Below are 72089 nucleotides of genomic sequence, written 5' to 3'. Positions count from 1 at the left end.
GCGGAAGTTGTGACATCTAAACCAAGGTCCCTGGAAATGGCTTTTTCAAAGAATAATAATGTTAATAACACATACAGTGAGGGAAAAAGTATTTGATCCCCTGCTGATTTTGTACATTTGCCCACTGACAAAGACATGATCAGTCTATAATTTTAATGGTAGGTTTATTTGAACAGTGAGAGACAGAATAACACAAAAAAAATCCAGAAAAACGCATGTCAAAATTTTTATAAATTGATTTGCATTTTAATGAGGGAAATAAGTATTTGACCCCTCTGCAAAACATGACTTAGTACTTAGTGGCAAAACCCTTGTTGGCAATCACAGAGGTCAGACGTTTCTTGTAGTTGGCCACCAGATTTGCACACATCTCAGGAGGGATTTTGTCCCACTCCTCTTTGCAGATCTTCTCCAAGTCATTAAGGTTTCGAGGCTGACGTTTGGCAACTCAAACCTTCAGCTCCCTCCACAGATTTTCTATGGGATTAAGGTCTGGAGACTGGCTAGGCCACTCCAGGACCTTAATGTGCTTCTTCTTGAGCCACTCCTTTATTGCCTTGGCTGTGTGTTTTGGGTCATTGTCATGCTGGAATACCCATCCACGACCCATTTTCAATGACCTGGCTGAGGGAAGGAGGTTCTCACCCAAGATTTGACGATAAATGGCCCCGTCCATCGTCCCTTTGATGCGGTGAAGTTGTCCTGTCCCCTTAGCAGAAAAACACCCCCAAAGCATAATGTTTCCACCTCCATGTTTGACGGTGGGGATGGTGTTCTTGGGGTCATTGGCAGCATTCCTCCTCACATGGCGAGTTGAGTTGATGCCAAAGAGCTCGATTTTGGTCTCATCTGACCACAGCACTTTCACCCAGTTCTCCTCTGAATCATTCAGATGTTCATTGGCAAACTTCAGACGGGCCTGTATATGTGTTTTCTTGAGCAGGGGGACCTTGCGGGCGCTGCAGGATTTCAGTCCTTCACGGCGTAGTGTGTTACCAATTGTTTTCTTGGTGACTATGGTCCCAGCTGCCTTGAGATCATTGACAAGATCCTCCCGTGTAGTTCTGGGCTGATTCCTCACCGTTCTCATGATCATTGCAACTCCACGAGGTGAGATCTTGCATGGAGCCCCAGGCCGAGGGATATTGACAGTTATTTTGTGTTTCTTCCATTTGCGAATAATCGCACCAACTGTTGTCACCTTCTCACCAAGCTGCTTGGCGATGGTCTTGTAGCCCATTCCAGCCTTGTGTAGGTCTACAATCTTGTCCCTGACATCCTTGGAGAGCTCTTTGGTCTTGGCCATGGTGGAGAGTTTGGAATCTGATTGATTGATTGCTTCTGTGGACAGGTGTCTTTTATACAGGTAACAAGCTGAGATTAGGAACACTCCCTTTAAGAGTGTGCTCCTAATCACAGCTCGTTACCTGTATAAAAGACACATGGGAGCCAGAAATCTTTCTGATTGAGAGGGGGTCAAATACTTATTTCCCTCATTAAAATGCAAATCAATTTATAACATTTTTGACATGCGTTTTTCTGGATTTCTTTGTTGTTATTCTGTCTCTCACTGTTCAAATAAACCTCTCCTCATCCCTCCTCTCTTCCTCTCCTCTTCTCCTCCTCTCTTCCTCTCCTCATCCCTCCTCTCTTCCTCTCCTCATCCCTCCTCACCCCTCCTCTCTTCCTCTCTTCCTCTTCTCTTCCTCTCCTCATCCCTCCTCTCTTCCTCTCCTCCTCTCTTCCTCTCCTCCTCTCTTCCTCCTCTCTTCCTCTCCTCATCCCTCCTCTCTTCCTCTCCTCCTCTCTTCCTCTCCTCATCCCTCCTCTCCTCCTCTCTTCTTCTCTTCCTCTCCTCCTCTCTTCCTCTCCTCATCCCTCCTCTCTTCCTCTCCTCATCCCTCCTCATCCCTCCTCTCTTCCTCTCTTCCTCTCCTCCTCTCCTCATCCCTCCTCTCTTCCTCTCCTCCTCTCTTCCTCTCCTCATCCCTCCTCTCTTCCTCTCCTCATCCCTCCTCATCCCTCCTCTCTTCCTCTCTTCCTCTCTTCCTCTCTTCCTCTCCTCCTCTCTTCCTCACCTCATCCCTCCTCTCCTCATCCCTCCTCTCCTCATCCCTCTTCTCTTCCTCTCCTCATCCCTCCTCTCCTCCTCTCTTCCTCTCCTCCTCTCTTCCTCTCCTCATCCCTCCTCTCTTCCTCTCTTCCTCTCCTCATCCCTCCTCTCTTCCTCTCCTCATCCCTCCTCTCTTCCTCTCCTCCTCTCTTCCTCTCCTCATTCCTCCTCATCCCTCCTCATCCCTCATCCCTCCTCTCTTCCTCTCCTCATCCCTCCTCATCCCTCATCCCTCCTCTCTTCCTCTCCTCATCCCTCATCCTTCCTCCCTTCCTCTCCTCATCCCTCCTCTCCTCTTCTCCTCTCTTCCTCCTCTCTTCCCCTCCTCCTCTGTTCCTCTCCTCATCCCTCCTCTCTTCCTCTCCTCCTCTGTTCCTCTCCTCATCCCTCCTCTCTTCCTCTCTTCCTCTCCTCATCCCTCCTCTCTTCCTCTCCTCATCCCTACTCATCCCTCCTCTCTTCCTCTCTTCCTCTCTTCCTCTCCTCCTCTCTTCCTCACCTCATCCCTCCTCTCCTCATCCCTCCTCTCTTCCTCTCCTCATCCCTCCTCTCTTCCTCTCCTCATCCCTCTTCTCTCCCTCTCTTCCTCTCCTCCTCTCCTCTCTTCCTCTCCTCATCCCTCTTCTCTTCCTCTCTTCCTCTCCTCATCCCCCCTCATCCCTCCTCTCTTCCTTTCTTCCTCTCTTCCTCTCCTCATCCCTCCTCTCTTCCTCTCTTCCTCTCCTCCTCTCTTCCTCTGCTCCTCTCTTCTTCTCCTCCTCTCTTCTTCTCTTCTTCTCTTCTTCTCTTCCTCTCTTCCTCTCTTCCTCTCCTCTCCTCATCCCTCCTCTCCTCACCCCTCTTCTCTTCCTCTCCTCATCCCTCCTCTCCTCATCCCTCTTCTCTTCCTCTCCTCCTCTCCTCTTCCTCTCCTCCTCTCCTTCTCTCCTCCTCTCTTCCTCCCCTCATCCCTCCTCTCTTCCTCTCCTCATCCCTCTCCTCTTCCTCTCTTCCTCTCCTCCTCTCTTCCTCTCTTCCTCTCCTCATCCCTCCTCTTCGCCTCCTCTCTTCCTCTCCTTATCCTTCCTCTCCTCTTCTCCTCCTCTCTTCCTCTCCTCATTCCTCCTCTCTTCCTCTCCTCATCCCTCCTCTCCTCATCCCTCTTCTCTTCCTCTCCTCCTCTCCTCTTCCTCTCCTCCTCTCTTCCTCTCCTCCTCTCTTCCTCTCCTCCTCTCTTCCTCCCCTCATCCCTCCTCTCTTCCTCTCCTCATCCCTCTCCTCTTCCTCTCTTCCTCTCCTCCTCTCTTCCTCTCTTCCTCTCCTCATCCCTCCTCTTCGCCTCCTCTCTTCCTCTCCTTATCCTTCCTCTCCTCTTCTCCTCCTCTCTTCCTCTCCTCATTCCTCCTCTCTTCCTCTCCTCATCCCTCCTCTCCTCATCCCTCTTCTCTTCCTCTCCTCCTCTCCTCTTCCTCTCCTCCTCTTCCTCTCCTCTTCCTCTCCTCATCGCTTCCTCTCCTCCCTCTTCCTCTCCTCCTCTCCTCATCCCTCCTTCTTTCTTTTCTTTCTGCAGGGATCCTCAGACTTCTGTGTGCCTCTGTAGGACAGACTGTACGATTCACTGGGGGCTCTACCCACAGATATTATCACCATCTTCAGTTCACATCTCCATCGGATGATAAGGACTTTATCTACAACGGATGCAAACTAACAAGAGACTATTATGAAATCTCTTCTTCAGATCAATAAATGTATTCTCCCTCCTCGTGGGTTGAGCTTATGCTGTCATCATGATACCTACATAGGGATCCATTAACTTATAACCTCTTTCTCCACGTCCCAAACAGCACCCTATTCCCATAGGGCTCTGGTCAAAAGTAGTGCACAATAAAGGGCACTATCGAGCCTCCTTAGTGACACTGATGACCTGCTCTTAGTTTCATGACTCTGAGTGAACCTAATTCTCCTTGAGTCCATATCTCTCTAGGTACCTTATGACCACCAGTCAGTTAGACAAATATGTATCGTTTTAGTACATTCATTATTGTGTCATAATCATGTAGCTAGGTAACCCAATAACAACAGAGTAGTTAGCGGAGAGCTGGCCAATCAGATCAATGACCCTTCCTGACCCCTGGACACTGTTTATCCTCCCCCTCTAACCTCCCCTCCTTAGCTCGCTGTCTCCCCCTTCTCCCCTTTTAATTTACTCCTCCTCCATCCTAATCTCACTCCCCCCCACAATAACTGAATTGTTCTGTTTCCCATCACAATATTGTATAGTGAAACAATTCAGTTTGGGACCCAGGCTTGAGTACGTTTACATTTTAGTCATTTAGCAGACACTCTTATCCAGAGCAACTTACAGTAGTGAGTACATACTTATTATTTTCTCCATACTGGTCCCCCATGGGAATCAAACCCTAAACCATGGCGTTGCAAGCACCATGCTCTACCAACTGAGCCACATGGGACCCAGTACAAGGGCACCTCATGAGAAAAATGTTAGGAGAGATTGCGGAACACACAGAGACTAAAATGTTGTTTTAAAATCTATTAGCAAACCCAAACCAAAACAAGGGAAAGCATTATTGGGCTTGTCCTATAGCTCAGAGACTTCTAAAAGATCTAGATAAACAAGGCTGTTAAAGTTCTGGAGCTCAGAGACTTCTAAAAGATCTAGATAAACATGGCTGTTAATGTGCTGGAGCTCAGAGTCTTCTAAAAGATCTAGATACATGAGGCTGGTAAAGTTCTGGAGCTCAGAGACTTCTAAAAGACCTAGGTAAAAAAAAAAGACTGTTAAAGTTGTAGAGCTCAGAGACTCCTAAAATACCTAGATCAAAAGACTGTTAAAGTTCTGGAGCTCAGACTTCTAAAAGACCTAGATAAACAAGGCTGTTAAAGTTTTGGTGGTAATGGCTGCGTCTCAAATGGCCCCCTATTCCCTATACACAGTATTAGGTGCCAAGGAAGAGGGTGCCATTTGGGACGCCCTTATGTTTGACCTGTGGCTTCATTTCCCTTTCCCTTTTCCTGACCCTGGATTGGTCCAGAGAAGCCAGGAGTTGTATGCATCCTTCTTACATAAGATCCAGCGCTAAAGAGCAGCAATTAGAGAACATCTGCTCGGCCCTCATTTTTATACTGCTTTCCTTCTCCGATTTCAAAGCCAGCTCCCAGGGTTTGGAAAAACAGATGCCTGTTGTTGTCAGAGGAGGAAATAAGCATTCTCTAAAGCATTCCACTCAAGGCAAGGATACAGTGTTACATGAAGAGGAATGACTTGAAGCAGGCAGCTTGGTGACAATGTTGTTCTTCTGAAGGAAAGACTGATTAAGTGATGATGGAGAGAAAGTAACTGTGGTGCTGAGGATTTAGAATATGTTGTGAGTGATGGACAACAATCATCAAAGACAGATAACCAACATGTCACAACAAGTGTAAAGAATATAAAAACATTATTCAGTTCATATCACCCAACCAGCTCTCTCTCTCTCTCTCTCTCTCTCTCTCTCGCTCGCTCTCTCTCAGACACACACACACACACACACCTATGCCCCAACATTTCCAAAATACTAAATTATACATGTGTACTGATGTCTCAGAATAGGTGACGGCCACATTTCAATATGAAGCGGACGTACTGTTGCTCTGAGGTGTGAATACGCAGCATGTTGCTCATTAAGGCTAAAGGCCGAGCTCTGTGCAAGGGCTTTCCATAATGACAGAACCTCTGGTCTTCTCAACCTCCCCCGGGACAGGGAAAGATAGGGGGAGTTAAGGGGGAGGAAGGGTGAGAGAGGAGGCAGGGGGAGGATTGGGGGAGGGGAGGGACAGGAGAGAGAATGTGAAAGGAGGAGGCAGAGGGGAGGGACAGGAGCGAGACGCAGGGGGGAGTCATTTCAATTAGTGTGATTCCGCCACAACAAAAAACCCACCACCTCTCCCTCCACAGACTCAGCCTGGCTTGGAACAACTAATCAAATCAAGATTGTGTTTTTTTCAGACACGGCAGGTGGCTAGGAGAGGCGGACAGGAGGGGTGGGGTGTAGAGAGGGGAAGGGGAGATGTGTGGTGTCTGTAGCACATTAGTGGGAGGCTCTGGGATGTAATGTGTTTAACACTCAGGAGATATAAGAAGATAAGTGATGTACAGGTAGATGAACGCATGAGGATGAGGATGGTAGAAGACTATATTGCCACTCCCATTTGCCTTCTCTTCAATCTAAGCCCTCAGGCCTAAAGGGAAGCGAAAGTCATTCCACTACCCAAGAATAACAAAGCACCCTTTACTGGCTCAAACAGTCGACCAATCAGCCTGCTACCAACCCTTAGTAAACTTTTGGAGAAAAAAACTTCTCAGATAAAATGCTATTTCACAGTAAACAAATGATCAACTGACTTTCAGCATGCTTATAGGGAAGGGCATTCAACATGTACGGCACTTACACAAATGAATGATGATTGGCTGAAATAAATTGATAATAAGAAGCTTGTGGGAGTTGTTTTGTTAGACTTCAGTGCAGCTTTTGACATTATCGATCATAATCTGCTGCTGGAAAAACGTGTGTTATGGCTTTACATCCCCTACTATATTGTGGCTCGAGAGTTACCTCTGTAGCTCAGCTGGTAGAGCACGGCGCTTGTAATGCCAAGGTAGTGGGTTCGATCCCCGGGACCACCCATACACAAAAAAAAAAAAATGTATGCACGCATGACTGTAAGTTGCTTTGGATAAAAGCGTCTGCTAAATGGCATATTATTATTATTATTATTATTAACAGAACACAGAGAGTGTACTTTAATGGAAGCCTCTCCAACATAATCTAGGTAGAGTCAGGCATTCCCCAGGGAAGCTGTCTAGGCCCCTTACTGTTTTCAATCTTTACTAATGACCTGCCACTGGCTCTGAGTAAAGCCTGTGTGTCTATGTGTGCTGATGACTCAACATTTTACACGTCAGCTAGCACAGGAAGTGAAATCACTGCAACACTTAACAAAGAGCTGCTGTCAGTTTTAGAATGGGTGGCAAGTAATAAGATAGTACTAAATATTTCAAAAACTATAAACATTGTATTTGGGACAGACCATTCACTAAACCCTAAACATCAACTAAATCTTATAATGAATAATGTGGAAATTGAAATCTCCTTGGTGTAACCCTGGATTGTAAACTGTCATGGTCAAAACATATTGATACAACAGTAGCTAAAGATGGGGGAGAGGTCTGTCCATAATAAAGAGCTGCTCTGCTTTCTTGACATTGCTATCAACAAAACAAGTCCTACAGGCCCTGGTTTTGTTGCACCTGGACTACTGTCTAGCTATATGGTTGCGTGCCACAAAGAGGGATATAGGTAAATTACAGTTGGCCCAGAACAGAGCAGCACGGCTGGCCCTTAAATGTACACAGAGAGCTAACATCAATAACATGCATGTCAATTTCTCCTGGCTCAAAGCAGAGGAGAGATTGACTGCATCAGTACTTGTCTTTGTGAGAGGTATTGACATGTTGAAAGCACCAAGCTGTCTGTTCAAACGACTAGCACACAGCTCAGACACCCATGCATACCCCTCAAGACATGCCACCAGGGGTCTCTTCACAGTCCCCAAGTCCAGAACACACTCCGGGAAACATACAGTGCTATACAGAGCCATGACTACATGGAATTCTATTCCACATCAAGTAACTCATGCAAGCAGAAAAATCGGATTTAAAAAACAGATAAAACTACAGCTTATGGAACAACGTGAACTGTGAAGAGTCACACACACACACACACGCATACGCACACACACGCTAGCACATGCACTCTACACACAGTACATTGTAATATTGTTGTATGGTGGTATCATACATTTTGTATTGTAGATATTTAGTGGTGTAATAATGTTATATAATGTATTTTTGTTGTTGTTGTTGTTTGTGTGATGTAACTGCCTTAATGTGTTGGACGCCAGGAAGAGTAGCTGCTACCTTGGCAGTTAATGGGGATCCATAATACATACAAATACAAAGTGTGTGTGTGTGTGTGTGTGTGTGTGTGTGCATGTGTGTGCATTGCAGGACAGTAAGCCTGTTGTAAAAGTCTGTTGAATATGGTAGAAAACAACTGTATTGACGAGGAAAATACTTACAGGTTTTCTCTCTCAGCTTGTCACTGGATCCTGTCCTAATGAATTAGCTTGTGTTCCTGACTGTTACGATTCCTCCCTCTACATAACAGAGTGGGCCATGTAACCTGAGTAGCTCTGCGGTGGAGACAGACAGACAGGACAGGGAATGGAGATTTGTGGTCTATGGGCCCTGGGGTGGATGGTCTCGGTGGCTTTGTAGTTCCCAGGTCTCAGCTTTTCTACAGTCACATCAAAGCATTAGGACCTGAGCAGGGCCAAGGGGGCTTAGTGAGGCCTGAGAAGGCATACTTCAGTCTGTGCCCCTTTAATGTTGGCTACTCCATTTCTCTAAACTGACAGGCAGGCAGTCTGCATTTGATTGGGTCCGTGGAAATTGAATTACTAGAACGAGCACTCCCAATCATGTATAAATTCATGGTAGTCTGAGGGGCTTTGCCTGTTCTAGTAATTATATTTATATGGTTGGTCTGGAACTCAATTCCTAGCCCTAATTACAGGTCTACAGAGCAACAAAGAGATCACAGTGGGTCCCAAATGGCACCCTATTCCCTATATAGTGCACTACTTACTGCCCTCTGGGCCCTGGTCGAAATTAGTGCACTATATAGGAAATAAGGAGCCATTTGTGATACAACCACTCCTCGTTGACCACGTTGCAACTGCTTAATCCCATAACTACTGACAGGATGGCATCATACAAGAAACGACAAGAAAGCGAATGTCTACATCCCAAATGGCACCCTATTCCCTATAAAGTGCACTACTTTTGACCAGGGCCCATAGGTGCACTATGTAGGGAATAGGGTGCCATTTGGGATGCATCCATTCTCTCTCTTAGGTAGTTGTTGCAGCCAGGGCTGTGAGATGATTCATAGAATTACTAACTCTATTCTGTGGAAGCGTTTACATATTCCTCGAGGGTTCCTTTTCATCAAACTCAGTCTAACCTTGTCCCCAGGCTTTGCACATAGCTTGGGGAGGAAGTCTGGTGATTGAGACTAAATCTAGTCTTGGACACATACGAATACTGTCACATTTACAGCATACTGTGTAGTTTATGTGCACTAGCAGGATGTTGTTACATTCTTTTCAAACTATGTCCTTGTTTCACCTTAAGAGTCCCCACCATACTTTCCTAAACTCTGTTTGTGTCCCAAATGGCACCCAATATTCCCTATTTGGTGCACTACTTTAAACTAGGGCCCATAGAGCTCTAGTCCAAAGTAGTGGACTATATAGGGAACAGGGTTTCATTTAAGAGGCATGCTGTCTCTGTTCCATAGTATTTCTTGACCTGCTGTAAGGGAAGAGGCTTTGGACTAGCAGGACAAAGTCTTATGGTCCTCCAGAGCCCAATGTAACAGGAGCTGTAGGGCCACACCACATCACTTCTCCACAATGGGAAAATAAAGACACCTTCTCTCTAAAACCGATCCGCTTCTGCAATGCGTAACCAATAGCAGTGGCGGCTGGTGAAAAATATTCTCGGTGGGGCTGTGCCATACTTTTTTTTTCCTGTAACCATCGCGATATATTTTAACACAAACTGCAGGACAGCAGTGCTCAGTGAAACATTCAGTAATTATTTAATGCCAATATTAAAAAGTTGAGGCATTCTTACACAAAAACATATTACACAAACCCAAGCCTTTCATTTGCATTTAAAGTGAACTTTTTACCATTGGTAGTAAACAGGCAACGCAACAGGCATGCTGTCAGAACAGAGTGGAAAGTGGACAATAACATGAAATTATTATAAAGTTTATAGGAAATCTTACACTGTATAAAAGGATGTATAATATAGAAATGGATATCAAGTGGATGAACTCAAACCTTTGACTGGAAGAATAGCATACAGTATTTTATGATCATACTAAATGTGACTAATTGTTAATGTGCTCCAGAACTGCAACAATTAATTGATACAAAACAACATATATACAGTAATATTAGCAAAGACACTATTAAGACTTTCTAGAGTACCATATATAACTGGATTTTTTATGCTAAGGTCAACTATATACAAAGAAACATGCGGCCAGAGCTGCTCTGTGTGTGTGTGTCTGTCATCTTATTTGTACAGGAATTTTGCCCGTCTGTCCTTCTGAGTGGCAAACCTCTCAATGACCCTTTGATTAAAGTCAGGAATGTCCCTGACAAGTTTCTTCTCCATGGAGAGCATGGCCAGAGCGTTCAGGCGATCCTGTGTCATGCTGTTTCTCAGGAAGGTCTTGATCCTTTTCAGTGTAGAGAAGCACCTTTCTGACTCAGCAGTTGTCATGGGTGTGGTGATGAGGATCTTGAGGAGGCTGGCAGTCTCTGTGAAAGTGCTCTGAAGGTTGTTCTCCATGAAGAACTGGTACAGGGGCACTGCACCACTACAAGCCTTGAACTCACTGTTCTCATAGATGAGGGACAGTTCGGTTTGAGCTTGGCCTTGTTCAACATGGGGTACGCCTCCACGGTTGTTTCAAGCGCTGTATCGGGAACTTCACACTGTGTTGTGGGAACAACTCTCCGTGCAATAGTGTTGCGCTGATGAGGTGCTGGGTGAAGGAGAACCTCTCTTTGGCATGACTCAGGATGGTATCACATACCTGTAAAAGATACATCATCAGCTTTAATTTGCAATTAAGCTATTTTGATGCAAGTGATCCTGACTGACACATGCCTATGTCCAACTCAAGTATATGATTACCAAGGTGCTGATTGTTCAGGGTTTTGGCTACATACTACCAGGCCTGAAAAAAGTTCTAGGGGGAAACACTGACAATTACATCACAACTTACCTCTATAGCCAACCTCTGTTGTTCTCCTGGTCCCAGCATCCTCCGTCGCTTGATGGGCTGTTGCTGCTCGTCAGATGCGCTGTCCCCACACAAAGAGGGAATTGAGGCCCTGGGTCCAAAAAATAAAGTTTAATTTGATAACTTGCAATCAGACTTCTTAGCTCACTGTAATTCCCCCCTCAACACACAACCAGTGACTTATATATATATATATATATATATATATATATATATATATATATATATATATATAGACAGACAGACAGACAGACAGATAGTGTGTATATACACACAAACTATGTCTAGTAACTGCTTTTAACCTGTGATGTACATAATTAACTGATGTTATTACGTTTTAAAGCCTTTTTCTATTACATTTGTGAGAGGGATGCAACATCATTTTGTTCTGCTGTGCACTTAGCAATAAAGTTAATCTTCAATAACAACTAGGCCTCTTCTAGAAATTGACCTGGTGGACACCTGAATAATTATTACAAACTGTGTAGTACTTTCCTGCATTATTATCAACGTCTGATTGTGTCTTTTTGGACAAACACTTGTTCTCGTGGTCGAGTAACAACAACTGCGCTCCTTGAGTGACGGGGTGGTACTTGGTGAGAGAGGGAGAGAGACGACCCAAATTGCGGAGTAAACTAGAAAAACGGACGTTACACATGGCGGAGTGGCATTACCACATTTAACAAACCAAACATTGAAATACCGTTATAGAAGGTAAAGTAAAAACCCAAACTGGTCTGTGCATCAATACCGGTATATAGTAATATATAGGCAACATACCGTAAATCTGTATCAATTATGTATCAGTTTTACATGCATGATGAGGTTCAGCTGATGTGCATAGCAGTGGACGTAGTGCGCATTTTCATACACATCCACTATTTTACGCTGCACTCCGCCGGTGGCTCCCCTCATCACACTTGCTCCGTCGTAAGCCTGGGCAATAAGTTTGGCCTTTTGTCCATGTGAGAGTATGGTGCTGAGCCTCTCCAGCAGCGCTGTAGCGATGGTGTCGGCGGTTGCGTTCTCGATCAAAATGAACTCGAAAAAACGCTCTTGGACGTTACTTTTAGCATCGATGTAGCGTATCACAAGCACCAACTGGCAGTGGGTGGAAACGTCAGTCGTCTCGTCAGCTTGAATGGCGATAAAATCAGCACTCTTTACTTCCTCCAGGATGTAATCCTTAAGCACTGACAACATACAGTCCAACAGCTCGTTCTGTATCGTCTTTGACGTGCCCTTAAAAAGCGGTAGCTGTCTTCAGGTGCTCCTCCAGCACACTGTCGAGGGAGGCAACAAAATCCACTAAGCCCCGGAAAATGCCGGGGGTTGTCCGAGGAGTCAGTCTCCTCGTGCCCACGCAAGGCCAACTCAAAAGCCCCACAGAACTTCACACAATCGATAATTTTGGATAGAATGTGCCTGTTTTTATCCACCTCCTCATTGTGTTTCCTCACCGCAATCCTGTGGCCGTCATCCAGCTGCGTAGCAATGTTCACCCTTCCTAATACAGCTAGCTTTACAGAGTTGTCCATGTGTGCCCTGGTGTTCTCATGTTTCTTTACCTTCTCTGACAGGTGCTTCATATCCCTCACTCCGGTACCTGTCCATGCTGAATCTGACCCCGTCGTTTTAAAAAGCAAGCACGGAAAGCAAAATAAAGCATTAGCATCAGTGCACCCAGCTAGCCAAGCCTTCCTGGTGTACCAGCTACGGGAGAAGCCGCGCATATACTGCTTCCCTTTCTCGCTAGCCTGCTGTCTGATTGAGAGGTCAGGTTGATCTGGGCCCAGCTCTTTCACCCGAACTTTCTCTGACAAAGTTCTCCTCTCAAACGGATCTTGGAGGAGAGATTTCACCGAGTTAGGGTTGGGTCTTGGAGGAGTAACGCTTTGCGTTCGCCATTGTCGTCTAGTAAAAATGGCGCCACTGGAGCCCGGTCCTTATTTTATCAGGGGCGAGCTTGGGGCGATAAAATATTCGCCCTCCTTGGATTCGAATTAAAATCGCTGATTAGCTACATTTTATGTCATACATTCATATCTTAAATTAGCAATTGGCTTAACTGCTACGTAGACCCGCCTCCTCGGGGCACTTTCTGTATCGCCCAGAGCTGACAGGCAGAGGAAAGGTTGCGAATATGATTTTCTATCATATCTTACACATATTACTGTGTGCATTCCATATTTCAAACACACAAATATTGACATACTGATGTTTTTATTATTATTATTATTATTTTTATTTTTTTATTTTTAAAAAAAAAAAATTTTATTTAAGGGGGCGGCGCCCTAGCGCCCTCTATCGGCCAGCCGCCACTGACCAATAGCCTACTACTATCCCAAGTGGTAGGCCTACTGTAGTAGAAAGTCTACATTCTGAGAACATTCTGTGATTTCCTTGTTGGAAAAAGTAGTCTGTTGTTTTCTTCTCCCTATACAAAGCCTATGATTTCTACATCTAAAACCAAGCAGACGCGTTTACTGTATGAAACTCTAAACCTATAGGGCGTAAATGTCCCTAGGCTGAACCCCGCTTCGTAAGAATGGGTATTCTAGGCGCCGCTACTATTTCCCTCTTCACTGCCACAAGGCTTCCAAAATACTGCTGCACTGCTACAGTCGGGAATGGGACCGGAGGAATGGAATGACAGGCAGCCGTTGGCGATACCAACTAGTTGTCGTTGAGGGGGTATCAGTACGTTCTATATCGTTTTTTTTTTTACATATCAAAAGAGCAACGGAATATCTGTAGAATAATGTTTGGATTGTTAAAATTAACATACATTTAAGGATATTTTCAAGGAAGAACATTTGGTATTAAAACAAACACTGATGTAAAATCTATACTAACCCCCTGCCATCCGCCCTTCCACCAATTGCACATATATTCCTAGGCTACTTGTTACTGATCCAAACGCATATAAATGTGGCGCTCGACACAAGCAAATCTTCCCCGTCTATATTTAAAACTTTAGCCTGCACTTGCTGACGAAAAATTGGAAATACTAAAGCGTTTGGATACAACTTGATCGAATTAAACAAATTGTTTTAAAGGAGTTAGGATTAGTTTTTCTCATGAAAGGTACGTTTTATTTCAAAGGCTGCATTTTAAATCTCTCCCTTCGTTCTTTGTCATTTCCCTTGCCACTAATTTAACTGATCCACCTCATCTGCGCGCATGGACGAAGTTATTCTGCCCTGCTATTCCAACATTTCTAAACTATTTTAGGCTACATTAATGTTATAAAATGTATGCACTTGTTCCATGGTTACAATATATGTTTTCAAACAGTATTTAAAACTGATTAAAGCTTGGTCAACGGTTGGTTGTTCAAAACAACCCGGACCCTAAGAACTCTTGTGGCTACAATGTAACGATGCTGTCAGAATGTTGCCGCTATCCTTTTTATAGGCTATATTATGAACGTGAGACTTGAGACAGAGATGCATTTTGTTGCAACAATGTATCGATCTTTCTCACTATATAATGGGTGATGTTTATTCTACATTTTGTGACCACTCATTTGACCCTCTCTTCATCGTTATTTAATGCCTCTGGCTCATCGACGTATTGCTTTTTATATGACCCTCACCTCTGTTTCGTTCCAATGCATTTACATACACCAGCTAGTGCAGTATTTGTTCTCATTACAGTTGGCTATAGTCGTTGTTTCCATAAAAAAGACTGGCACCAAGTTTACGGTAGGATGTTGTTACTCTGCCTGCCTGTGGCATAGTATGGTCGTGTCAGATGTCATCTGGAAGTAGTATGGTGTTTTCTTGTAAATCAACGTAATAACAGCAGCCAGCATGCAAAACTTGCGATTAAATTGCGCATTACGAAATGTCTTCCCTAGAACATCATCACTGTTCCATTTTTGAAGGGGTCACACACTCCTTTATTTTGGACATCTTATTTTAGGATTCCTCTCCTCTGGAATGGAATCTGGCATTCTATTATAACCATGCTATAATACTGCTCTGGAATGAAATGACTCTGCACGGAGAGACATGTAGGCTATTGGAGGGGAGACTGCATAGAAATCGTATAGAAGGTTAGAAATAGATAGATATAGAAGGATACAACTACTATAGAACTAGGAAATGTGGTAGAAGAGGCGTGTGTGTGTTTAGGCCCAGCCTGGTCTCATAACCTAGACCTAACATAGTAAATGTAAATCCGGGAAACTGAAATTAGAAGCCGAATGTGGAGGTCCTGGGCTGGCGTGGTTACACGTGGTCTGCGGTTGTGAGGCCGGTTGGACATACTGCCAAATTCGCTAAAACGACGTTGGAAGCGGCTTATGGTAGAGAAATGGCTCCCGAGTGGCGCAGCGGTCTAAGGCACTGCATCTCAGTGCTTGAGGCGTCACTACAGACCCCCTGGTTCGATTCCAGGCTGTATCACAACCGGCCGTGATTGGGAGTCCCATAGGGCGGCGCACAATTGGCCCAGCGTCGTCCGGGTTTGGCCGGTGTAGGCCGTCATTGTAAATAAGAATTTGTTCTTAACTGACTTGCCTAGTTAAATAAAGGTAAAAAAACAAATAAATAAATAAATAAATAAAATGAACATTAAATTATCTGGCAACAGCTCTGGTGGACATTCCTGCAGTCAGCATGCCAATTGCACGCTCCCTCAACTTGAGACATCTGTGGCATTGTGTTTGTTGTGTGACAAAACTGCACATTTTAGAGTGGCCTTTTATTGTCCCCAGCACAAGGTGCACCTGTGTAATGATCATCCTGTTTAATCACCTTCTTGATATGCCACACCTGTCAGGTGGATGGATTATCTTGGCAAAGGAGAAATGCTCACTAACAAGGATGTAAACAAATTTGTGCACAGCGTTTGAGAGAAATACATTTTTGTGCGTATGGAACATTTCTGGGATCTTTTATTTCAGCTCATGAAACACTTTACATGTTGCGTTTATATTTTGGTTCAGTATGGAATACGAATTGTAATTCGTAACATATCATAAGAAATGGGTGATGGACAGCCACAAATTAATGCATTCCATACTTGACATAACATATACTAAAAGGAATGTCCTCGGATTTACATACAGAAAAATACAAAATGCTCTGAGACCAGGTTGCAGCAGGCCTATGTTTGCTTGTTGGGGACCTTTCTTCCTGTTTGCTTCAGTATTCAGGAATGCCAACAATTTTCTCCCTGTGGCTTTCCTTCCATTTAATTTCTATCATGCCATGGTTCCTTCTCCAGCTGTTGAAAGAAAACGGAAGAAAAACAATTGCCTGTTTTTGTGCTTATTTGTCCAGTTGATTGAGGATACAGAGCAGCCACCCTGCTCCAAACTGATGTTCTCTGGTAAGACTAGAGACACAGTATAGACAGAGACACAGTAGAGACACAGAGATAGTAAAGACACAGTAGAGACAGAGACTAGGGAGAGACAGTAGAGACAGAGACTAGGGAGAGACAGTAGAGACAGAAACAGAGATAGACTAGAGAGAGACAGTAGACAGACACAGGAGAGACAGTAGAGACAGATATAGTAAAGACAGTAGAGATAGTAGAGATAGTAAAGACAGTAGAGACAGAGATAGTAAAGACAGTAGAGACAGAGATAGTAGACAGATATAGTAAAGACAGTAGAGACAGATATAGTAGAGACAGAGATGGTAGAGACATATGTAGACAGAGATAGTAGAGACATAATAAAGACCGTAGACAGATATAGTAGAGACAGATATAGTAAAGACAGTAGAGACAGAGACTAGGGAGAGACAGTAGAGGCAGACACAGTAGAGACAGTAGATACAGATATAGTAGAGACAGTAGAGACAGAGACAGTAGACACAGTAAAGTAGATGGTGCAGGTGCTATCTCTATCTGGACAGGAAGGATTTATCCACTGCCTGAGCAGGAAACAAAATTAAAAATCACTGTCAGTCAAACTGGTCAAATGTTAAGTAGGTCTTTCCAGGGCCTTCCAACTCTACACGGGACAGACCTTTTTTCCTCCGAGCAGCTGTTTGTGCTGTTTCTCTTGAGAACCTATTTGTTTCTGCCCATGCCCAAGTCATCCTACCTAGTTTGGTGACGATCTGTGTGAGGGAGCATCCTGCCTTATGTTTTTATGTTTTTATTATTCACTCAATAGTATCTTGAGCTCTCCTAAGCCTGGCTCTCTCTAATATCCTCCTGGGGATCTTCAGTTCAGAGTTCCACTTGCTGTTTGGTGTTGTGTATAAAACCTGACTGATTCACTGATTCCTCCCCCCTCCTCCTCCACACCAAAGACGATAGCCTCAGGGCTCCATCTCTATCTCTCTTTCACTGCTGCTGTTGCAGTCCATTCTGCAGTGATAACCAGAAAAACATAGTTCTGGGTGCTGGTACTGTAGCTTGCTAAGCTGCCTGACACAGACTCTTGCATTCGATTCAAAGGGCTTTATTGGCATGGGAAACATATGTTAACATTGCCAAAGCAAGTGAAATAGACAAATAAAAGGGAAATAAACAATCAACAATGAACAGTAAATATTACACTCAAAGTTTTTCAAAATATAGACATTTCAAATGTTATATTATTGGCAATGTTGTAATGATGTACAAATAGTTGAAGTACAAAAGGGAAAATAAATAAACCGATAAATATAGGTTGTATTTACAATGGTGGTTGTGCTCCACTGGTTGCCCTTTTCTTGTGGCAATAGGTCACAAATCTTGCTGCTGTGATGGCACACTGTGGTATTCCACCCAATAGATATGGGAGTTTATCATGATTGGATTTGTTTTGAAATTCTTTGTGGATCTGTGTAATCTGAGGGAAATATGTGTCTCTAATATGGTCATACAGTTGGCAGGAGGTTAGGAAGTGCAGCTCGGTTTCCACCTCATTTTGTAGGCAGTGGGCACGTAGCCCGTCTTCTCTTGAGAGCCAGGTCTGCCGACGGCGGCCTCTCTCGATAGCAAGGCCATGCTCACTGAGTCAAAGCTTTCCTTAATTTTGGGTCAGTCACAGTGGACAGGTATTCTGCTACTGTGTACTCTCTGTTTAGAGCCAAATAGCATTCTAGTTTGCTCTGTTTTTTTTGTTGATTCTTTCCAATGTGTCAAGTAATTATATTTTTAGTTTTCTCATGATTTGGTTGGGTCTAATTGTGTTGCTGTCCTGGGGCCCTGTACCAGAAAACAGAGGGGACTCTTCTCCAGGTTAATCTCGCTGTAGGTGAGGGCTTTGTTATGGAAGGTTTGAGAATCACTTATTTTTAGGTGGTGGTAGAATTGAATGGCTATTTTCTGGATTTTGATAATTAGCGTGAATCATTCTAATTCTGCTCTGCATGCATTATTTGGTGTTTTACGTTGTACACAGGGGATGTTTTTGCAGAATTCTGCATGCAGAGTCTCAATTTGGTTGGTGAGTGGACCCCAGACCTCACAACCATAAAGGGCAATGGGTTATATAACTGATTTAAAGTATTTTAAGCCAAATCCTAATTGGGATGTCAAATTTTATGTTCCTTTTGAAGGCGTAGAAGGCCCTTCTTGCCTTGTCTCTCAGATCGTTCACAGCTTTGTAGAAGTTACCTGTGGTGCTGATGTTTAGGCTGAGGTAGGTATAGTTTTTGTGTACTCTAGGGAACAGTGTCTAGGTGGAATTTGTATTTATGGTCCTGGCAACTGGGCTTTTTTTGGAACACCATTTTTGTCTTCCTGAGATTAACGATCAGAGCCTAAGTCGGACAGAATCTGTGCAGAAGATCTAGGTGCTGCTGTAGGCCCTCCTTGGTTGGGGACAGAAGCACCAGATCATCTGCAAACAGTAGACATTTGACTTCAGAGTCTAGTAGGGTGAGGCCGGGTGCTGCAGACTGTTCTAGTGCCCCCCTATTTGATGTAATTTCCATGTATACATTTTTCAACCATTTTCCATTCTTAAAAATTAGGAATAAGCAAAGGCTTTGAGTTCTGGGTCAAACAGATGGAAAATGGGTCTTAGAAAACATCTCTCAGAAAAAGTCTTAAAAGATAGTAGAAATACATACTCAATAATCTTGAAGTAAAGACCCTTGCCAACTAATATAAACACTAATATTTAGTTTTGGATAAATGTTTCTGCTTTCTGTAAGTTTAAGAAACATTGGCTTGTGCCTTGAAATTCCGTTACCAAAGACCCACATATATTTAAGATATTTTCTAATTTCTCTCCCTCATGAGGGGGGAGGATAATACAAGTTCAAAGAAGTAACAAGTAAAGGTAGACCTATCAATGAGTTAGTTTTTACTGATATCAATTTTGTTTAGGAATTATTAAGTGATTAAAACTCGAAATTCCGTTACCAAATTGGTAATGGAATTTCAGAAAAATCAGTAACGGAATTTCTGCAATTGAATTGGCTACAATGGGAGGTCATAGTAGTCACAAACCACAGTTGGGTTCACAAGTTTGTACTGTAGAGTACAGGACAGTAAAGTATAGTACTGTACAATAGAGTACAGTACACAGTAGAGCACACCAGAGTTGAGTACACCATAATGTACTGTACTGAACTCTATTCTTCTGTGTTTTGCTGTACTACTGTACAGTTATAGTGTTCTTAACTATGAAGTTGTTAATGTTCTTAGCTTTATCCTTTAAAAATAGACACCTGAAAAGATTCTGGGGATGAGCATGTGCATCTTCGATATGTACCCATTGTTCCACTTTAGTGCATTTAACTATATGTCACAAGGAAAAGCTGTTCCTCTTTAGTGCATTTAACTATATGTCACAAGGAAAAGCTGTTCCTCTTTAGTGCATTTAACTATATGTCACAAGGAAAAGCTGTTCCTCTTTAGTGCATTTAACTATATGTCACAAGGAAAAGCTGTTCCTCTTTAGTGCATTTAACTATATGTCACAAGGAAAAGCTGTTCCTCTTTAGTGCATTTAACTATATGTCACAAGGAAAAGCTGTTCCTCTTTAGTGCATTTAACTATATGTCACAAGGAAAAGCTGTTCCTCTTTAGTGCATTTAACTATATGTCACAAGGAAAAGCTGTTCCTCTTTAGTGCATTTAACTATATGTCACAAGGAAAAGCTGTTCCTCTTTAGTGCATTTAACTATATGTCACAAGGAAAAGCTGTTCCTCTTTAGTGCATTTAACTATATGTCACAAGGAAAAAGCTGTTCCTCTTTAGTGCATTTAACTATATGTCACAAGGAAAAGCTGTTCCTCTTTAGTGCATTTAACTATATGTCACAAGGGAAAAGCTGTTCCTCTTTAGTGCATTTAACTATATGTCACAAGGAAAAGCTGTTCCTCTTTAGTGCATTTAACTATATGTCACAAGGAAAAGCTGTTCCTCTTTAGTGCATTTAACTATATGTCACAAGGAAAAGCTGTTCCTCTTTAGTGCATTTAACTATATGTCACAAGGAAAAGCTGTTCCTCTTTAGTGCATTTAACTATATGTCACAAGTAAAAGCTGTTCCTCTTTAGTGCATTTAACTATATGTCACAAGGAAAAGCTGTTCCTCTTTAGTGCATTTAACTATATGTCACAAGTAAAAGCTGTTCCTCTTTAGTGCATTTAACTATATGTCACAAGGAAAAGCTGTTCCTCTTTAGTGCATTTAACTATATGTCACAAGGAAAAGCTGTTCCTCTTTAGTGCATTTAACTATATGTCACAAGGAAAAGCTGTTCCTCTTTAGTGCATTTAACTATATGTCACAAGTAAAAGCTGTTCCTCTTTAGTGCATTTAACTATATGTCACAAGTAAAAGCTGTTCCTCTTTAGTGCATTTAACTATATGTCACAAGGAAAAGCTGTTCCTCTTTAGTGCATTTAACTATATGTCACAAGGAAAAGCTGTTCCTCTTTAGTGCATTTAACTATATGTCACAAGGAAAAGCTGTTCCTCTTTAGTGCATTTAACTATATGTCACAAGTAAAAGCTGTTCCTCTTTAGTGCATTTAACTATATGTCACAAGGAAAAGCTGTTCCTCTTTAGTGCATTTAACTATATGTCACAAGGAAAAGCTGTTCCTCTTTAGTGCATTTAACTATATGTCACAAGGAAAAGCTGTTCCTCTTTAGTGCATTTAACTATATGTCACAAGGAAAAGCTGTTCCTCTTTAGTGCATTTAACTATATGTCACAAGGAAAAGCTGTTCCTCTTTAGTGCATTTAACTATATGTCACAAGTAAAAGCTGTTCCTCTTTAGTGCATTTAACTATATGTCACAAGGAAAAGCTGTTCCTCTTTAGTGCATTTAACTATATGTCACAAGGAAAAGCTGTTCCTCTTTAGTGCATTTAACTATATGTCACAAGGAAAAGCTGTTCCTCTTTAGTGCATTTAACTATATGTCACAAGGAAAAGCTGTTCCTCTTTAGTGCATTTAACTATATGTCACAAGGAAAAGCCTTGGGTAGCGAGTCAGGAATGTTAAAACCACCGTCAGACTTTTGATTCTGAATTATATTTGCCCATATAAAGTCTTATGACAGAGTATACTTTTTAAAAAAGAATGTCTTCAGTGGGGTAATTGGTATCACCGAAAATAAATACTGTACTGAACTCTGCTGTACTGAACTCTACTGAGCTCTAGTGTGTTGTACTTTAAGGTCAAAACTTGTGAAACATAGACTTCTATGATTGGTTCAGATTTGGTCCGGACCAACCAAATTTGGTCTTGTTTGTGGGCAGAGCTCATTAAAATAATAGCCAGTGTGTAGAATAATACCCAAATATGCAAAGGAGGATATTGCATATTTATACATTTGTGTACCTATTTAGGATACATCATCACCATGATGTATCCTAAAGTGGCTCAGTGTCTCCCGAGTGGCGCAGTGGTCCAAGGCACTGCATCGCAGTGCTAGCTGTGCCACTAGAGATCCTGGTTCGAATCCAGGCTCTGCCGTGACCGGCCGTGACCCATGGGGCGGCGCACAATTGGTCCAGGGTAGGGGAGGGAATGGCCGGCAGGGATGTTGGTAGAGCATGGCGTTTGCAACGCCAGGGTTGTGGGTTCGATTCCCGCGGGGGGCCAGTATGAAAAAAATAAATATGTATGCACTCACTAACTCTGGATAAGAGCGTCTGCTAAATGACTAAAATGTAAAAAAATGTAAATGTAAGAGAATGACCTTCATATCCATAATTATGTATTTAATTGTTGTACAGATCAGTAACCCCATGATGAAATTCCGTTACCGGGTGTAAAATCCACTTCCCTTACTGTAGATCAATAACCAAAAGAGATTTTTTCAATGTGTAATGTCATAGCTGACACCCCATTCTTTCTGCAGACATCATTGAATCTTAATTCGGAGCAGATATTAAAGTTTTTGGAAAATGTGGGAACAAATAACTGAGGGAGATTTTACAGAAATTCTGTTACCAAACTTTGCATTTGCACTGTTCTTCCAGTAATGTGTTTTTGTAAAGTTGTCAGTGTAAAGTAGTCCATTTGTTGTATAGTTTAGCTTTGAAATCAATGGTTTTTGTTTGGCATACAGTTCATTCAGAAAGTATTCAGACCTCTTCCCTTTTCCACATTTTGTTACGTTACAGCCTTATTCTAAAATGTATTAAATTATTTGTTTCCCTCATCAATCTACACACAATACCCCATAATGACAAAGCAAAAACAGTATTCAGACCCTTTGCTATGAGACTCTAAATTGAGCTCAGGTGCATCCTGTTTCGTTTGATCATCCTTGAGATGTTTCTACAACTTGATTGGAGTCCATCTGTGGTAAACTTAATTGATTGGACATGATTTGGAAAGGCACACAACTGTCTATGTAAGGTCCCACAGTTGACAGTGCATGTCAGAGCAAAAACCAAGCCATGAGGTCGAAGGAATTGTCCGTGGAGCTCAGAGACAGGATTGTGTCGAGGTACAGATCTGGGGAAGGGTACCAAAACATTTGTGCAGCATTGAAGGTCCCCAAGAACACAGTGGCTTCCATCATTCTTAAATGGAAGAAGGTTAGAACCACCAAGACTCTTCCTAGAGCTGGCCGCCCGGCCAAACTGAGCAATAGGGGGAGAAGGGTCTTGGTCAGGGAGGTGACCAAGAACCCGATGGTCACTCTGACTGATTTCCAGAGTTCCTCTGTGGAGATGGGACAACCTTCCAGAAGGACAACCATCTCTGCAGCGCTCCAGCAATCAGGCCTTTATGGTAGCGTGGCCAGACGGAAGCCACTCCTCAGTAAAAGGCACATGACAGCCCACTTGGAGTTTGCCAAAAGGCACCTAAAGGAAGCTAACCATGAGAAACAAGATTCTCTGGTCTGATGAAACGAAGATTGAAGTCTGGCCTGAATGCCAAGCGTCACGTTTGGAGGAAACCTGGCATCATCTCTACGGTGAGGCATGGTGGTGGCAGCATCATGCTGTGGGGATGTTTTTCAGCAGCAGGCACTGGGAGACTAGTCAGGATCAAGGGAAAGTTGAAAGGAGCAAAGTACAGAGAGATCCTTGATGAAACCCTGCTCCAGAACGTTCATCAAGTTCACCTTCCAGCAGGACAACGACCCTAAGCACACAGCCAATACAACGCAGGAGTGGCTTCGGGAGAAGTTTCTGAATGTCCTCGAGTGGCCCAGCCAGAGCCCGGACTTGAAACTGATCGAACATCTCTGGAGAGACCTGAAAATAGCTGTGCAGCGACGTTCTCCATCCAACCTGACAGAGCTTGAGAGGATCTTCAGAGAAGAATGGGAGAAACTCCCCAAATACAGGTGTGCTAAGCTTGTAGCGTCATACCCAAGAAGACTCGAGGCTGTAATCTCTGCCAAAGGTGCTTCAACAAAGTACTGAGTAAAGAGTCTGAATACTTATGTAAATGTGATATTTCTGTTGATTAAAAAAATTAAAAAAGCAAAATATTCTAAAAACCTGTATTTGCTTTGTGATTATGCGGTATTGTGTGTACTTCCAAATGCACTGTACATTTGAAGTCCGTTACTGTGGAATTGTCCTGCACTGTATAAGGAATATGGTGCTATTTGGGGCACAGCCCATGAGTATACTTTACCCTTTTATAGTCATATCAGTTAACTGTGTTCCTGGAGTATAAAGCGTCTGAGGGAATCATAATATTAGTGTCTGAGGACAATATGGCTCAGCAACAGAAGACTAATGGCACCATGAGAAAGGATGGGGTGACTGTTATCACCACAGAGAAATACTAGCTCTCCCCTTCTGCCGGTCTGTGTTATCTCCAACTCCTCGAAGGTGGGTTCACACACACACACATTACATTTTTAACTCTCATTTTCTTAACTGCATTGTTGGTTAAGGGCTTGTAAGTAAGCAATTAATGGTAAGGTCTACACGTGTTGTATTCAATAACATTTTATTTGACTCACTCACTCACTCACTCACTCTAACATCCCTCTCATTGTAAAGTTGTAATGCAGAAAGATGCCGTTGGCTAGCTCCCATTTCACCAACAGTAACATGTAACAGTAACACTGGTCAGATTCCTCCTCCTGGTATCCATTAGTGAAATCTACCATCAGGACTAAGGAAGGGAAATGGGTCACTCCATCCTTCCTGCATGTCTCTGTTTCCCTCATTGGATTGTTTTCCCCTACCAGTCATACTTGGCCTCCTTCGGTAGTTGGAGCTTACAGTTTACAGCGGTGCCAGACTACCAGCGGTGCCAGACTACCAGCGGTGCCAGACTACCAGCGGTGGCTAGACTACCAGCGGTGGCTAGACTACCAGCGGTGGCTAGACTACCAGCGGTGGCTAGACTACCAGCGGTGGCTAGACTACCAGCGGTGGCTAGACTACCAGCGGTGCTAGTATAAAGTCAATTAAAGGATGTTGACTGGAGTGATTTAACCTCCCAGCAACCCCTGAAGATAAAATGGGTTTGCATCCAAAATGGCATCCTATTCCCTATGTTTTGTGTGCTACTTTTGACCAGGGCCCAAAGGCAATAGGGTGTAATTTGGGACGCAGGCCATAGTGTCTCACATTACGTTCAACTCACTGTGGTTGTAAACATGATATTCATAACCAGGGAAGTATCCCAGGCTTCTATTGATATGCCTATTGTGTTCTAAAATATATATCATCCGCTAAGTTGTTTTTAACAGAAGGATTTGCCTAATTTAAAACAAAACGCCAGGATGTGGGTGTATTGTATATGAATAACACCAGTTTGTTTTTCCCCAACCCTTTTATTTACGGCCACATACTCTATTCTGAGGGTATAACGGTTAGGGTGGTTTCTCTTCTCAGAGCAGAGCATGGGACTTCTAGTGCTAGTTTAGCGGGTTACTCATGCATGTCACAGGGCTGAATACAGAGCTCCATGATGAGCCTGGAGCGAGGGAGGGAGGGAAGGAAGGAAGGGAAGGTGAGGGCACGAGAGGAGAAAGAGAGACTGCTGCTGACTCTGTTTAAACATGCCTGGCAGCTCGGGCGGTTTGAGGTGTGTGTGTACTACTGGTGTGTGGTTGGAGTGTGTGTACTACTGGTGTGTGTGTTTGGGAGTGTGTGTGTGTGTGTGTACTACTGGTGTGTGTTTGGGAGTGTGTGTGTGTACTACTGGTGTGTGTTTGAGTTACGTAGGGCTGGGTGATATGGCCTAAACCTATGGGCGATTCTCAATATAAACAGTATCTCAATAAATAAAACATCTCGAAATAAACTTTGTTGTACAATTAAAGGTCAAATACACTAAATTTCAAACAGTCAGCAATAATCTAATTAGTTCAGGGCTTGTGAAATTATACCTAGGCTAAATATAAGCCTTCCACAACCATAAGTTTAAAATAGTTTTACCTGCTTTTTTGCAATAATCACGGATCTGGCTTAGAAATCTGTCTATGAAAATGCAATTTCTGATACAAATATAACCAGAACCATGCATGCATAATGCCCATTCACTAATAATGACTAACTTATTGTAGCAGGCATTATAGAAAATGAACACAGGTCTCATAAACAATCTCTCAAGCACAAGCCCACGTGTTATTGAGCAGCCAGCAATTTTTTAAATTTCAAGTTTAGCCAACTTGGATCTATTTGCTAGCTAACAAGGTAGAACAGTTGAATTGTATTGAACCCACCCTTCTGTCCATCTCCAACTGTTTGATGTTGAAATCAAGTGGCCAACCTTATTTCTCAGAATGAGAATGAGTTGCCAGTTCCTTATATAATTGTGTTTTATGCTTATTGCACATTTTATAAAACATAGACTAGACAGCTAGTATAACAGTCTTTGGCTAAAATGCTGCTAGCGGTACGTGGTGCCGCACACGACAGACTGAGCATTAATGTTCTAGATTCAATGTTCATTGATACTTCTGTTTTAGTAGTGTCTGACATAAAAAGAGTAGTTGACATAAAAAGGGTAGTGTTAGAAAGTTTAACTACTCCGCAATTACAGTTAAATAATGTCTCATTGTGTTTTGGTGTCCATGTGACCGATTCTGTTTGGCTAAACCTCAAATGCAATAGCGAGTTAAAACCTCTTGTCAGAGGAAGAACTGTTGGAGCTAGGAACATAAGCATTTCGCTACACCCGCTAACATCTGCAAAATATGTGTACGCTAACATGATTTGAAAAGTGATTTTTGTTGTTGTTGTGAGTGGCAGGGGGAGGGGCTTGGTGTGTGGGGGAGGGGCTTGGTGTGTGGGGGAGGGGCTTGGTGTGTTTGTGTGTGTGTGTGTGTGTGTGTGTGTAAATGGGAAGGTGCACAGAAGGAGCGAATGAGACGACACCAAAAAGACAACATGAGAACAAACGGACAAACGCTCATAAAAAACGGAAAAACACAAAAACGAGATTCTTGCGAAACAGGCATTTGGAATATCGCGCTAAAACATCAAATTTAATCAATTAAATTCCTGATCCTCTCACTGCTTACTGGAAACCAGATGTGAAGTGATTCCTAACCTTTTCAAAAAACATATTATTCCTAACCTTTTTTAAAAGTTATTATTAACACTGTTAACTGTTGGGCTACTCCAGCTCAGCAAGAATCCGAATAGTAACATTCTCTCTTGACTTTAACTTTAAGATCCTACTCTAAAGTACTTTTTGATCTAAAAGCAAACCTTGTCCTTGGAAGGTAGTGAAAGGTAACAAAATGGTTTAAAAAATATATATATATTTAGAATCTAGATTGATGATTCACACCTTCCCTGTTGAGAAGCACAGTTGAATAATGTTTTTATCAATACACTATAAGGATGACTATTAAATTATCACAACTAATCAACAGTGTGATTGCAGTCTATAAGTATTTGATGAATGCATAGACAAGTTGAGTCAAAACTATGACAGGAAATTACTATTAATTTAGTCAACCATAATAACTGTTAGTCACCTTTTCATGACTTCAAACACACCTAGATGATGTTGCCTATGTTACACCATTTACTTCTCACATGCCACCCTATCCCCTATATAGTGCACTACTGTTGACCAGCAGCCATAGGGATCTGGTCCAAAGTAGTGCACTATATAGGGAATAGGGTGCCATTTGGGACACAGGACAGGTGTTCAGACTGCTACAGACATTTTGAGTATTGAGTCTCTTGATTCCTTGACTGATATCATTGGCTTAAACCTGTCAAACTGGCTATGTATTTTAATAACACCACCTCCCATGATCAAGTATATCAAGGATCGTGACACCTAACATCATCTGGATAGTCATGGGGAAGACTTGTTGGAATCCTGATGTTGACACTTGAAACTATTTTCCTATAGGCTAAGGCTATGCAGGATTAGTCCCCCCACCCCACAGTGTCTGGCATAATATCAACCAATATGTTAACTGTTCATTACATATTCATAAACTATTCATACACTAATAAATTCGTTTATCATTTTAAGTACTATACCTTCATTTAAAGTGTCAGTTGTTGTCCACCAACTGCTTATACATTTAGTATAACATCATACTGCTGCTATGGTAACAGATGTGGTCGTTTATATAGCTTCATGAGGTAGTCACCTGGAATGCAGTTCAATTAACAGGTGTGCCTTGTTAAAAGTTAATTGGTGGAATTTCTTTCCTCAATGCGTTTTGAGCCAATCAGTTGTGTTGTGTTGTGTTAACTTTTAACAAGTCACACCTGTTAATTGAAATGCATTCCAGGTGACTACTTCATGAAGCTGGTTGACAGAATGCCAGGAGTGTGCAAAGCTGTCAAGGCAAAGGGTGGCTACTTTGAAGAATCTCAACTATAAAATATATTTTGATTTATTTAACACTTTTTTTGGTTACTACATGATTCCATATGTGTTATTTCATAGTTTTGATATCTTCACTATTATTCTACAATGTAGAAAATAGTACAAATAAAGAAAAACCCTTGAATGAGTAGGTGTGTCCAAACTTTTGACTGGTAGTGTAGATTTGACCTTTGTTGTTAATGAGCATGACATTTGATCCAATAAGACTCTCAGCTAAATGTTTACACTTTCAATCTTCTCAGATCAGTAGTGTGGAGACAAGGCTGCTTTGTCTAAGCATCACTGCAGTATGCTGTATAGGGACTGACCTAAACCACAGAGCTTTGCTTTAAGTTTAACCAAAGCCACGTACAGTACAGTGAGTAAGTGTATGAATCTTTAGTCATGTACAGTGAGGGAAAAAAGTATTTGATCCCCTGCTGATTTTGTACGTTTGCCCACTGACAAAGAAATGATCAGTCTATGATTTTAATGGTAGGTTTATTTGAACAGTGAGAGACAGAATAACAACAACAAAATCCAGAAAAACGCTGATAAAATGATTTGCATTTTAATGAGGGAAATAAGTATTTGACCCCCTCTCAATCAGAAAGATTTCTGGCTCCCAGGTGTCTTTTATACAGGTAATGAGCTGAGATTAGGAGCACACTCTTAAAGGGAGTGCTCCTAATCTCAGCTTGTTACCTGTATAAAAGACACCTGTCCACAGAAGCAATCAATCAATCAGATTCCAAACTCTCCACCATGGCCAAGACCAAAGAGCTCTCCAAGGATGTCAGGGACAAGATTGTAGACCTACACAAGGCTGGAATGGGCTACAAGACCATCGCCAAGCAGCTTGATGAGAAGGTGACAACAGTTGGTGCGATTATTCGCAAATGGAAGAAACACAAAATAACTGTCAATCTCCCTCGGCCTGGGGCTCCATGCAAGAAATCACCTCGTGGAGTTGCAATGATCATGAGAACGGTGAGGAATCAGCCCAGAACTACACAGGAGGATATTGTCAATGATCTCAAGGCAGCTGGGACTATGGTCACCAATAAATCAATTGGTAACACACTACGCCGTGAAGGACTGAAATCCTGCAGCGCCCGCAAGGTCCCCCTGCTCAAGAAAGCACATATACAGGGCCGTCTGAAGTTTGCCAATGAACATCTGAATGATTCAGAGGAGAACTGGATGAAAGTGTTGTGGTCAGATGAGACCAAAATCGAGCTCTTTGGCATCAACTCAACTCGCCGTGTTTGGAGGAGGAGGAATGCTGCCTATGACCCCAAGAACACCATCCCCAACATCAAACATGGAGGTGGAAACATTATGCTTTGGGGGTGTTTTTCTGCTAAGGGGACAGGACAACTTCACCGCATCAAAGGGACGATGGACGGGGCCATGTACCATCAAATCTTGGGTGAGAACCTCCTTCCCTCAGCCAGGGCATTGAAAATGGGTCATGGATGGGTATTCCAGCATGACAATGACCCAAAACACACGGCCAAGGCAACAAAGGAGTGGCTCAAGAAGAAGCATATTAAGGTCCTGGAGTGGCCTAGCCAGTCTCCAGACCTTAATCCCATAGAAAATCTGTGGAGGGAGCTGAAGGTTCGAGTTGTCAAACGTCAGCCTTGAAACCTTAATGACTTGGAGAAGATCTGTAAAGAGGAGTGGAACAAAATCCCTCCTGAGATGTGTACAAACCTGGTGGCAAACTACAAGAAACGTCTGACCTCTGATTGCCAACAAGGGTTTTGCCACCAAGTATTAAGTCATGTTTTGCAGAGGGGTCAAATACTTATTTCCCTCATTTAAAATGCAAATCAATTCATAACATTTTTGACATGCGTTTTTCTGGATTTTTTTGTTGTTATTCTGTCTCTCACTGTTCAAATAAACCTACCATTACAATTATAGACTGATCATGTCTTTGTCAGTGGGCAAACGTACAAAATCAGCAGGGGATCAAATACTTTTTTCCCTCACTGTATGTGATCCCTGCGGGAATTGAACCCACAACCTTGGGTGTTGTTAGTGCTCTTATCAACTGAGCGACACATGACCATTCACATGTCATGAACACAGCGCCCTGATGCCCTGTAGTGGAGAGAGTTGATACCATTCACAACGTTTTACTTCAGTTGGACCGTACTGCTGTTAATCTAGTTGTGGCCGCTCAGGCTGCGTCCCAAACGGCACCTTTAAAATAGGCTGTTATATCCCAGTCAGACAAACAAACATGTCTGGTGGCTAATCTTATGGAGTGGGATGTGGGATGGCATTCTACGCTGATATTGACCTGAATGTTTTTTTTTATACCGGTAGGCCAGCACTTACAGCACGGAATAAAGCGGTAACTGGTAACCATGGTAATAGTACAGTTGCTTACAACGTTTTTATAGTGAAACACGATGACGACATGCTTGGCAAAGGCAGACACCCCTTACCGCCACTCGGATGCCTGCCCCTGGTAGTATGAGTGGATTGTTAGGTGCTGGTGACGAGGAGTGATATTTGATCGCCAAGGAAACACTGTCATAACCTCCTTTTCATATCAACAATTATTTGTCTGAGGCTTATCCTGACGGTCTGAGGTGTAGAAGACTAGTATCAGTAAGAGGAGAGGAGATGACCATGTGAAGTTTGATCTCATGACTATTCCTCATGGCTGGCATAGGGAAAGAGTGGTATAGTGGACTGTTCCCTTTACTACAAAGCATTGCATCACATTGGATCATATGATGTGATACAATCTGCCCAGTGCCCCCCTGCCCACATTTATGATCAGTAGACATGAAGATGATGTTTAATCTAGTGGTGACGTTCTCTGATCTCATTCATTTTGAAGCTATCTGGTTGATTGTAACTGAATGTAGAGATATCATTACAAGCTATATTAACCTTCCGCTTTCTCGCTCCGTCATTTATTTATTCACTACATTGATCATAACACAATGAAGATATCATTACAAACTCAAACTAGACCTATGTTCAACTTCAGGGTTTTATTTTTTTAATTCACTTTCTCTATCGTTTATTTCTCTCGTGTCTTTGAACCCTGTCTCTCTCCCTGTTCAAGTGGAGCTCTGCCAGCCAGACCTACTGTAGACTGTAAGCTACTCAGCTGATAAACCAGAGTTGGCCAGAGGACAGCAGTAAATAAAAGTAATAATTTCCTCTTCTGCCGCTCTGTTTTATCTGAGGCAGATACTAGGAAGAAGTAGGAAGTGGTTTTGGGCGTCCAGAGAGGAGATTTCTAGCCTGAGTGTCAGTCTTTTTGTGCCAAAACATGTTTTGCCTGACGATGACAACAGATTTGTCAAGAGCACAAACAGATCTGGGACTATACATTGAGATACAGCTGATATACAGTATATGATTGAGGGCAACATTTCCCTACCAACTGCAAAAACAAAGTGAGACCCCACTGACCTGTACCAAGGTCCAGCTGTATGACTATTTATAACACCTCTTGCTCTTCCAACTGGAGAGGGAATCCAAAAATATGTTGGTATTAGCCAGGTCACCTCAGTCTCTGTCTGCACTCCTGTATCCTGTTTCTGTCTGCACTCCTTTATCCTGTCTCCTGAACTAGCATCTTCTTCACCCTTCTTTATATTCCACTTTGTCCTCTTCATCGTGTAACGTTTACGATTACAACAAGCCTTGTAGATATCGTATTGCTGCCTGTCAATCCTTCCGGTCTCCATTTCCATAATTATGACTGTGAAACCACTGTGTTTTTCTTTATCAACATACAGTCCTCAAACAGTATAGGACCAGTGAGGAGGGATAGTACAGGGGTTCCTAAACCTTTTCACTCTGGGCCCCCCTTCCAGCATTGGGGAACATCCCGCACCCCGCATCTATCTCTATGGGCACAAGCACTGTTCATGACACAAACTGGTCACACCCCTGTTGTTGGTGGAGAGAATTTTGCAGGTTTAAAGTTTATTTCCTGCAATTCTACACATTTTGTCATGGGGTGCAAAGAAAAGTTTGCCGTTTTTAAAGCAGATTTTCTTGCAATTCTATAAATGTTTGCCATGTGTAATATGTATTAATGTGATATTTGAGCGGCCAACAGTTTGGGAACCACTGGGACAGTAGAAACAGAATGTGCATCCATCATCACCCACATTCTGTTATTTTCTTTCCCACTAGCAACGCTCTTAGAAAAGAAGGTTCTTCAATTGTCCTCATAGTTATTTTCATAAGGTTCTCCTATTTTTGGTGGAACCTTTTCGATAATACAAGGTTTTACGTGGAACCATTTCACCACTAAAAGGTTCTAAACAGATGAAATGTTTTCTAAGAGTGTAGCTAGCTCCCCCACCGTTCTGTACATGTGTCTCTAGATCCCTAACATTCCTGTTGAATCCAAATATTCCATTCCCTAACCCGTGGAGCTGTCAGGAATTTTTACATGTAGCCTTTGTATGCAGGAGTCGGGGGATATGGAGACGTGGTGGGTGTGTGTGTCAAAGGCCTCCATTGTTGGAATGAGAAGCAGATGTTAGTGTGGAATTCTCCTGACTGCAGCAGTTTTTCACGGCTGTGCTTTGAGCGCTGCCTCTTTCTCTCTCTCTCTGGCTCTCTCTCTCCATGTCTCTTTCTCTCTCCCTCACTCTTATCTCTTTGTCTCCCTCTCCCTGTCTCTCTCTCTCTCCATCCTCTCTTCATCTCTCCATGTATTTGATCTAAAACTGTTCTTTCGTTCCTCCAGTCTGGCTGTCAGTTTCGGTCTTCCTTCTCTCTCTGTAATATTTTAATGTATTTCCCAGCCACCCCTCCCTGCCCACTGGTTCTAGTCTCTCTCTGTGTTCCAGGGGAGTTCTGGCCCAACCTCTCTCTATAGTTATGGAAGTGTTCATATAGGAGCACCCCACCCCTGTGATGTCAAACAAGGCGTTGGGAGGGAGAGACGGAGACATTCAGACATTTAAAAATGATCTCTCTTTCTGTCTCTCTGTCTCAGTGGTGTAAAGTACTTAAGTAAAAATACTTTAAAGTACGACTTAAGTCGTTTGTTTGGGTATCTGTACTTTACTTTACTATTGATATTTTTGACAACTTATACTTTTACTCCACTACATTCCTAAAGAAAATAAAGTACTTTTTACTCCCATACATTTTCCCTGACACCCAAAAGTACTCGTTATGCTTCGAATGCTTAGCAGGACAGAATTATGGTCCAATTCACACACCTATCAATATAACTCGTTGTCATCCCTACTGCCTCTGATATGGCGGACTCACTAAACACAACTGCTGTGTTTGTAAATGATTTCTGAGTGTTGGAGTGTGCCCCTGTTTGTCCATAAATTTAAAAAAACTAGAAGATTGTGCCGTTTGCTTAATATAAGGAATTTGATGTATAGCATTTACTTTTACTCAAGCATGACAATTGATTACCTTTTCCACCACTGTACTTAAGTATATTTAAAACCAGATACTTTTACTCAAGTAGTATTTTACTGGGTGACTTTCACTTTTACTTGAGTAATTTTCTATTAAGGTCTCTTTACATTTACTCAAGTAGGACATTTTTAAGTACTCTTTCCACCACTGCTCTGTTGTATTTCGGGGTTCTTCTGTGTCGTGGGTCTACCTGCCTCTGAGGCTAGCTTGCCACGTTGACAGAATTTCTCCGTCCCGGCCGCTATCCCGGGCTGAAGGCAGGAAGTGGGTCTGTCTCTGTCTGGCTGCTGTGGACACTGCGCTGGTGTTTCATCACTATTAGTGATGGGAAGTTCAGCTCTTTTTACTGACTCTGATCTTTTTTAGAGGCGTTCAGTCAAAATAACAAATCTTTTGACTAATTTCGTTCATTTTGAATCATTACTGCTCAGAGCATGCAAGAACACTTAGTGGCGAACGATGAACTGAAAACTCGAAAGAATCATGATTCTAAAAGCCTCTTGTTCACATCGTTAACCATAAGGGGCTTATTGGAGCTGTCATTTGTTTGAATGAGACTTGTAAACGTGTCTTTTAAACAATGTACATTTGTTGATTGCTAGGCATACAAATACGATTATTTCTTGATACATTTGTAACAAGGTCTAGTTGTGGTCGCTACCGAACTAGATTGTGAACGACTCTTGGCGGAATGGATTACTTGACTGGCGTGAGGGTGATAAACACAATATTGTTCAAACTGCAGCCCGCCCAAACGATTCGTTCTCGAGTTTGTTGAGCAGAGGTTGTGTAATTCTTGGTTCTACTAAGCTGTGTCCATCATAACATTCAATGATCAATTAATTCCTACCTGAAAGTGTAACAGGATATGATTTTAATAGAGGACACAACAGAGACCACAGCATTAGACTAACCGCTTTACTTAACAAAATAATACAACCTACAGGATGCTATTAATACGTTATGGAATTCTTACCTCACCAATACATCTTATGACCATAAGGCATAATACGATAATTTATATTATACATACATTTCTATACACAGTTGGGGTCTCGCACATAAAGACAAATATTTTATTACATAAGTAGTTGATTTATGTTATGTCATATACTAGAGAGACTAGGAAAAGAAGAGGTCAGACATGATGGATAATGGTTGTTGTTAACCTGCTCTCTGTGTGTGTGTGTGTGTGTGGTGTGTTTAGTTGTAGAGAAGTAGAGCGAGAGTGAGTGATCCAATTATGTCCATCTTTCCCCTAATTAACCTTCATGGCATCACACACACACACACACACACCTTTTGCTCTGCACTGTAGTGTGGCGTTGGCTGTTCTATGTTATCTGGAGCAGCACTTCTACATGCACTCTGCTGCTGTTGTGTTTTAGACAGGAAGGTAGGGATGGTTCTACATCCGTCATACACACACCTCCTCCTAGCTCCTGGACATGGCCCATCAAAAGCTCTTTGCTGAGTGGGCTCAGCCTGCCTGACATGATACACTGCTACCAGCTGTCAGAGTGGGTTTGTGTGCATCAGAACAATTTTGAATAGGGATGAAACAGTTGTGTTATCGCTGCGTCATTGCACTAAGTAGGGGAATCAGTTAGTTACACGCATTGACTTTTATTTATATATATATACTAGATGACTGATAGGGGGCGCTGTGTTGAAGCCACCGCGCCTCCATCTTGGCACTCCCCCACCATTGTACAAAATATTTTGGAAGCTATAGAAATGCATGTATTCTATTACAGACACCTTAATGCATACTTTTAAATTATATTATGTAAGCTAAACATAAAAATAAAATAAAATAAATCCTTAAAGTATCTGTTTTTTTATTTATTGCTAATGTTACTATCCACACTACAACAACATTTTTAAATACATGTAGTTTTGTCGTTGAAACATTATTTAATTGAAATACTGTAGAATTCCATTCATTCCTATGGAGGACTGCTGCTACTGTGGAGTGCCAAAATGGCCGACCGTTGGCTTCAAAGCCTCTCAATTGCCAATGCATAGCATCAGCAATCCAGGGTTTATATACATCACTGGTTGCACGGCACGCCCATCTCCCTCCCTCCCAGTCACACCATCGCCATCATCAACTACTTTCCTCCAGTTCCCCTCCAGACAGAGACAGACAGACAGGACTCAGTCAGGGGTTACGTTTCAAAAGGCACCCTATTCCCTAAATAGTGTACTACTCTCTACTACTTCTCTCTCAAAAGTAGTGCAATATATAGGGAATAGGGTGCCATTTGAGACTCAGTCAGGGACTATGGCAACATGATATTCTCGATGTGATATCACATATGACGAAGTCTGTTTTCAGGTGCCTACTGAACCATACTGTACGCTCTTCTCAGATATACTCGTCACAGTCAAGCTGTGAAAAAGCTCTGTCCATTTTGCAGTTTGATGTTTTTGTTATTGTTATAAACTTTAAGGTAAATTGTTGTTTTTCCAAACTTGTTGGGGGGGAGACGTATGCCCTTTTATATTCCCTGATATTTGTATAATATGTTATTTTATCTGTTGTTTATTATGTGTTGTGTATTAACTCATTGGTTTTCGAACCTCTCCTCGGGAACCCCTAGACGTTTCACAGTTTTGTTGTAGCCCTGAACTAGCTCCCCTAACTCACCTAATCAAGGGCTTGGTAGTTGGTTGACAAGTTGAATCTGGTGTGCTAGCTATGGAATAGTTCAAATACATGGAACGGCTGGGGGTCCCAGAGGAGAGTTTTGAAAACCTCTTAACAAACTCTACATCCCCATGCAGCAGTGCTAACGTGATGTCCCCTCTTCTGTCCAGTGTGTGGGCCTGCCCTGTGTCCTGGTGCCTCCCATGTGCTGGCCTGCTGAGGCTGTGGCTGCTGCTGAGCCTGGTGTCTCCTCGCTGGGCTTCGGCTGTAGCTGAACCAGGGCTTCTGCTGGTACTACTGGTGCTGGTGGTGGTGGGTGTCCCACCCCAGGGGCCTGGAGGAGCCCAGTCCGTCCGGGCCGTGGGGCCTCTCCGGACCACCTCCCAGACACACGAAGATGAACAAGCTGACCAGCTTCCACAACAACAAAGCTATGCAGGACCGCCGCTGTATCTGTGTCTTTCTCCCCAACGACGACACACTCAACGTCATCGTCAATGTGAGTACTGTGGTATAGTGTATTATCCAAAAGCCAGGGTCAGGAATGGCAGTAATTGCTTTAAAACTAGCAATACCATTCATCGTTGTTTCACAGTGTGTCTAAATGCAGTCTAAATGACTGTGTCCGATCTCCTCCTGTACGTCCTGACCTCTAACCTCTTGCTGTGTGTTTGATCTCTGCTCAGGTGAAGACTTTGTGCCAGGAGCTGCTGGTCCAGGTGTGTGACCTGCTCCGACTGAAGGACTGTCACTTGTTTGGACTCAGCGTCATTCAGAGTAAGAATGGTTTACCGTTGTGTGTGTGTGTGTGTGTGTGTTCCTGTCTGTCGTCTGTTGCTGTGTCTGACATCTCTCACCTCACTGTAACGTCTGTCTGTCTCCCATCTCAGTCCCCATTTCAGCCTGACTGATTGGGGCTCATTGTCTCTGTGGTTAAAGTCGCAGCATAGTTTACTGAGTGTTATATCAGAGCAATGAGCAGTTAGCCCTCCCTCTGTACAGTCCCAATGAGTTACGCCTCAATTCTCCAGAAGTGTGCACTTCTCCCCACACATTTAAAAGCATTGGATTGGTGTGTATGCATGGGATAGAGGGAGTTTCCACCATATGTCTTATACCAGACCAATGAAGGGAATTGAACAAGTGTACACCTAGGACAGAAGGGTAGATAATTAGAACAAAGAATTAGACTCTCCTAGGCAGCCTCTGAGGAGCCATCGCTGTCAAACAGCCATTCTCCTGACTGGGCTGAGCCAGTCCTTCTGGTGCAATCTCGCGCTCTCTCTCTCGCGCTCTCTCTCTCGCGCTCTCTCTCTCGCGCTCTCTCTCTCTCGCGCTCTCTCTCTCTCGCGCTCTCTCTCTCGCGCTCTCTCTCTCGCGCTCTCTCTCTCGCGCTCTCTCTCTCGCGCTCTCTCTCTCGCGCTCTCTCTCTCGCGCTCTCTCTCTCGCGCTCTCTCTCTCGCGCTCTCTCTCGCGCTCTCTCTCTCGCGCTCTCTCTCTCGCGCTCTCTCTCTCTCTCTCTCTCTCTCTCTCTCTCTCTCTCTCTCTCTCTCTCTCTCTCTCTCTCTCTCTCTCTCTGTACTCTGTACTCTTTCTCTCTCTCTTCCTTCCTCTCTCTCACTCTAATTTAATTTCATTCAAAATACTTTATTGACATGGCAAGTTAAATTACTTATATTGTCAAAGTATACATATAACAACAATTATGGGACCAACAGCAATAATAATAGTAGTAGTGGAAATGGGATTACCATTAACAGCAACTACAACAACAATATTAATGAGAATAACAATACATTAAAGCAATAGTAGTCGACCAGTCTCAACATGACTGAGAAGACACATGACATGGTATGAAAGCCAAAACAAAACTAAACAGGAAATATTATTGACATTACATTGCACTTTTCACTGGCTGTCCCTCAGGTTGTGGCAGGAGAAACATATTTGGCTGCCAAAACGGTATAGTTATAGTTTCAAATTCTTTGTACTGAATTATTTTGGGAAAGAAAGATTCTCTTAGGTCTGAGTATTTGTTACAGTGTAATAGGAAATGCAGCTCTGTCTCTACCTCTCCCCTGGTGCAGAGTGAGTACAGCCTGTCCTCTCTGGGCAGCCAGGTTGGCCTGTGACGACCGATCTCTATAGCCAGACTGTGCTCACTGAGTCTGTACCTAGTCAGTGTATTCCTCAGTTTTCTATCAGTCACAGTAGTCAGATACAGTGGGGAGAACAAGTATTTGATACACTGCCGATTTTGCAGGTTTTCCTACTTACAAAGCATGTAGAGGTCTGTAATTTTTATCATAGGTACACTTCAACTGTGAGAGACGGAATCTAAAACAAAAATCCAGAAAATCACATTGTATGATTTTTAAGTAATTATTTTGCATTTTATTGCATGACATAAGTATTTGATACATCAGAAAAGCAGAACTTAATATTTGGTACAGAAACCTTTGTTTACAATTACAGAGATCATACGTTTCCTGTAGGTCTTGACCAGGTTTGCACACACTGCAGCAGGGATTTTGGCCCACTCCTCCATACAGACCTTCTCCAGATCCTTCAGGTTTCGGGGCTGTCGCTGGGCAATACGGACATTCAGCTCCCTCCAAAGATTTTCTATTGGGTTCAGGTCTGGAGACTGGCTAGGCCACTCCAGGACCTTGTGATGCTTCTTACGGAGCCACTCCTTAGTTGCCCTGGCTGTGTGTTTTGGGTCGTTGTCATGCTGGAAGACCCAGTCACGACCCATCTTCAATGCTCTTACTGAGGGAAGGAGGTTGTTGGCCAAGATCTCGCGATACATGGCCCCATCCATCCTCCCCTCAATACGGTGCAGTCGTCCTGTCCCCTTTGCAGAAAAGCATCCCCAAAGAATGATGTTTCCACCTCCATGCTTCACGGTTGGGATGGTGTTCTTGGGGTTGTACTCATCCTTCTTCTTCCTCCAAACACGGCGAGTGGAGTTTAGACCAAAAAGCTCTATTTTTGTCTCATCAGACCACATGACCTTCTTCCATTCCTCCTCTGGATCATCCAGATGGTCATTGGCAAACTTCAGACGGGCCTGGACATGCGTTGGCTTGAGCAGGGGGACCTTGTGTGCGCTGCAGGATTTTAATCCATGACGGCGTAATGTGTTACTAATGGTTTTCTTTGAGACTGTGGTCCCAGCTCTCTTCAGGTCATTGACCAGGTCCTGCCGTGTAGTTCTGGGCTGATCCCTCACCTTCCTCATGATCATTGATGCCCCACGAGGTGAGATCTTGCATGGAGCCCCAGACCGAGGGTGATGGACCGTCATCTTGAACTTCTTCCATTTTCTAATAATTGCGCCAACAGTTGTTGCCTTCTCACCAAGCTGCTTGCCTATTGTCCTGTAGCCCATCCCAGCCTTGTGCAGGTCTACAATTTTATCCCTGATGTCCTTACACAGCTCTCTGGTCTTGGCCATTGTGGAGAGGTTGGAGTCTGTTTGATTGAGTGTGTGGACTGGTGTATTTTATACAGGTAACGAGTTCAAACAGGTGCAGTTAATACAGGTAATGAGTGGAGAACAGGAGGGCTTCTTAAAGAAAAACGAACAGGTCTGTGAGAGCCGGAATTCTTACTGGTTGGTAGGTGATCAAATACGTATGTCATGCAATAAAATGCAAATTAATTACTTAAAAATCATACAATGTGATTTTCTGGATTTTTGTTTTAGTTTCCGTCTTTCACAGTTGAAGTGTACCTATGATAAAAATGACAGACCTCTACATGCTTTGTAAGTAGGAAACCCTGCAAAATCGGCAGTGTATCAAATACTTGTTCTCCCCACTGTAGTCTGCCACAATGTACTGTCTGTTTAGAGCCAAATAGCATTGACGTTTACGTTGATTTTTTGTGGTGTCTTTCCAATAGGTGATATATTTTTTTCTTTTTGATGATTTGGTTGGCTTAGATTTTCTGAGTGCTATCCTGAGGCTCTATGGGGTTGGTTTGGGCTTTGGGCATTGTCTGTCTGTCTCTGTCTGTCTGTCTGTCGTCTTATGAGCTGAGAGTTTCCCTGCTGAACTGAAAGGTTTGGTTCTTCTATAAAAGCCCTTGGAGTGGAAAATAGCAGAGGAAAAGGTCTGACAGGCCAGTATGTCAGCATAAAGACTAAGCCCTGCAGTACAGGAGAGGAAGAGGCTTAGCTAGCTGCCTAGTTGCGCTACAGCGAGGGTTGGGTGGGGTGACAGGTATGTGGGCAGAGTGATGATTGGTCAGTACGAGGGGGTGGGTGGGGTGACAGGTGGGTGGGCAGAGCAGGGGGTTGGTACTGGGCTGGGGATGAATGGTAGGTAGGGGTTAGAGAGGGGGTGGATGGTAGGTAGGGGTTAGAGAGGGGTTGGATGGTAGGTAGGGGTTAGAGAGGGGTTGGATGGTAGGGCTAGAGCTGGGTTTGGGGTAGGGGTTAGAGAGGGGTTGGATGGTAGGTAGGGGTTAGAGAGGGGTTGGATGGTAGGTAGGGGTTAGAGAGGGGGTGGATGGTAGGGATAGAGCTGGATGTTGGGGTAGGGGTTAGAGAGGGGGTGGATGGTAGGTAGGGGTAGGGGTTAGAGAGGGGTTGGATGGTAGGTAGGGGTTAGAGAGGGGTTGGATGGTAGGTAGGGGTTAGAGAGGGGTTGGATGGTAGGTAGGGGTTAGAGAGGGGTTGGATGGTAGGTAGGGGTTAGAGGGGTTGGATGGTAGGGGTAGAGCTGGATGTTGGGGTAGGGGTTAGATAGGGGTTGGATGGTAGGGATAGAGCTGGATGTTGGGGTAGGGGTTAGAGTGGGGGTGGATGGTAGGGATAGAGCTGGATGTAGGGGTTAGAGGGGTTGGATGGTAGGGATAGAGCTGGATGTTGGGGTAGGGGTTAGAGTGGGGGGTGGATGGTAGGGATAGAGCTGGATGTTGGGGTAGGGGGTTAGAGAGGGGTTGGATGGTAGGGATAGAGCTGGATGTAGGGGTTAGAGGGGTTGGATGGTAGGGATAGAGCTGGATGTTGGGGTAGGGGTTAGAGTGGGGGGTGGATGGTAGGGGTAGAGCTGGATGTTGGGGTAGGGGTTAGAGTGGGGGTGAATGGTAGGGTTAGAGCTGGATGTTGGGGGTAGGGGGTTAGAGTGGGGGGTGGATGGTAGGGATAGAGCTGGATGTTGGGGTAGGGGTTAGATGGGGGTGGATGGTAGGGGTAGAGCTGGATGTTGGGGTAGGGGTTAGAGTGGGGGGTGGATGGTAGGGGTAGAGCTGGATGTTGGGGTAGGGGTTAGAGTGGGGGTTGGATGGTAGGGATAGAGCTGGATGTTGGGGTAGGGGTTAGATGGGGGGTGGATGGTAGGGGTGTAGAGCTGGATGTTGGGGTAGGGGTTAGAGTGGGGGTGGATGGTAGGGATAGAGCTGGATGTTGGGGTAGGGGTTAGAGAGGGGTTGGATGGTAGGGATAGAGCTGGATGTTGGGGTAGGGGTTAGAGTGGGGGTGAATGGTAGGGTTAGAGCTGGATGTTGGGGTAGGGGTTAGATAGGGGGTGGATGGTAGGGATAGAGCTGGATGTTGGGGTAGGGGTTAGAGTGGGGGTGAATGGTAGGGTTAGAGCTGGATGTTGGGGTAGGGGTTAGATAGGGGGTGGATGGTAGGGATAGAGCTGGATGTTGGGGTAGGGGTTAGAGTGGGGGTGGATAGTCACTGTTTGCCTTGTGATTTCGCGCTGTTCAGACAAGCAGCTCAGGAATGTCCCTAAATCAGCCCCACTGGTTCCTGGTCAATAGACCTGTCCTGCAGGGCATGTGATTGGCTCATCTCATCTGATGGCAATCTGACAGAACAACACTGGCTGACTGGCCCTGCTGCAATTTGCTTTCCTTTGCAGTTGCTTGCAATTGTCACTGCCTTTATGTCTGTCAACCTCTATGTATGTCTGCTACACAGGAGTCAATGGGTGACTCATTCCATGCATATCACCGACCCAGAGACAACTCTGTCATCATAAAGTGACTTAAGTTATAACCCTTTGTGTTTGTCCCCCTCCAGACAATGAGCACATCTACATGGAGTTGGGCCAGAAGCTGTCTAAGTACTGTCCCAAGGAGTGGAAGAGAGAGGCCAGCAAGGTGAGTCAGTCTACACAACCCAATAGTACCCAGCAAGCACATAACGTTCTGAGAACCATCCCAGCTAGCACATAACGTTCTGAGAACCATATGTTTCTTAGAGCTTGGTGAGAGCGTAGTTGTCCTATGGTTAATTTGCATACAACCTTCCCACAACTTTCTGGGAAAGGTGCAGGATAGTTGCTTGGCTTTGCTCAGCAAATTAAAGGAATTTGACATTTTTTGTTTGTTTTGGTATTTCATTACTATAAATTAATGTTTCCTAAAACTTCAAACATAGTTACATTTCATTTCAATTTTGGTAATATTTTAGGAACGTTCTCCAACTGGTTTGACATTGGGAATGTTCTCATAGTTCAGAGAACATTAAGAAATAATGTTCTTCTTTGGGAATTTCAGTACTTCAGCATAACGTTTTCTGCAGGTTTCCTCATGGTTCTATTTAAAGTCCTGTTCTCAGAACATTAAGACAACTCTCTCTAGCCTCTATCTTGTAAAGTGTGTTGGCTGCGTCCACTAATTGGGCACACCTGATCTTAATGAGTGCTTTTTTCCTTTGAAATGGGGTCTGTTTGAATAGACTAAAATGAACAGCTTTGTATGAGTTAAAAAATAACATGGCATGCTAGCTTCATCCTGGTGGCGCAGTGGACTAATTCCATGGATAGAGAACAGAAGATTATAGGTTCAAATCTAACTGAAGCCGTGCAACAACAAAATGTGTTTGCATGATTAATACCAAAGCAAATTAATTTCCATGTGTCCTATTTGTGCATGGAGTTCGAAACAGTTAACCCAAACTAAGCTAGCAGTGTTATTAAAAGTCTTATTGAAACATTCAGTGAAAGCTTTAAGGAAGTTATAAAAAAAACTAAAAATAACCTTTTTAATTTTGTTCACAACATTTTAGAGAATGTTCTCAAAACGTTATTTAATTACCTCCAAAAACCTATAATTTCCGTTCTCAGAACGCTAATAAAATCTCCCAGGAAAACATTCAGGAAACCATAGTAAAACATTTTCAGAACCTCCCTGCAGTTTTACCGGTCAGGAAACGTATTGCTTTGTTCCCAGAACCAATGGGAAACCAAAAACGTACCTTCCCTCAACTTACAAGGAACCAAAAGTGCTAGCTGGATAGTATCGCTCTAGAGACTTGGAGTATGAAAAGAAATGGAAAAGCTGCACTCTAATAGAGCCCCACAGTGGAGGTGTCATAATACCCATAAAACCTAGCGGTCAAACAGGGAAATGGTTCCAATTGTTTTTCCACCATAAACTTTTCCCATAAGGGATTTTAGAAACACTTAAAATAAGGGCTGTGTTTCGTGTAGGCTTACCCTGGTGTGACATTTTGATAACCATGTAAATCTCTCTCAGTCAAGGTGACTTTTATCAATATATTCGACTCTCTGGCTCCGATGCAATCGTTTATTTAACAATCGTTTCGACAGCAAGTTGTCTTTTATCAGGGTTTCAAGGTTTGCAAGATTACCCCCAACAGACATAGTCAATCTTAAATTCAAATATGTGAGCAACTGCTTTTGATTTCATGATGGAAGTTTGATTTTATATTTATAGAATCAATACACTGTCTTGATGGTTTGATTTGCTCTAAAATAACAAACATCGTTTTTAATTTGTATATTGATGTTTTCAGGGTATCGATCAGTTTGGGCCTCCTATGATCATCCACTTCAGGGCTCAATATTACGTTGAGAATGGGAGATTAATAAGGCAAGTAATCCCACACAGATCCTATAAATTGCTATTTGATTCTGTATGCAATTCTATGAGTAATCTCCTTTTACAGACTTCAGTTTAACAATCAGAGCCAAGTCTGATGTAATTCTGAATAAGCTGTTTGGATTGATAGATACTGAAACTGCATGAGTAGATCTAGTGTGATGAGATGTGTTTCTGAGGACAAGGATAGAAAGAAAGTGAGGGAGCTCATTGTGGCTTAATGTCCCAATGGGGGTGAAAAGGATTATGTAAGTACGTTACGAAGGATATGTCTTCTCTTGAGGGTTATGTCTTCTCTTGACCCTCTTCTCTTGAGGGTTATGTCTTCTCTTGAGGGTTATGTCTTCTCCTACTCTACTACAGGCCCCTGAGTATGGTGATCTACTGTAGCGGGATGTGTTGGAATCATGATGTCTTCTCTCTTCACTTCCAGTGACCGCTCAGCCCGGTACTACTACTACTGGCACCTGAGGAAACAGGTGTTGCTGTCTCAGTGTATGCAGAGAGAGGAGGCCTACTTCCTGTTGGCAGCCTTCGCCCTCCAGGCCGACTTGGGCAACTTCAAACGCAACAAACACTTTGGGAAGTACTTTGAACCTGAGGCCTACTTCCCTCCATGGGTGAGTAGATCTGACCTAACCAGTACCACATTGAGTTTTTCACTGTGCATCTGCATTGCTTGCTCTTTTGGGTTTTAGGTTGGGTATCTGTAAAGCACTTTATGGCAACTGCTCATATAAAATGGGTTTTATAAAATCAATTTGATTGATTGATTGTGGTTGCCCAGGCAGTATGAAGCCCTTCCTCTCCCTTCCCCACAGCCCCTCTAACCCTTCATTGTTTGCAGACCTGAAGATGGGTATAGCCAGTGTAGTGGTGAAGTTTCCACCATATTGCTACAGATATGAAAACATGGAAGGGTTAGGACCAAGGGAAAAGTGGGTAAGGAGTAAATTGGGACCAGCTAAATGTAGTCTAGCACACAGCCTGAATATAGGCCTGTAGCCTGTTTCATTCATCATTGAGCTCCAACAATTTGAGACACTCCCTCATTGGAGCATGCTGGGATAGCTGGATCTAGGACACTAGTTTTATTTTGGTCCCTGGTAGTGGCATGCAGCACGCTTGACTCTTGAGAAATGATCTGGATGCGAGCTGGCTAAATTTGCTGCCTCCCCTCTACTACTCGACATGGCCCCCCTCCCCTCCCGGACACGACTGTGCCCCACCCCTCTAATTACCAAACACTTCCTGTGATTAGCCTGTTGACGTCCCATTGGTCCCATCTCCACTTTGAAGCCAGGAAATTGTTGTACAATCAGGAATGGTACATAAATACCTCCTCTCAGGGTGTTGTCTAACTAGTTCTGAGTGAGTGACTGGTTCAGGAGAAACGCCCCAGAAAAATCCTTCTTTAACCGGTCTCCTCCCCTTCATCTACACTGATTTTGAAGTGGATTTAACAAGTGACATCAATAAGGGATCATAGCTTTCACCTGGATTCACCTGGTCAGTCTATGTCATGGAAAGTGCAGGTGTTCTTAATGTTTTGTATACTCAGTGTATAGGGAATAGGGTGGACGATGCCTTTAGTGCCCAGCTGGACGATGCCTTTAGTGCCCAGCTTGACGATGCCTTTTGGGAAGTAATATCATTATGTGAGACATCTGTCTTCCCCTGGGCGGGGGGTTTCATCAACCTCCATTAACCCCACTGGCAAGCCTTCCTTCCTTCTGCCAGTGAGCTGACATCAGAACCAGCAGCTAGAGTTCACACTCCAATGAGATGCTTGTATGAGAGAATTCCTTTGTCACCACACTGAAACCAGCCTATATGTCTGTCTCTCTCTTCCAGGTGATAGCCAAGCGAGGCCGAGACTACATCCTGAGACACATCCCCAACATGCACAAAGACCAGTTTTCCCTCACCGCCTCAGAGGCTCATCTCAAATACATCAAGGAGTGTGCCCAGCTGGATGATGTCACAGTCCACTACTACAGACTCTATAAGGTCAGAGGTCAACCTGGACACACACACACACACACACACACAATTAACTTACCAATAAACTTCTATCTCTTCCCCAGGACAAAAAGGATGTGGAGGCTTCCATGACTTTAGGACTGACCTTGCGTGGGATCCAAATATTTCAGGTACAGTAGTAAGGATGAAGTGGGTGTGATGGTGGGTGTGATGGCTAAATGTGTCTAGGTCATGTGTTATTAATGTGTATGGTTCATATGATGATTTATATAATGTTTCTGTTTCTCTCAGAACGTGGGGACAGTGAAACAGCTCCTGTATGATTTCCCCTGGACCAATGTGGGCAAACTGGTATTTGTGGTGAGTAGAGCCATGGAGATGGTACAGTGAGGGAAAAAAGTATTTGATCCCCTGCTGATTTTGTACGTTTGCCCACTGACAAAGACATGATCCGTCTATAATTTTAATGGTAGGTTTATTTGAACAGTGAGAGACAGAATAACAACAAAAAAATGCATGTCAAATATGTTATAAATTGATTTGCATTTTAATGAGGGAAATACGTATTTGACCCCTCTGCAAAACATGACTTAGTACTTGGTGGCAAAACCCTTGTTGGCAATCACAGAGGTCAGACATTTCTTGTAGTTGGCCACCAGGTTTGCACACATCTCAGGAGGGATTTTGTCCTACTCCTCTTTGCAGATATTCTCCAAGTCATTAAGGTATCGAGGCTGACGTTTGGCAACTCGAACCTTCAGCTCCCTCCACAGATTTTCTATGGGATTAAGGTCTGGAGACTGGCTAGGCCACTCCAGGACCTTAATGTGCCTCTTCTTGAGCCACTCCTTTGTTGCCTTGGCCGTGTGTCTTGGGTCATTGTCATGCTGGAATGCCCATCCACGACCCATTTTCAATGCCCTTGCTGAGGGAAGGAGGTTCTCACCCAAGATTTGACGGTACATGGCCCCGTCCATCGTCCCTTTGATGCAGTGAAGTTGTCCTGTCCCCTTAGCAGAAAAACACCTCCAAAGCATAATGTTTCCACCTCCATGTTTGACGGTGGGGATGGTGTTCTTGGGGTCATAGGCAACATTCCTCCTCCTCCAAACACGGCGAGCTGAGTTGATGCCAAAGAGCTCGATTTTGGTCTCATCTGACCACAACACTTTCATCCAGTTCTCCTCTGAATCATTCAGATGTTCATTGGCAAACTTCAGACGGCCCTGTATATGTGCTTTCTTGAGCAGGGGGACCATGCGGGCGCTGCAGGATTTCAGTCCTTCACGGCGTAGTGTGTTACCAATTGTTTTCTAGGTGACTATGGTCCCAGCTGCCTTGAGATCATTGACAAGATCCTCCCGTGTAGTTCTGGGCTGATTCCTCACCATTCTCATGATCATTGCAACTCCACGAGGTGAGATCTTGCATGGAGCCCCAGGCCCGAGGGAGATTGACTGTTATTTTGTGTTTCTTCCATTTGCGAATAATCGCACCAACTGTTGTCACCTTCTCACCAAGCTGCTTGGCGATGGTCTTGTAGCCCATTCCAGCCTTGTGTAGGTCTACAATCTTGTCCCTGACATCCTTGGAGAGCTCTTTGGTCTTGGCCATGGTGGAGAGTTTGGAATCTGATTGATTGATTGCTTCTGTGGACAGGTGTCTTTTATACAGGTAACAAGCTGAGATTAGGAGCACTCCCTTTAAGAGTTTCCCTCATTAAAATGCAAATCAATTTATAATATTTTTGACATGTGTTTTTCTGGATTTTGTTGTTGTTATTCTGTCTCTCACTGTTCAAATAAACCTACCAATAAAATTATAGACTGATCATTTCTTTGTCAGTGGGCAAACGTACATAATCAGCAGGGGATCAAAAACTTTTTTCCCTCACTGTATATACTAAGAGGTAAGGCTGGGACGATGCCAGTATCTCGATACTCGTTAGTACGTGGCAAGGAAACAAAACACAAAGCAGATTTAACTGCTTTAGGAAACAGCCCTAATGTTGGAAACAAACATAATTATATTGTCATCCAGTGTCACATTAATTTATTTTCCAAGCTGGTATCATCACAGCCCTACTAAGAGTCATGAAAATTGTGACTTGAGGTTGAGTCAGAGTCCTGGACTCAACACTACAACACTGATGTTTAGTGCCCTAATGTAGTTTAATGGGTAGAGCAGCCTCTCCCGTACATCCCTCATTCCCCTGCTTCCCTCGTTCATAAATGTCAGAAGTCCTTAGGCACTTAGAAGGCTCAGGGGAGTCTTTCTCTTTCTGGAAGATCTGTTATTTTTTTCACTCATGATTCCAGCCGTGACGTCTTTGGAGCTTGAAACCAGTCCTGACTTATGGCAGTTGTTAGTGAAAGTTCAGCTCTTACACAGACAACAGTTGTGGAAGTAGTGACACAGAGCTCCTCTTCTCTGTTGGGTCTTCTTACCCCTAGCTGCTACAGTCACTTCACTGCCATAAGGCACTGTTCCCCAACTGGCGGGGCCCTCAGGGGATTTTATTTGGCACTGCAATTTTTTATTCTTGTTTTTGGACAGAAAATACTGTTAAAACACCAGAAATTCATCTCAAATCGATTTGAATTTTGGAAATTTGTCCCAAAGTATTCTCACGCATAAGAGGTGTGTGTGTGTGTGTGTGTGTGTGTGTGTGTGTGTGTGTGTACACTGAAACAAAAATATAAACATAACATGCAACAATTTCAAAGATTTTACTCAGTTACAGTTAATCTTGCAATATCTTCAATTTAAGCCTACTAAAAAGTGTGTGCCCTCAGGCCTGGAGGGAAGCAAAAGTTATTCCCCTACCTAAGAATAGTAAAGCCCCCTTAACTGGCTCAAATAGCCGACCAATCAGCCTGTTACCAACCCTTAGTAAACTTTTGGGAAAATGGTGTTTGAGCAGATACAATGCTATTTTACAGTAAACAAATTGACAAGACTTTCAGCATGCTTATAGGGAAGGACATTCAACAAGCACAGCACTTACACAAATGACTGATGATTGGCTGACAGAAATTGATGATAAAAAGATTGTGGGGGCTGTTTTGTTAGACTTCAGTGCGGCTTTTGACATTATCGATCATAGTCTGCTGCTGGAAAAATGTGTGTTATGGCTTTACACCCCCTGCTATAATGTGGATAAAGAGTTACCTGTCTAACAGAACACAGAGGGTGTTCTTTAATGGAAGGCTCTCCAACATAATCCACGTAGAATCAGGCATTCCCCAGGGCAGCTGTCTAGACCCCTTACTTTTTTCAATCTTTACTAACGACATGCCACTGGCTTTGAGTAAAGCCAGTGTGTCTATGTATGCGGATGACTCAACACTATACACGTCAGCTACTACAGCGACTGAAATGACTGCAACACTTAACAAAGAACTGCAGATCGTTTCAGAATGGGTAGCAAGGAATAAGTTAGTCCTAAATATTTCAAAAAATAAAAGCATTGTATTTAAAACAAATCATTCACTGAACCCTAAACCTCAACTAAATCGTGTAATGAATGTGGAAATTGTGCAAGTTGAGGAGACTAAATTGCTTGGAGTAACCCTGGATTGTAAACTGTCATGGTCAAAACATATTGATACAACAGTAGCTAGGATGGGGAGAAGTCTGTCTATAATAAAGCGCTACTCTACCTTCTTAACAACACTTTCAACAAGGCAGGTCCTACAGGCCCTAGTTTTGTCGCACCTGGACTACTGTTCAGTCGTGTGGTCAGGTGCCACAAAGAGGGACTGAGGAAAATTGCAATTGGCTCAGAACAGGGCAGCACCGCTGGCCCTTGGATGTACACAGAGAGCTAACATTAATGATATGCATGTCAATCTCTCCTGGCTCAAAGTGGAGGAGAGATTGACTTCATCCCTACTTGTATTTGTGAGAGGTTATTGACATGTTGAATGCACTGAGCTGTCTGTTTGAACTACTGGCACAGCTCGGACACCCATGCATACCCCACAAGACATGCCACCAGAGGTCTCTTCACAGTCCCCAAGTTCAGAACAGACTATGGGAGGCCCACAGTACTACATAGAGCCATGACTACATGGAACTCTTTCCACATCAAGTAACTCATGCCAGCAGTAAAATTAGATTTTAAAAAACAGGTAAAAATACACCTTATGGAAAATCGGGGACTATGAAGCAACACGAACATAGACACATGCATACAAACACATGATAACATACGCACTATACACACATGGATTTTGTATTATAGGTAAGTGGTAGTAGAGTAGAGGCCAGAGGGCACACACTTAATATGTTGTGAAATCAGTTATGAATGTATTGTAATGTTTTTAAAATGTATAACTGCCTTAATTTAGCTGAACCCCAGGAAGAGTAGCTGCTGCCTTGGCAGTTCATCGTTGCGGTGTGTCTAAAATGGAACTGCTTAGTTTTTACAGCTAGCACAGTGTAAATATCACGACGTCTCTGTGAACCAGTTCCTCTAGTATAGCTTTGTGTAATGACAACCTATACCCTATAGATTGATTTGGTGGTACGGTCATCAATGCCACTGTCATGCCATGCCACTTATGATAAGACATCCTGTTTTGCTCCGTCTATGTCCATGTTTAGCCTTTCTATTCATATAGGAAGACTGAGGAAAGCGTGGATGTGGTTTACATGGGGACTAGAGGGGCCTCTTATGGAAGGGACCATCGGTCAAACCCTTTTTCTGAAAACAGACTCTCTCTCCACTGCCACTCCACCCTGAGCACGTCAGCCGGCCCGGCGCTGCAGTAGGCAAGAGAGGGAAGAAGGGATCGGAGCGGAGGGAGGGAGAGAAGGGTGGAGGGACGTGTCAATAAACACGACCAGAAGTTGTGATTGTTAGGGAGTGGATAAGGTTTGGTCTATTGGCAGGACCTGAGTTGTGATGGTTAGGGGGTGGATAAGGTCTGGTCTATTGGCAGGGCCTGAGCTGTGATGGTCAGGGGGTGGATAAGGTCTGGTCTATTGGCAGGGCCTGAGCTGTGATGGTCAGGGGGTGGATAAGGTCTGGTCTATTGGCAGGGCCTGAGCTGTGATGGTCAGGGGGTGGATATGGTTTGGTCTATTGGCAGGGCCTGAGCTGTGATGGTCAGGGGGTGGATATGGTTTGGTCTATTGGCAGGGCCTGAGCTGTGATGGTCAGGGGGTGGATATGGTTTGGTCTATTGGCAGGGCCTGAGCTGTGATGGTCAGGGGGTGGATATGGTTTGGTCTATTGGCAGGGCCTGAGCTGTGATGGTCAGGGGGTGGATATGGTTTGGTCTATTGGCAGGGCCTGAGTTGTGATGGTCAGGGGGTGTCTAGGCTTATTTTCCACCATAATTTGCAAATAAATTCATTAAAATCCTACAATGTGATTTCCTGGATTTTTTCCCCTAATTTTGTCTGTCATAGTTGACATGTACCTATGATGAAAATTACAGGCCTCTCTCATCTTTTTAAGTGGGAGAACTTGCACAATTGGTGGCTGACTAAATACTTTTTTCCCCCCACTGTGTGTGTGTGTGTGTGTGTGTGTGTGTGTGTGTGTGTGTGTGTGTGTGTGTGTGTACAGTCATGGTTAAAAGAGAATGACACAAATATAAATGTTCACAAAGTCTGCTGCCTCAGTTTTTATGATGGCAATTTGCATATACTCCAGAATGTTATGAAGAGTGATCAGATGAATTGCAAAGTCCCTCTTTGCCATGAAATTTAACTTAATCCCAAAAAAACATTGCTACTGCATTTCAGTATGAAAATGTATGCACTCACTAACTGTAAGTCGCTCTGGATAAGAGCGTCTGCTAAATGACTAAAATGTAAATGTAAAATTTCAGCCCTGCCACAAAAGGACCAGCTGACATCATGTCAGTGATTCTCTCGTTAACACAGGTGAGAGTGTTGACGAGGACAAGGCTGGAGATCACTCTGTCATGCTGATTGAGTTAGAATAACAGACTGGAAGCTTGAAATCATTGTTCTTCCTCTGTTAACCATGGTCACCTGCATGGAAACACGTGCCGTCATCATTGCTTTGCACAAAAAGGGCTTCACAGGCAAGGATATTGCTGCTAGTAAGATTGCACCTAAATCAACCATTTATCGGATCATCAAAAACTTCAAGGAGAGAGGTTCAATTGTTGCGAAGAAGGCTTCAAGGCGCCCAAAAAAGTCCAGCAAGCGCCAGGACCGTTTCCTAAAGTTGATTCAGCTGCGGGATCGGGGAACCACCAGTGCAGAGCTTGCTCAGGAATGGCAGCAGGCAGGTGTGAGTTCATCTGCACGCACAGTGAGGCGAAGTCTTTTGGAGGATGGCCTGGTGTCAAGAAGGGCAGCGAGGAAGCCACTTCTCTCCAGGAAAAACATCAGGGACAGACTGATATTCTGCAAAAGGTACAGGGATTGGACTGCTGAGGACTGGGGTAAAGTCATTTTCTCTAATTTTCTCTAATGGGGCATCCGGAAAAAAGCTTGTCCGGAGAAGACAAGGTGAGTGCTACCATCAGTCCTGTGTCATGCCAACAGTAAAGCATCCTGAGACCATTCATGTGTGGGGTTGCTTCTCAGCCAAGGGAGTGGGCTCACTCACAACTAAGAACACAGCCATGAATAAAGAATGGTACCAACACATCCTCCGGAGAGCAACTTCTCCCAACCATCCAAAAACAGTTTGGTGATGAAAAATGCATTTTCCAGCATGATGAAGCACCTTGCCATAAGGCAAAAGTGATAACTAAGTGGCTTGGGGAACAAAACATAGAAATTTTGGGTCCATGGCCAGCAACTCCCCAGACCTTAATCCCATTGCGAACTTGTGGTCAATCCTCAAGAGGCGGGTGGACAAACAAAAACCCACAAATTCTGACAAACTCCAAGAATTGATTATGCAAGAATGGGCTGCCATCAGTCAGGATGTGGCCCAGAAGTTAATTGACAGCATGCCAAGGCGGATTGCCGAGGTCTTGAAAAAGAAGGGTCAACACTGCAAATATTGACTCTTTGCATAAACTTAATGTAATTGTCAATAAAAGCCTTTGACACTTATGGAATGCTTATAATTATACTTCAGTATACCATAGTAACATCTGACAAAAATATCTAAAAACACTGAAGCAGCAAACTTTGTGATGACCAATACATTTACGTCATTTAGCAGACGCTCTTATCCAGAGCGACTTACAATACTTGTGTATTTCTCAAAACTTTTGACCACGACTGTATATGTGTGTGTGTGTATATGTATGTATGTATGTGTGTGTGTGTGTGTGTGTATGTATGTGTGTATATATAATTTTAGTCATTTAGCAGACGCTCTTATCCAGAGCGACTTACATATTTTTGAGTGCATACATATTTTTATTTTTTTCATACTGGCCCCCGTGGTGTGTATATATGTATGTATATGTGTGATATATATATATATACACAGTGTGTGTGTATATACACTAACGTTCAAAGGTTTGGGGTCACTTTTCGAAATAAAAGCAATTTCTTTGTCCATTAAAATAACATCAAATTGATCAGAAATACAGTGTAGACATTGTTAATGTTGTAAATGGCTATTGCAGCTGGAAACTGTTGATTCTTTATGGAATATCTACATAGGCGTACAGAGGCCCATTATCAGCAACCATCAGTCCTGTGTTCCAATGGCACATTGTGTTTGCTAATCCAAGTTTATCATTTTAAAAGGCTAATTGATCATTAGAAAACCCTTTTGCAATTATGTTAGCACAACTGAAAACTGTTGTGCTGATTTAAAGAAGCAATAAAACTGACCTTCTTGAGACTAGTTGAGTATCTGGAGCATCAGCATTTGTGGGTTCGATTACAGGATCAAAATGGCCAGAAACAAATAACTTCTGAAACTCGTCAGTCTATTCTTGTTCTGAGAAATTGCCAAGAAACTGAAGATCTCGTACAACGCTGTGTACTACTCCCTTCACAGAACAGCGCAAACTGGCTCTAACCAGAATAGAAAGAGGAGTGGGAGGCCCCGGTGCACAACTGAGCAAGAGGACAAATACATTAGTGTCTAGTTTGAGAAACAGACGCCGCACAGGTCCTCAACTGGCAGCCTCATAAAATAGTACCCGCAAAACACCAGTCTCAACGTCAATAGTGAAGAGGTGACTCCGGGATGCTGACCTAGGCGTGTGTGTGTGTTTGCAAAGGGTGGCAATTTGAAGAATCTCAAATATAAAATATATTTTGATTTGTTTAACACTTGTTTGGTTACTAAATGATTCCATATGTGTTATTTCATAGTTTTGATGTCTTCACTATTATTCTACAATGTAGAAAATAGTAAAAATAAATAAAAACCCTTGAATGAGGAGGTGTTCTAAAACTTTCCCCCGGCTTAGACACAGCTTAGACTCTTATGGGTTAATAATAAACTGGTCTTAAATACATCTAAAACTAAAAGCATTGTTTTGAACCAAATATATTCTCTAAGACCTAACCCTCAGATGGAGTTGTGTACAAAGGGTGTGACTCCTAGGAAGCTAATCTCCTAGGTTTAACATTGGATGGTCAATTATGGTCACGTCATATTGACAAAGTTGTTGTGAAGATGGGGAGGGTTATGTTTGTTTATAAAAAGATGTTCTGCGTTTTTGACTGTACTAGTTGTTCAGGCTCTTGTCTTGTCCCATCTTGATTACTGTCCGATAATGTGGTCAAGTGCAGCAAAGAAAGACCTAGCAAAGCTGCAGCAGACTCAAAACAGAGCAGCACGCCTTGCCCTTAACTGCACATACAGAACTAACAACAACATGCATGCCAGTCTTTCCTGGTTGATGAGAGATGAACTGCTTCCCTTCTAGTTTTTATGAGAAGTATTACTGTAATAAAAATTCCAGATTGTCTGCATAATCAAATAACATTCAGCTCAGACACCCATACATACCCCACAAGACATGCCACCAGGGGTCTCTTCACAGTCCCCAAGTCCAAAAATGAATTCATGGTAATGCACAGTATTTTACAGAGCCATGATCGCATGGAACTCCCTTCCATCTCCAATTACTCAAACAGTAAAATTACCTTCTTTTTTTTTATCTCATGGAACTGCAGGGACTGTGAGGGGACACACACTAACACACGCATACTTTATTTTTTATTGTGTATTATTCTTTTTGTTGTTGAATTGTTTGTATATCATTGTATTTTGAATTTGTGTGACTGTCCTTGTGTGTCAGTGTTGTTACTTCCTGGACCCCAGGAAGAGTAGCTGCTGCTTCTGCAAAAGCTAATGGGGATCCAAATAAACAAATTAGAAAACGTTGAAATGTTTCTGCAGTTTTGTTTGTGTCCCTCAATCTGGAGATTCAGCTCTTGTTTTGGTTGTAAGAAGTGCCGCAGAATAGTTTTCAAAGAAGAGACCGTTCTGTGCTCTCTTCGTCCCCTATTGTGTGTTTTGCCTGTGGGGATATCTGGCACTCTGCCTCTCTAGCAAAGTATCTGAATCCTCTCATGCACCCCCTCTGCAAATGAACGAAGATGCTGAAAATGAACAAAGATGCTGAAAATGAACAAAGATACAACACTCGCACTGATGTCTGTTGAATCACACAGGGTCGTCCCTCCATTATTTTCTCAGGCACAAAGATCTTCCATAATCATAGCGTTAAACATCAATTAATCAATCAGCTGGATGACATGTAGATAGCATGATATCCTACAAGTATTCTAACCCCTATTCCTCTCTCTCTGTTTCAGGGTAAGAAGTTTGAGATCCTGCCGGATGGTCTTCCGTCGGCCCGTAAACTGATCTACTACACCGGTTGTCCCCTACGGTCCCGCCACCTCCTACAGTTGCTCAGCAACAGCCACCGTCTCTACATGAACCTGCAGCCTGTTCTCAAACAGGTCCGCAGGCTGGAGGAGAACGAAGGTAAACTACCTACCTGGCCACACCTACCTGGCCACACCTACTTCTACCTGGCCACACCTACCTGGCCACACCTATCTGGACACACCTACCTCTACCTGGCCACACCTACCTCTACCTGGCCACACCTACCTGGCCATGCTGCCATCTTTCCATACTGGAGAAATTTGACTCCTGGAATCTCCTGGTGTCTCCTGGAATCTCAGCATTCCTTCCCTTAGCCAATTGTAATGTTGATATTAACATTTACATATTAGCAGACGCTGTTTTCCAGAGTGACTTACAGGAGCAATTAGGGTGAAGTGCCTTGCTCAAGGGCACAGACAGATTTTTCACCTAGTCGGCTCGGGGATTCAAACCAGCGACCTTACGGTTACCGGCCTAACGCTCTTAACAGCTAGGCTACCTGCTGCCATATATTCATTTTTTTCAGTCATCTTTCATGTGTCGGGCATATCCATAATGCCTTAGGAGCGAATTCTATATCTGACCAGCTCCTGTAAGGTTCTTTAGCTGTGGTACTGCTGTATCTAACCCTGTCTGTCCCTCCTCTCCAGACAAGAAGCAGTACCGTGAGTCGTACATCAGCGACGCGTTGGAGCTGGATATGGACCGGCTGGACAAGCGTTCCCGGGCCAGCGGCAGCAGCGCCGGCAGCACCGTGTCTCACCTCAAATGCCTGTCTCGCCACTCCACTGCCAGCCACAGCAGCTCACACACCTCGGGGGTGGAGACAGACAGTTTCCTTGCCCCCGGAGGGGCCCTGCACCGGGCCCTGAGGACCTGCAGCTCCTCAACGACTAGCCATGGGAGCTCACACACCTCGGGGGTGGAGAGCGGGTGCAAGGAGCGCATGCTGGACGATGATGGTAAGGCAATCGATTGCACACACGGCAAGGGACATACACATGGAACACACATATACACTGTTTGTCATGCCTTCTCCCCTGCTCCACTAGTGATCATCACTGGCCCTCTGTCTGTCTGACTGTCCCTCCAGAGAATAATATTAGTGTCTGTCTGACTGTCCCTCCAGAGAATAATATTAGTGTCTGTCTGACTGTCCCTCCAGAGAATAATATTAGTGTCTGTCTGACTGTCCCTCCAGCGATTTAATATTAGTGTCTGTCTGTCCCTCCAGAGATTAATATATATATATATATATATATATTAGGGGGTAGATCAGCTTTAATATTGCAGATAGATTACATACAATGGGGAGAACAAGTATTTGATACACTGCCGATTTTGCAGGTTTTCCTACTTACAAAGCATGTAGAGGTCTGTAATTTTTGTCATAGGTACACTTCAACTGTGAGAGACGGAATCTAAAACAAAAATCCAGAAAATCACATTGTATGATTTTTAAGTAATTAATTTGCATTTTATTGGATGACATAGGTATTTGATCACCTACCAACCAGTAAGAATTCCGGCTCTCACAGACCTGTTAGTTTTTCTTTAAGAAGCCCTCCTGTTCTCCACTCATTACCTGTATTAACTGCACCTGTTTGAACTCGTTACCTGTATAAAAGACACCTGTCCACACACTCAATCAAACAGACTCCAACCTCTCCACAATGGCCAAGACCAGAGAGCTGTGTAAGGACATCAGGGATAAAATTGTAGACCTGCACAAGGCTGCGATGGGCTCCAGGACAATAGGCAAGCAGCTTGGTGAGAAGGCAACAACTGTTGGTGCAATTATTAGAAAATGGAAGAAGTTCAAGATGACGGTCAATCACCCTCGGTCTGGGGCTCCATGCAAGATTTCACCTTGTGGGGCATCAATGATCATGAGGAAGGTGAGGGATCAGCCCAGAACTACACGGCAGGACCTGGTCAATGACCTGAAGAGAGCTGGGACCACAGTCTCAAAGAAAACCATTAGTAACACACTACGCCGTCATGGATTAAAATCCTGCAGCGCACGCAAGGTCCCCCTGCTCAAGCCAGCGCATGTCCAGGCCCGTCTGAAGTTTGCCAATGACCATCTGGATGATCCAGAGGAGGAATGGGAGAAGGTCATGTGGTCTGATGAGACAAAAATAGAGCTTTTTGGTCTAAACTCCACTCGCCGTGTTTGGAGGAAGAAGGATGAGTACAACCCCAAGAACACCATCCCAACTGTGAAGCATGGAGGTGGAAACATCATTCTTTGGGGATGCTTTTCTGTAAAGGGGACAGGACGACTGCACCGTATTGAGGGGAGGATGGATGGGGCCATGTATCGTGAGATCTTGGCCAACAACCTCCTTCCTTCAGTAAGAGCATTGAAGATGGGTCGTGGCTGGGTCTTCCAGCATGACAACGACCCGAAACACACAGCCAGGGCAACTAAGGAGTGGCTCCATAAGAAGCATCTCAAGGTCCTGGAGTGGCCTAGCCAGTCTCCAGACCTGAACCCAATAGAAAATATTTGGAGGGAGCTGAAAGTCCGTATTGCCCAGCGACAGCCCCGAAACCTGAAGGATCTGGAGAAGGTCTGTATGGAGGAGTGGGCCAAAATCCCTGCTGCAGTGTGTGCAAACCTGGTCAAGACCTACAGGAAACGTATGATCTCTGTAATTGCAAACAAAGGTTTCTGTACCAAATATTAAGTTCTGCTTTTCTGATGTATCAAATACTTATGTCATGCAATAAAATGCAAATTAATTACTTAAAAATCATACAATGTGATTTTCTGGATTTTTGTTTTAGATTCAGTCTCTCACAGTTGAAGTGTACCTATGATAAAAATTACAGACCTCTACATGCTTTGTAAGTAGGAAAACCTGCAAAATTGGCAGTGTATCAAATACTTGTTCTCCCCACATACATACATACAGTTGAAGTCAGAAGTTTACATACACCTTAGCCAAATACATTTAAACAATTCCTGACATTTAATCCTAGTAAAAATTCCCTGTTTTAGGTCAGTTAGGATCACCACTATATTTTAAGAATGTGAAATGTCAGAATAATAGTAGAGATAATTATTTCTTTCAGCTTTTATTTCTTTCATCACATTCCCAGTGGGTCAGAAGTTTACATACACTCAATTAGTATTTGGTAGCATTGCCTTTAAATATTTTAACTTGGGTCAAACGTTTTGTGTAGCCTTCCACAAGCTTCCCACAATAAGTTGGGTGAATTTTGGCCCATTCCTCCTGACAGAGCTGGTGTAACTGAGTCAGGTTTGTAGGCCTCCTTACTCGCACACGCTTTTTCAGGATGAAAAGGATGAACCAGACTTGTGGAGGTCTACAATTATTTTTCTGAGGTCTTGGCTAATTTCTTTTGATTTTCCCATGATGTCAAGTAAAGAGGCACTGAGTTTGAAGGTAGGCCTTGAAATACATCCACAGGTACACCTCCATTTGACTCAAATGATGTCAATTAGCCTATCAGAAGCTTCTAAAGTCATTTTCTGGAATTTTCCAAGCTGTTTAAAGGCACAGTCAACTTAGTGTATGTAAACATCTGACCCACTGGAATTGTGATACAGTGAAATAATCTGTCTGTAAACAATTGTTGGAAAAATTACTTGTGTCATGCACAAAGTAGATGTCCTAACCGACTTGCCAAAACTATAGTTTGTTAACAAGACATTTGTGGAGTGGTTGAAAAACGAGTTTTAATGACTCCAACCTAAGTGTATGTAAACTTCCGACTTCAACTGTGTATATTAATCTCTGTCCTTCCAGAGATTAATAGTAGTGTCTGTCTGTCCCGCCAGAGATTACTATTTGTGTCTGTCTGTCCCTCTAGAGATTGATATTTCTGTCTGTCCCTGCAGAGATTGAGATGTTAGTAGACGACCCTAAAGACTATGAGGAGCTCCATGAGCTGACCCTGGAGCTGAACCAGGACCTGTGCATCCACATCACTGAGGACATGCTGAACATGTCCCCTGACCAGACCAACGGATACTCGGGTACATACAACCACTGTCTTACCTTATCTACCCAGACCAACAGATACTCCGGTACATACAGTGGGGAAAAAAAGTATTTAGTCAGCCACCAATTGTGCAAGTTCTCCCACTTAAAAAGATGAGAGAGGCCTGTAATTTTCATCATAGGTACACGTCAACTATGACAGACAAATTGAGAAAAAAATATCCAGAAAATCACATTGTAGGATTTTTTATGAATTTATTTGCAAATTATGGTGGAAAATAAGTATTTGGTCACCTACAAACAAGCAAGATTTCTGGCTCTCACAGACCTGTAACTTCTTCTTTAAGAGGCTCCTCTGTCCTCCACTCGTTACCTGTATTAATGGCACCTGTTTGAACTTGTTATCAGTATAAAAGACACCTGTCCACAACCTCAAACAGTCACACTCCAAACTCCACTATGGCCAAGACCAAAGAGCTGTCAAAGGACACCAGAAACAAAATTGTAGACCTGCACCAGGCTGGGAAGACTGAATCTGCAATAGGTAAGCAGCTTGGTTTGAAGAAATCAACTGTGGGAGCAAATATTAGGAAATGGAAGACATACAAGACCACTGATAATCTCCCTCGATCTGGGGCTCCACGCAAGATCTCACCCCGTGGGGTCAAAATGATCACGAGAACGGTGAGCAAAAATCCCAGAACCACACGGGGGGACCTAGTGAATGACCTGCAGAGAGCTGGGACCAAAGTAACAAAGCCTACCATCAGTAACACACTACGCCGCCAGGGGACTCAAATCCTGCAGTGCCAGACGTGTCCCCCTGCTTAAGCCAGTACATGTCCAGGCCCGTCTGAAGTTTGCTATAGTGCATTTGGATGATCCAGAAGAGGATTGGGAGAATGTCATATGGTCAGATGAAACCAAAATAGAACTTTTTGGTAAAAACTCAACTCGTCGTGTTTGGAGGACAAAGAATGCTGAGTTGCATCCAAAGAACACCATACCTACTGTGAAGCATGGGGGTGGAAACATCATGCTTTGGGGCTGTTTTTCTGCAAAGGGACCAGGACGACTGATCCGTGTAAAGGAAAGAATGAATGGGGCCATGTATCGTGAGATTTTGAGTGAAAACCTCCTTCCATCAGCAAGGGCATTGAAGATGAAACGTGGCTGGGTCTTTCAGCATGACAATGATCCCAAACACACCGCCCGGGCAACGAAGGAGTGGCTTCGTAAGAAGCATTTCAAGGTCCTGGAGTGGCCTAGCCAGTCTCCAGATCTCAACCCCATAGAAAATCTTTGGAGGGAGTTGAAAGTCTGTGTTGCCCAGCGACAGCCCCAAAACATCACTGCTCTAGAGGAGATCTGCATGGAGGAATGGGCCAAAATACCAGCAACAGTGTGTGAAAACCTTGTGAAGACTTACAGAAAACGTTTGACCTGTGTCATTGCCAACAAAGGGTATATAACAAAGTATTGAGAAACTTTTGTTATTGACCAAATACTTATTTTCCACCATAATTTGCAAATAAATTCATAAAAAATCCTACAATGTGATTTTCTGGAGAAAAAAAATCTCATTTTGTCTGTCATAGTTGACGTGTACCTATGATGAAAATTACAGGCCTCTCTCATCTTTTTAAGTGGGAGAACTTGCACAATTGGTGGCTGACTAAATACTTTTTTTCCCCACTGTACAACCACTTGCTGTCTTCATTCACCCTGTCTTAGGACAGCCTCCTATCTCAGTGCGTCAGTGAGACTGGTTGAATTGAACTTGGCTGGGAGGTCAACGGATGGTGTTGTAGTAGTATTAGTTGTTGTTTTTTTATGAATGTCCTCCGCTCTGTCTGCACTGTAGGACTCATAGTGAAGGACGTCCGCTCATCCACCTCCAGTTCCTCTGAGACCGTGGTCAAGATGAGAGGCAAGAGCATCGAGTCTCTTCCTCAGGTCAGTGACAGTTACGACATATCCTGTTTGGTACTGACTAGGGATGTTAACAGTTAACCGTTTTTCCCGGTTAGCCAGCAAAATACATTTGACCGGTCATGCTTATCGGCCTATAGGTTAATTTGCATAATTGAGTGGACTTAAATTGATGTGTGTGTATTTTCGTTAGTTCGTCAGGCATCTTATTTACCACACGCGCACAGCAATATGCTACATGAGCGGAAATAAAATCACCTGTCGGACAGCGAGAGCTGTTCTATTGGTTTTCATATCAATTGTATTTCGTTGTCGAGAAGCCAAAGGCACCTTCCTAGTCATATTAGCAACCCAAAGGCACCTTCCTTGTCATATTAGCAACCCATCCTCGTTGTTGCATTTTAGATTCTCTTTCTTTCTAAGTTTCTAACAGATATTTTAATCTCTCACATATGGAGCTGCTGGCATCTGGTTCGCTGTTTAGAACAGTGTTTTTCCCCGCGAATTGCATTTTTGGCAAATGTTGGAAATGTTTTTAATTGGCTGCTTTGTTACAGTAGTTGTATGTCCAATAACATAGCCTTTAGGCTGTGAGATGATTGGCTCGCTACTGTTGCATGATTCAAGTAAGCTCTATAATGAAACATCTGTTCCTTGTATGCACACATAGTATTTTCAAATCAAATTGTATTTGCCACATGTGCCGAATACAACCGGTGTAGACATTACAGTGAAATGCTTACTTACAAGCCCTTAACCAACAATGCATTTTTTTAAGATAAAAAAAAAAAGTGTTAAGTATAAAAGACAAAAGCGAATAACTAAAGAGCAGCAGTGAAATAAAATAACAGTAGGGAGGCTATATACAGGGGGGTACCGGTGCAGAGTCAATGTGCGGGGGCACCGGCTAGTCGAGGTAATTGAGGTAGTATGTACATGTGGGTAGAGTTAAAGTGACTATGCATAAATAATAAACAGAGTAGCAGCAGCGTAAAAGAGGGGTATGGGGTGGGGTGGGGGGGACAATGCAAATAGTCCGGGTAGCAATGATTAGCTGTTCAGGAGTCTTATCGCTTGGGGGTAGAAGCTGTTGAAGCATTTTGGACCTAGACTTGGCGCTCTGGTACCGCTTGCCGTGCGGTAGCAGAGAGAACAGTCTATGACTAGGGTGGCTGGAGTCTTTGACAATTTTGAGGGCCTTCCTCTGACACCGCCTGGTATAGATGTCCTGGATGGCAGGAAGCTTGGCCCCAGTGATGTACTGGGCCGTACGCACTACCCTCTGTAGTACCTTGCGGTCGGAGGCCGAGCAGTTGCCATACCAGGCGGTGATGCAACCAGTCAGGATGCTCTCGATGGTGCAGCTGTAGAACTTTTCTGAGGACCCATGCCAAATCTTTTCAGTCTCCTGAGGGGGAATAGGCTTTGTCGTGCCCTCTTCACAACTGTCTTGGTGTGTTTGGACCATGATAGTTCGTTGGTGATGTGCACACCAAGGAACTTGAAGTTCTCAACCTTTTCTGTTGGTCATTTAACTATTTGGAACAAATTTCACAGTTTGTTAACTGGTTAATGAGGGTCAGTTAGTTGGCAGCAAAATTGACCGAAATGTGCATCCCTAGTACTGACATTTTTCATTTTAGTTATTTAGCAGACACTCTAATCAAGAACGACTTACAATCAGTGCATTCAACTAAAGTAGATAAAACAATTTAGGTCACTTATTCCTTTAAAATATCAAGTAAAACCTTGAAATATCCGCTCTCTGGCTAGAAATAGTAAGGGAAAAGGCAAGCAGTTTTTACATAGTAAAAAACAAAACGGAATACATTTACTGATTGTTTTAGTTTTCCTTCTGTTCCGTTCCCCAGACGTCAGTGTGCGGGAAGCCTCAGACGTCGACGGACCGCCACAGCCAATCCCTGGACGATGTGCGTCTCTACCAGAAGGGCTGCCTCCAGTGGGCGGAGCTATGCCAGGACACTGCCCACAGCTACACCTTCGGCTGTGCCCAGGAGCTGAGTGACAGCAGTGGTTACCAGGGCAACCTTGCCGAGCAGTGCGCCGGTATCCGCGGTGACCAGCTTGACGGCTTCCCCATCAAGAGGACCAGCAAGTATTTCTCCCTGGAGCTGACCAACGAAGAGGTCCCAGAGTTTGTGGTGTAATGGATGGACGGTGGAAACAGGGGTGAGGATGAATGGGTGAGGCAGAAAAGGGTGGCTTCAAGACCCCTGCTCCCCTGCCTCCACCGCTCAGACTTGTAGGTGCCTCAGGAAACCGAATGGGACGAGAGAAGAGGGTTGGAGGTTTGGAGAGGTGATACTTGGTTATCTGTCTATTGCCATAATCTGTGTCAGCCATAACAGCCATCAGCACTGGACTGGGAAGAGTCAGATGGAGGTTAAAAGCCCTACATCACCAGAGAGACAAATAACTGACAGTGAAAGCCCTTTCGGAGGTATCTTTTGCCGAAACTGGAATAATAAAAAAAGGATAAACCTTTTCTGGGTTTCAAGAAAACCTGGCTGCATCTTTTAATCAGACCGATAATGCTCCACAGTGACACTCTGGTTGGGAATGGAGTGTCAAGGGCCAAGTAAGGGAACGCCAAGGAATACCTCACCCTTTAATTATACAACCTCCGACCGTCTGCGTTTCCAAAGCATGTACTCTCTCCAGAAAGGTTTTTGGATCTGAATCTAGGGTGCGTTTGCCTACTATGACTTTACTAATGCAGTACACACACACACACACAGCCACACACACACACACACACACACACACACACAGCCTACATCTAAATGTTCTGCCCCTACAAAAATAAGGAACACTGTCATTGATAGTGAAGCTATATGTGCTATGAACCAAAGACAAGTTACATTAAACAAAAGATAAAGTCTTCATGTCCACATTATTATTATTATTATTATTATTATTATTATTATTATTATTGTTGAAGTGTGTAACCAATCAATGAAATGATACAGCTTTGTGAGTCCATGACATGATATTATGAAGTCACAATGAGCAGGTTCTGGATTGATCCAGAATCTAGAGGTTGATCCAGAATCTAGAGGTTGATCCAGAATCTAGAGGTTGATCCAGAAGAGGTATCAGAACCTTTTAGAAGAAGGAACTCTGATGTCCTGCATCTCCTTTCCCTCCCTCTGTCTCCAGTATGCAGTATGTATGATATGACATAATCTCAGAGCCCACAACCAAATCCAGCATGCGCTAGTCTGAGATTAGACATGACACGCCACTTCTCCTCTCTTTGCCAGGAAGTGCAATGTGCCAAGAGTTCCCATGTAGAGCTGTTTCCTAGTGTGGTGACTAGACTGCTATTATGAACACACCCCACGTGCCTTCATTACACCTATGCATGTCCTGAACCACAACCGTGCCTTGACAATCAGTCCCAGCTTCTCGCTAAGCAACACAACACACCCACACGAATCACGGAGATCAGTTTTTAAGTCATAAGGTACATTTGAAACTCTTCTGTAACTTTATTGTTGGTCAGCAGTACATTTGGTATTTAATCAGACTTTAAAAATCATTATTCAAACAGTTTTAGCTGATTTAACCAGTAATCAATGAAGGGGATTACCCCTATAATGATGTGATCTACCATCCCTATCCTACCATCCCTATGACAGACATATTTGAATCTGTGGCAGTTAGTTTCCTGTCATGTGACATGTAGCACTGACAACGTCATTGGCTGTTTCAGGACTTCCTGACGAAGTCATTGGCTGTTTCAGGTCTGCTCTGTTGCTTGGGGCAGGATGAGTTTCTACATGCCCTCACCTGTCTGTCTGTGTGCAGAGCTGAGAAAAGTCCAGATGGAATCCACATACACAAAATGGAGTTGGGTTGGGTTTAGGCCAACTCTCAAACTGGCATTTGACTTTGTTCTTTCTGTATGCTGATATTTTTTTATTATTATTATTATTCACTCGGTTGTCTTTGTTAGTTTTGATTATTGTCTATTGTTTGTTTTGTCTCAATTTATTATTTCAAACTGGAACTTGTTACAACATTTGGTTTCTTTTCATTTTATCATTTTAGCTAATTGGAAGTTGAAAGTAATATTTTTTGAATGGATCATTTTAGAACAATGAGATTAGTTGTATATGTTGAAAATGTATTATTTGTGTGCAGTTGATGTCTGTCAGTATTATAAGCAATGTACATGTATGTGAGAAAATTCACGTAAAAAATATTGTGCCCCTTTTTACCCAGCGATAGTCTCATTTCATCTTACAGTAGCTGAAGAAAGTTGATGCTTACTGATTTTTACATTACTCAGTTAATTCGCCAAGAGCTAAACAATTTTCACAAGGTTTGAAACCCACAACTACACAAATCATGTTCGTATAAAGACAGCTTTATTATACCTTACTATGTGTGGATCCAGGCAAGGCTGTCTGGCCTCTTTTTCTATTAGATTTTGTCATAGAGAGTTCTAACTAATAAATCTCCAAACCATACCTATTCAATATAAATAGAAAGTAGAGCATGTCTTCCAAATGTCTTTCACACAGTACTTTTGCATTTCTACCCCACTCAGTAAACCTTATTGAGAAGACCGTGTCAGTTTCATTAACCTCCTCATTTCATGTATGGTAATAGTACATTATGCATGTACATTTGTATTCCAACCCTCATTCGCGTTATCTAATATCTCTGGAGTAATGAACAAAACAAAATGCTACTTCATGATGTATTTGGAATTCTAGACCACTGTGTACCTCAGTTAAGTAATCGTTTTGGATCAACATTCTAGCTGAGCTTTTCCATTGCTGCTCAAGGGACCTATGTTCTAGAACCTTCTAGAGCCCTCTAAAATAACATTCTAGAACCTTTTAGAATGTTCTAGAAGTAGCTCTGCTGTGGTAGAGTGGTGAGACCTGACAGTTCCACTTCTCTTCACAGCTGGTCTCATCAGCTGGACACATTGGCCTAGAACCACAGAGCAAGACATCTTGATCTAGAACCACAGATCAGGCCAAGGCAGCAAGACGTGATCGTTGGAAAGAAATGTGTACTAATGAATACACTTATGAATTTGATATTGTTTTGATTTCAAAGTAACAGTGTATGCTGTAACATTTTATTTCTAACGAGATGTTACTAGCTTCTCTATTTTTACTCTTATTTCTACTTATTAATAATGGGTATCCGAGCAAACAAAGACTTGTTGAAATATTTTTCTGGTAGATTATTGATGTTCTATGCTATATAAACCCAGTGTGTGTCCAGATACACCACCATTAAAACAGAACAACAACCTGAAAACCTTTTTGTTAAACTCTCTCCTTTGGTGACTTAGCCTCTATACACATCCATACTGTGTGTCTGCAACTAAGTATCCATAGTCCTTTCTGTGAAAGGATCTCCCTTCAGGAAAAAATGAATGATTTAGTTTTTTTGTTAAACCCTGTTGTAGTGAAACAATATTCAATAAAAATGTACATTTATTTGCCTAAGCCAAGCTGTCCTGACCTCTCTGATGTTTGGTCAATGTTGTGCAAGCCATTCTGATACACTGAGTACAAAACATTAAGAACACCTGCTCTTTCCATGACATAGACTGACCAAGTGAAAGCTATGATCCCTTATGGATGTCACTTGTTAAATCCACTTCAATCAGTGTAGATGAAGGGGAGGAGACAGGTTAAAGAAAGATTTTTAGGACTTGAGACAATTGAGACATGGATTGTGTATGTGTGCCATTCAGAGGGTGAATGGGCAAGACAAAATATTTAAGTGCCTTTGAACGGGTTATGGTAGTAGGTGCCAGGCGCACCAGTATGAGTGTGTCAAGAACTACAAAGCTGCTGGGATTTGCACGCTGAACAGTTTCCAGTGTGCATCAAGAATTGTCCACCCAGCCTGACACAACTGTGGGAAGCATTGGAGTCAACATGGGCCAGCAATCCTGTGGAACGCTTTCAACACTTTTTGTAGAGTCCATGCCCCGACGAATTGAGGCTGTTCTGAGTGCAAAAGGGGGAGGTGCAACTCAATATTAGGAAGGTGTCCTTAATGTTTGGTATACCCAGTGTATAACAGACGGAGCAATGAAAACAGAGTCAAACGCAGTGCCCTATTCAAATACTTTAAACATTATACTTGTTTTTGATAGCGGCTATTTTGAAGAACGGTCCATTTGTAATGACTGCTATGCGGCTGTTTTTCCCTACTAAACTTGGTTGAATGCACCACTGACAGTAAGCTGGTTGAATGCACCCTGACAGTAAGCTGGTTGAATGCACCCTGACAGTAAGCTGGTTGAATGCACCCTGACAGTAAGCTGGTTGAATGCACCCTGACAGTAAGCTGGTTGAATGCACCACTGACAGTAAGCTGGTTGAATGCACTGACAGTAAGCTGGTTGAATGTACCTCTGACAGTAAGCTGGTTGAATGCACCACTGACAGTAAGCTGGTTGAATGCACCCTGACAGTAAGCTGGTTGAATGCACCCTGACAGTAAGCTGGTTGAATGCACCCTGACAGTAAGCTGGTTGAATGCACCACTGACAGTAAGCTGGTTGAATGCACTGACAGTAAGCTGGTTGAATGTACCTCTGACAGTAAGCTGGTTGAATGTACCACTGACAGTAAGCTGGTTGAATGCACCCTGACAGTAAGCTGGTTGAATGCACCACTGACAGTAAGCTGGTTGAATGCACCCTGACAGTAAGCTGGTTGAATGCACCACTCACAGTAAGCTGGTTGAATCCACTGACAGTAAGCTGATTGAATGCACCACTGACAGTAAGCTGGTTGAATGCACCACTGACTGTAAGCTGGTTGAATGCACTGACAGTAAGCTGGTTGAATACACCACTGACTGTAAGTTGGTTGAATGCACTGACAGTAAGCTTGTTGAATGCACCACTGACAGTAAGCTGGTTGAATGCACCATGACAGTAAGCTGGTTGAATGCACCATGACAGTAAGCTGGTTGAATGCACCACTGACAGTAAGCTGGTTGAATGCACCACTGACAGTAAGCTGGTTTAATGCAGACTGACAGTAAGCTGGTTGAATGCACCACTGACAGTAAGCTGGTTGAATGCACCACTGACAGTAAGCTGGTTGAATGCACTGACAGTAAGCTGGTTGAATGTACCTCTGACAGTAAGCTGGTTGAATGCACCACTGACAGTAAGCTGGTTGAATGCACTGACAGTAAGCTGGTGAAATGCACCACTGACAGTAAGCTGGTTGAATGCACTGACAGTAAGCTGGTTGAATACACAACTGACTGTAAGTTGGTTGAATGCACCACTGACAGTAAGATGGTTGAATGTACCACTGACAGTAAGATGGTTGAATGTACCACTGACAGTAAGCTGGTTGAATGCACCACTGACAGTAAGCTGGTTGAATGCACTGACAGTAAGCTGGTTGAATGTACCTCTGACAGTAAGCTGGTTGAATGTACCACTGACAGTAAGCTGGTTGAATGCACTGACAGTAAGCTGGTTGAATGTACCTCTGACAGTAAGCTGGTTGAATGTACCACTGACAGTAAACTGGTTGAATGCACCCTGACAGTAAGATGGTTGAATGCACCCTGACAGTAAGCTGGTTGAATGCACTGACAGCAAGCTGGTTGAATGCACCACTGACAGTAAGCTGGTTGAATGCACCACTGACTGTAAGCTGGTTGAATGCACCCTGACAGTAAGCTGGTTGAATGCACCACTGTCTGTAAGCTGGTTGAATGCACCACTGACAGTAAGCTGGTTGAATGCACCACTGTCTGTAAGCTGGTTGAATGCACCACTGACAGTAAGCTGGTTGAATGCACCACTGACAGTAAGCTGGTTGAATGCACCACTGACAGTAAGCTGGTTGAATGCACCACTGACAGTAAGCTGGTTGAATGCACCACTGACAGTAAGTTGGTTGAATGCACCACTGACAGTAAGCTGGTTGAATGCACCACTGACTGTAAACTGGTTGAATGCACCACTGACTGTAAGTTGGTTGAATGCACTGACAGTAAGCTGGTTGAATACACTGACAGTAAGTTGGTTGAATGCACTGACAGTAAGCTGGTTGAATGCACCACTGACAGTAAGCAGGTTGAATGCACCATGACAGTAAGCTGGTTGAATGCACCACTGACTGTAAGCTGGTTGAATGCACCATGACAGTAAGCTGGTTGAATGCACCACTGACTGTAAGTTGGTTGAATGCACTGACAGTAAGCTGGTTGAATACACCACTGACAGTAAGCTGGTTGAATGCACCACTGACAGTAAGCTGGTTGAATGCACCACTGACTGTAAACTGGTTGAATGCACCACTGACTGTAAGTTGGTTGAATGCACTGACAGTAAGCTGGTTGAATACACTGACAGTAAGTTGGTTGAATGCACTGACAGTAAGCTGGTTGAATGCACCACTGACAGTAAGCAGGTTGAATGCACCATGACAGTAAGCTGGTTGAATGCACCACTGACTGTAAGCTGGTTGAATGCACCATGACAGTAAGCTGGTTGAATGCACCACTGACTGTAAGCTGGTTGAATGCACCATGACAGTAAGCTGGTTGAATACACCACTGACAGTAAGCTGGTTGAATGCACCACTGACAGTAAGCTGGTTGAATGCACTGACAGTAAGCTGGTTGAATGCACCACTGACAGTAAGCTGGTTGAATGCACCACTGACAGTAAGCTGGTTGAATGCACCACTGACTGTAAGTTGGTTGAATGCACTGACAGTAAGATTGTTGAATACACTGACAGTAAGCTGGTTGAATACACTGACAGTAAGTTGGTTGAATGCACCACTGACAGTAAGCTGGTTGAATGCACCACAGATTGTAAGTTACGTATTTTACATGACCAATGTTCTTATACCGTTCCTTGAAATTTTCCCTGATCTAAGAACGGGTTCATCAAAGCAAATCTATGTAGTGGAGTCCCTGCTTTATATGGAAATAATGTTAGATCAATAATGATTTAAAAGAGGGAAGTATTGGAACTGAGACCTCCTCTCTTGAGTGACATTCTGAGAACACTGTGAGAAGCCAAGATTCTGTATCCATGGAGACATGCTTCCCTCTGCTGCCCATAGAGAACATCTTTCCTCAGCAGTCGGTATGGTTTTCTGCCTCGTCATACTGTAGTTAGCCACCAGGTGACAGTGTTGGCTGAGCCAGAGCTGTACAGTCTGGAGAAGGGTTGGCTTTGTCCCTTAAAAATATGGAGCGATTTCAGTGCCAACAGAAACTATTTTAATTCAATATTTGTGCATCTGTAATCCACAAATTGAATCATTGAATTCATAAATTGAACTTGTATTTCATGTTTTGATACTGAATTGATACTGAGTTTTTTTTTTTTTTCAATTTAATTGGGTATTGAAATTCAATATGGTATGTATTGCATTCATTGTCTGTGTATCAAGTTTACAAACTATAATTTCACGTTTTTCTTATGGAGACGTGAGGGATCAGGAAGCTACATAATGTTTAGTACACACACACACACACACACACACACACACACACACACACACACACACACACACACACACACACACTGCACATAGATTTGACATGCCTGTCTCTCTCTAGCCCCTCGCTATGTGCTCTGGCTCCAAGGATAAAGGTCAGAGAAAGTTGTTACTAACATCACCTTCTTACAGCTTGTGTATGAGTGAATAGTGTATACATATGTGAGTGTATGAGTGAATAGTGTATACATATGTGAGTGTATGAGTGAATAGTGTATACATATGTGAGTGTATGAGTGAATAGTGTATACATATGTGAGTGTATGAGTGAATAGTGTATACATATGTGAGTGTATGAGTGAATAGTGTATACATATGTGAGTGTATGAGTGAATAGTGTATACATATGTGAGTGTATGAGTGAATAGTGTATGTATATGTGAGTGTATGAGTGAATAGTGTATACATATGTGAGTGTATGAGTGAATAGTGTATACATATGTGAGTGTATGAGTGAATAGTTTATATGTATGTGAGTGTATGAGTGAATAGTTTATATGTATGTGAGTGTATGAGTGAATAGTATATATTTATGTGAGTGTATGAGCTAATAGTATATATGCACAGTGGGGAAAAAAAGTATTTAGTCAGCCACCAATTGTGCATGTTCTCCCACTTAAAAAGATGAGAGAGGCCTGTAATTTTCATCATAGGTACA

General features: G+C 43.2%; 1 protein-coding gene across 1 annotated transcript; it reads left to right on the top strand.

The window, feature by feature from the left end:
• The first annotated feature begins 13966 nt into the window (after positions 1–13966).
• On the top strand, positions 13967–67378 carry LOC121544617 (FERM domain-containing protein 6). The gene is made up of 14 exons (XM_041854600.1): positions 13967–14124; positions 36491–36819; positions 37007–37097; positions 42361–42440; positions 44101–44177; positions 44620–44806; positions 46041–46196; positions 46274–46339; positions 46461–46529; positions 55899–56073; positions 56628–56939; positions 59849–59986; positions 61816–61907; positions 63755–67378. The coding sequence occupies exons 2-14, from the start codon at positions 36718–36720 to the stop codon at positions 64049–64051; spliced, it is 1842 nt and encodes a 613-aa protein (XP_041710534.1). The 5' UTR covers positions 13967–14124; positions 36491–36717; the 3' UTR covers positions 64052–67378.
• The last annotated feature ends 4711 nt before the right edge of the window (positions 67379–72089 follow it).

This window comes from Coregonus clupeaformis, chromosome 29 (genome assembly GCF_020615455.1).
Source record: "Coregonus clupeaformis isolate EN_2021a chromosome 29, ASM2061545v1, whole genome shotgun sequence".
NCBI classification, from domain to species: domain Eukaryota; kingdom Metazoa; phylum Chordata; class Actinopteri; order Salmoniformes; family Salmonidae; genus Coregonus; species Coregonus clupeaformis.
The sequence above is the reverse complement of the archived record's forward strand: the minus strand, read 5'-3'. Positions and strand labels throughout refer to the sequence as shown.

Excerpts from the sequence above, each read along its gene's own strand:
- LOC121544617 (XM_041854600.1), top strand. The coding sequence starts at position 36,718 with ATGAACAAGCTGACCAGCTTCCACAACAACAAAGCTATGCAGGACCGC. Across the intron at positions 56,940-59,848 it reads GCGCATGCTGGACGATGATG|AGATTGAGATGTTAGTAGAC; the intron begins GTAAGGCAATCG and ends CTGTCCCTGCAG. Across the intron at positions 59,987-61,815 it reads CCAGACCAACGGATACTCGG|GACTCATAGTGAAGGACGTC; the intron begins GTACATACAACC and ends TCTGCACTGTAG.